This window comes from Balaenoptera musculus, chromosome 10 (genome assembly GCF_009873245.2).
Source record: "Balaenoptera musculus isolate JJ_BM4_2016_0621 chromosome 10, mBalMus1.pri.v3, whole genome shotgun sequence".
Lineage (NCBI taxonomy): Eukaryota > Metazoa > Chordata > Mammalia > Artiodactyla > Balaenopteridae > Balaenoptera > Balaenoptera musculus.
Window position 1 is genome coordinate 81,527,070 of NC_045794.1, and position 65,262 is coordinate 81,592,331.

General features: G+C 37.9%; 1 protein-coding gene and 2 non-coding genes across 6 annotated transcripts; all 3 read left to right on the plus strand.

The window, feature by feature from the left end:
- The first annotated feature begins 8,899 nt into the window (after positions 1-8,899).
- TRNAD-GUC lies at positions 8,900-8,971 on the plus strand. Its single transcript has one exon. It is a non-coding gene; the product is annotated as a tRNA-Asp (tRNA).
- A 664-nt stretch (positions 8,972-9,635) lies between these two features.
- On the plus strand, positions 9,636-9,707 carry TRNAW-CCA. Its single transcript has one exon. It is a non-coding gene; the product is annotated as a tRNA-Trp (tRNA).
- A 6,585-nt stretch (positions 9,708-16,292) lies between these two features.
- TMPO (thymopoietin) lies at positions 16,293-44,981 on the plus strand. Of its 4 annotated transcripts, XM_036865482.1 has the most exons (9): positions 16,367-17,876; positions 23,776-23,902; positions 26,475-26,633; positions 32,045-32,142; positions 39,963-40,082; positions 40,182-40,277; positions 40,713-40,823; positions 41,851-41,939; positions 42,728-44,981. In XM_036865482.1, the coding sequence occupies exons 1-9, from the start codon at positions 17,598-17,600 to the stop codon at positions 43,011-43,013; spliced, it is 1,365 nt and encodes a 454-aa protein (XP_036721377.1). In that variant the 5' UTR covers positions 16,367-17,597; the 3' UTR covers positions 43,014-44,981. The 4 variants fall into 4 exon arrangements, with proteins under 4 accessions (XP_036721376.1, XP_036721379.1, XP_036721377.1 ...); XM_036865484.1 differs by lacking the exons at positions 39,963-40,082; positions 40,182-40,277 and having other exon boundaries at positions 16,364-17,876; XM_036865485.1 differs by lacking the exons at positions 39,963-40,082; positions 40,182-40,277; positions 40,713-40,823.
- The last annotated feature ends 20,281 nt before the right edge of the window (positions 44,982-65,262 follow it).

Consider the following 65,262-nt stretch of genomic DNA (forward strand, 5'->3'; position numbering starts at 1 on the left):
ACTTGTTTTTCTTTAAATCCTGAATCAAAGTCCGCGCGGGGAACAACAAAAGACTGGGAACACGGGCCGGGAGACAAAGGGACAAGGGAAAAAGGCTGCACGCCCTGTTTTACTGGCGTTGAAGTTTGCTTACTCATCCACCCACCTCCCCGCCTTAAGGAAATAGATATAAACAACTTATGCTGCAAAATAATGAAATCTTGGGCTGACAAGGAAAATCAGAGAATGGATTAGTCACCCTAATTCAATGAAAGACTATCACAGGTGTGCGTTTGAGCTATTTGCTTTGCTTGATATTAGTAACTTACCCCCCCAAAAAATTTTTATTTCTTGTTTTTCTGCGTTCATGAATAATACAGGCACATAGCAGAAAATTTAGAAAATATAGAAACGCAAAAAAAAGAAAGATCATCAACATACTCTAACCTAACATTTTCACATATTTCTTTTCAAACTTTTTTCAGTATATAGAAACGCATAGAAAAATAGTGCACTTCATATTATTTTGTGCTGGCTTCCTTCTCATTTACTATATCATCAACTTCATTTTTATCCATAAATCTGATAACCTTGCTAGTCACATGAGTGAATCACAGAAGAATAAGAAATGTCAGAAGCTTTTTCCCTAAGATAGCAACTTGAATGCCAAACCCAAGTCGTGCATATAAAGCGGGAATTTTTCTGTTGCTTTGCATTTAGAAGAGGAAACAGGTAAAGATTAAAGAAAAGAAGTGGAAACTATGCCATCCCACCCCAAAAAGGGAGAATGAACTTGTCCTTCCCGGCTGTCTGAGGATGACTTAAGGTCAGACAGATCAATCGACACAGCCACTAACCGGCAGAGGTCAGCAGGTGGCCAGCAGGACCCGAAAAAAGAAACAGGAAGGTCAGTGACCTTGAGTCTTGGGGCCAGTGCCAGCAGGTGGCTTCCTCAGAAATCGGAACGGAAGCTGAGACCAGCCCTGGGGCCAATAACCACAGCGAAGGTGATGCCGAGATCTGATGCTCTGGAACACCCCCCCGCACCACACACACACTCTAATCACTCAGCTCACACATTCCCTTGCATTAGTACAACAACAAAAAAAGAAAAGAGTGGTGTTCTCAGCCCTGGGAATTTAGGAAGATCACTGGAGCTCTCTGGGTCTCAGTCTCCTTACCCAGATAACTGAAAGGGTGGAAAAGATCCAAGGTTCCTGCCAGCCCCTCAAAGTCTGTGATCCTTCACGATCCCCGACTGTGCATAACAATGAAAGATGGAGACATTCTCTGCCTTCTGCAGCCCAGGAGCAGCAGCCCCTCTACTTGCTGTTTCCCAGATCCCCACATTCTCCTTCACAAGCTCTGTGCCTTAGCATTAGTGCTTCCCCCTTGCAGAAGTGCTGGAAAACTTTTCCCCTTCTCTTTCAAAGTTCATCGTCCTTTGAAGGCCCAGCTAGGTTTTCCTCAAGCACCTCAGGCAGAGGTAGTCCTCCCTTCTCTGTAATTCCATACTATTTTGTACATACTTCCATCACTTTCTACCTGTGTGACTGTAACCTTCCTGTGCCTCAGCTTCCTCATCTGTAAAAGGGGGAGAATTATTGTACCAAACTCAAAGGATTGTAAGAGGATTAAATGGTTAACAGGTGTAAAGCACTTAAAGCAGAGCCAACATTTATCAGGTTCTCAATAGGCCTGGATTATGCCTCCACCATAACACTTAACGAAGTGTTGAATAATGATCAGTTAAAGGGTCTACCTCCCCCATGATCTGAGTCCTCAAGGCAGGAAGTGAGTCTTATCCATATCTTTGTCCCCACTGCCTAGCTCCATGCCTGGCACAAAGAATAAATCAATAAAGGTTTTTGTTTGTTTGTTTTCTTAATGAGAAGGAAAAAAAAGACTGAAGGGTTGATTGAACTAGAGGGGGACACACTTTTGTCTGTCAGTTTTAACTTTGGATTATTGTTTAAATAAATTAGGCTGAGAAACAGTGAAGTATGACTTTTTTCCCCTTCATAATCTAAACATGTACCCATCCAGGCCCAAATCATAAACATTTATCTTTGAATTTTAATGTTTATGAAGGGTTAATTCCCATATTTGCAGGGGAAGTTCGATGTTTTAATAGATATAATGTTTCGGTGAATGAATGATTATAGAATCCAAAAACTACTCAGGAGCAATTTAGGCTCTTTAATTATGGGGAGAAGGGAAGGGAAGAAGAAGGTTGGGTAGTGAGCTAGCCCAAGTTCTTGTTTATATTATGTTCAAAGGTTGGGTTGAGGAAGTGAGCATAACAGAGAAAAAAGGGAAGAGACACAAGAAACTAGGTCATGCATCCTCTGATAAAAACAAAAAGTTATTTAAGAGAATGAAAAGACAAGACACAGCTTGGGAGAAAATACATCTCCCAAGATATATATGTGTTGATATATATATGTATATGTGTATGTGTATATATATATCTATATATATATATATATATATGTGTGTGTGTGTGTGTTGATATATCCCAAGATATATTTCATATATGATATATCTGATAAAGACTAGTAATCAGAATGTACAAAGAACTTTCAAAATTCAATAATAAGAAAACATCCCAATTTTTAAAAGGGCAAAAGATTTGGATACTTAAATAAATCCATGGAAATATGCTCAGCACCATTAATTATTAGGGAAAGGCACATTAAAACTACAGTGAAGGGGGAGGGGGGCGGGGGAGGGTTAATTTGGGAACATGGGTCTAGCAGATGCAAACCATTATATATAGACTGGATAAACAACAACCTCCTACTGTATAGCGCAGGGAACCACATTCAATAACCTATAATAAACCATAATGGAAAAGAATATGAAAAAAGAATATATATATGTATAACTGAATTACTTTGCTGTACACCAGAAACTAACACAACATTGTAAATCAACTATACTTCAATTAAAAAAAAAAATTAACACTGGCATCACCAAAAAAACAAACAAACAAACTACAGTGAGATCCCGCTACACACCTATTAGAAAGGCTTAAATAAAAAATACTTACAATACCGTGCTAGCAAAGATATGGGACAACAAGAACTCTCATACATTGTTGGGAGAAATGCAAACTGTTACAGCCACTTAGGAAAACAGTTTGGCAGTTTCTCATGAAGGTAAACATACACTTACCCTAAGACTCAGCAGTCCCACTTCTAGGTATTGACCCAAGAGAACTGAAGATCTATGTCCACACAAAAACCTGTACACTAATGTTTGTAATAGCTATTTTTATAACAGTCAAAAACTGGAAAAAATACAAATGCCCATTAACTAGAGAGTGGATAAACAAACATCCATACAATAGAACACTAATCAGCAATTTTTCAAAAACTACTGATACATACAACTTGGACAACTCTCAAAAGCATTATGCTAAGTGAAAGAAGCCATATTCAAAAGGCTACAAACTGGGCTTCCCTGGTGGCGCAGTGGTTAAGAATCCACCTGCTAATGTAGGGGACATGGGTTTGAGCCCTGGTCCAGGAAGATCCCACATGCTGCGGAGCAACTAAGCCCATGCACCACAACTACTGAGCCTGCGCTCTAGAGCCCCTGAGCCACAGCTACTGAAGCCCACGCGCCTAGAGCCCGTTTTCCGCAACAAGAGAAGCCACCGCAATGAGACGCCTGCTCACTGCAACGAAGAGTAGCCCTGCTCACTGCAACTAGAGAAAGCCCGCGTGCAGCAATGAAGACCCAACGCAGCCAAAAATAAAATAAATAAAATAAAATAAAAGGCTACAAACTGCACAGTCCCATTAATACGACATTCTGGAAATGGAAATCTCATCAGCGGTGCCTGGGACTGGAGACAGAAGACTCACTGCAAAGAGGCATAAGGGGACTTTGTGATGAAAGTGGTGGAAAGATTTTGATTATGTTCAAAATTCATAGAATGCTATGCCTAAAAGAGAATGAATTGTACTGTTTGTAAATTATATCTCAATAAACCCTAAAAATAATAAATAAATAAATAGAAATGAATAAGAGGCCGAAGTTCTTAACACAGCCTGCGAGACTTTGTCCCACTCCCGGTTGGCCTTTCAGCCTCATCTCTTCCGTGACCTTCCTCTCCCTCCCTGATCACGTCAGCCTTCTTTCAGTCCCTCTGCTCACCACATTTCCTCAGTTCCTATAATCTTTGCACATCCAGTTCCATCTACCAAGAAAGCTCTTCCCTCTGCATCTTCTTCTTAGTAACTGTCACAGTGGTGATTTTACATTGTTGTTGTTGTTGTTACTATTCTGTGTCTCCTCCACTAAAATGGAAGCTCCTTGACGTCAGGGTCTGTCTTTGTTCATCACTGTATCTCCAGCCCCCACCCCGCACTGTGCTGGTACAACGACCTGTACAATGAATACTCAACTATTACATTCAACTGCCTTCTCTATGTCTCAGCCTTAACACATCCCAAACTGAAATGCTTCTTATCCCCCAAAATACTGCTCCGCAGGCAGAGCTGCTTCGTTGCACAGTTCAAGGAGTGCCAGCCACAGAGCATCCATGGGAATGGCCTGCTGCCTCCCCCAAGCTGTGCCCTTCACGTGGACTCTCCACATGGATGCGGTACTCCGAGCATTATTCTTCTCCACTGCAGTTGATGGCAACTCTATCCTCCCAGTTGCTCAGGCCAAACATTTTGGAAGCATCTTTGATTCCTCTTTCGCTCTCACACCTCACAGTCACTCTATCAGGAAATTCTACTGGCTCTACCTTTGAAATACATCAGCTTCTCTCACATTCCCAGCCACCCCCACTCCAGCCTGAACCACTATCACTACTGCAATAGACCTCTTTGGTCTCCCTGCTGCTGCTCTTGTCCAATACAGTCTGCTCTCAACCCAGGAGCCAAGAGCCCTTTAAAAACATAAACCAGACCATGTCATTTCTCTTCTCAAAGCCCTATAGTAACTCTCTATTTCCCCTCAGAATAAAAGCCAAAGTCTACAATGAACTTTAAGGCCCCACAGGCCTCCCAAATAGTTATACGACTACACCTCTTACTTCCCTCAAGTCTGTTCAAATGTTACCCTCTTAAAACAAAGCCTAGGGCTTCCCTGGTGGTGCAGTGGTTAAGAATCCGCCTGCTAATACAGGGGACACAGATTCGAGCCCTAGTCTGGGAAGATCCCACATGCTACAGAGCAACTAAGCCCGTGCACCACAACTACTGAGCCTGTGCTCTAGAGCCCACAAGCCCCAACTACTGAAGCAGGTGCACCGCAACGAAGAGTAGCCCCTGCTCTCCGCAACTAGAGAAAGCCCGCGCACAGCAACGAAGACCCAATGCAGCCAAAAATAAATAAATTTAAAAAAAAAAAAATGAAGGCTACTTTGACCACATTCTATTTACTTAACTTGCCACTCTCCAAACCCATTTACCGTGCTATTTTCTTCTATTTCCACTCTTGTCACCAACTAACTTATTTACCTATGATCATCATTGTTTATGGTCTGTCCTCCTTCTGTTAGGATATAAGCTCCACAAGAACAAAATTTTTTAATTGAAACCTCCTCATGCATCTAAAGCAATGTCTGGCATATTGTAGGTTCAATAGTGAATAAATAACTACAGTGTCTGCTAAGTAAGTAGAGATTAATAAATATTAGTACAGAAACAAGTGTGACACATACAAAGTGATAAAACTTTTTCTCTCCATAACTCATATTTCTTTGTTAATATACATGTATGTGGAACTGTGCAGCAGGGTGAAAACTGCACAAGATTTGCAGTCAAGGCTTGGGTGATTCCTGGCCTCCCACCACTTCCTACCTGTATAACTACACAAGATTCTCATATAGGGATAAGACACTTGCCCTGTTAACCTCCCAGGGCTGTTGGGAAGAGAAAATGAATGTGAATGCTTCTGCAAGCTGTGATAAGCTCTACAAACAGTTACTTAGGTAAAGCAAGATTTGAAACTTTCAATAACATCAATTGCCGTCATGCTGTTTACCTCCAAAGAGAGTTCTATGCCCTCTGAACTGCCAGTCCGATTTTAACCTTTACTTTCTCGCAGTGCTGACGGTGACGAATCTCTGAGCTGCCTTACCCTGTTCAGGTTAGTTACCCTCTCTTTTCCTTCCATTTTAGGAAGATGGACAGCAGGTGTTGCGTTCCCTGCTCCATAATCTCTGCTGACTCAGGCTGCTTCTTCCCATCCCTAGGGAGGATAAAAGAGGAGCAGTAACAACGCATGTATAGCCACTGGCATAGCTTTACAGAGCTTAGGTGGAGAGGCTGGTGTCTCTTCTGAAGGGACAAAGATTAAGCCTCTTCTCCCACAGTGTGGAACCTTGGGCAAACAGTTCAGAAGACCTGGCTTTCCACTGCCCTGACGCCTCTCCAACTGAGAGACCAGAGGCAAGTCTCTTCAATCCTACCCAGAAAAGGACATCAGCACAGTTATCGCAGGGCCCTTTGGACTTTACAAGAGTTAGTGGAGGGTCAGAAGTAGAAGGAGGCCCAGGGACACTGAGTTTTATTGAGGCTTTGGGTGTATTTAAGAGTGGAAAAAAAAAAAAAGTGCCAAAACAGGCCTCAGAAATTGCCATTTTTTTAAACTCAAGATGGATTAAAGACCTAAATGTAAGGCCAGACACTATAGAACTCTTAGAGGAAAACACAGGCAGAACACTCTATGACATAAATCACAGCAAGATGCTTTTTGACCCACCTCCTAGAGAAATGGAAATAAAAACAAAAATAAACATATGGGACCGAATGAAACTTAAAAGCTTTTGCACAGCAAAGGAAACCATAAACAAGATGAAAAGACAATCCTCAGAATGGGAGAAAATATTTGCAAACAAAGCAACTGACAAAGGATTAATCTCCAAAATTTACAAGCAGCTCATGCAGCTCAATGTCAAAAAAACAAACAACCCAATCCAAAATTGAGCAGAAGACCTAGACATTTCTCCAAAGAACATATACAGATTGCCAGCAAACACACGAAAGGATGCTCAACATCACTAATCATTAGAGAAATGCAAATCAAAACTACAGTGAGGTGTCACCTCACACCAGTCAGAATGGCCATCATCAAAAAATCTGCAAACAATAAATGCTGGAGAGGGTGTGGAGAAAAGAGAAACCTCTTGCACTGTTGGTGGGAATGTAAATTGATACAGCCACTATGGAGAACAGTATGGAGGCTCCTTAAAAAACTAAAAATAGAATTACCATATGACCCAGCAATCCCACTACTGGGCATATACCCTGAGAAAACCATAATTCAAAAAGAGTCATGAAAAAAAAAAGAGTCATGTACCACAATGTTCACTGCAGCTCTATTTACAATAGCCAGGACATGGAAGCAACCTAAGTGTCCATCGACAGATGAATGGATAAAGAAGATGTGGCACATATATACAATGGAATATTACTCAGCCAAAAGAAATGAAACTGAGTTATTTGTAGTGAGGTGGATGGACCTGGAGACTGTCATGCAGAGTGAAGTAAGTCAGAAAGAGAAAAACAAATACCGTATGCTAACACATATATGGAATCTAAAAAAAAAAAAAATGAAGAACCTAGGGGCAGGACAGGAATAAAGATGCAGACGTAGAGAATAGACTTGAAGACATGGGGACGGGGAAGTGTAAGCTGGGATGAAGTGAGAGAGTGGCATGGACATATATACACTACCAAATGTAAAACAGATAGCTAGTGGGAAGCAGCCGCATAGCACAGGGAGATCAGCTCAGTGCTTTGTGACCACCTAGAGGGGTGGGATAGGGAGGGTGGGAGGGAGACGCAAGAGGGAAGGGATATGGGGATATTTGTATATGTAGAGCTGATTCACTTTGTTATACAGCAGAAACTAACACAACATTGTAAAGCAATTATACTCCAATAAAGATGTTAAAAAAAAAAGAAATTGCCATTTTTTTAAATGTCTGCGTTTAAATGCAAAATCACTTTCATCAGATGGAAAACACCATGTAACCTATGATCTATAAAAATACTAATTCCTAGTACAAGGAATGGATTTCTTAAGACACGTAAGTTTAAGTTCTATAATAAAAACATTTAATCATGTCAGTTTGTAACTCTATAAATTCACTTATTTAGAGTTAACCTTAGAAGTTCGTAAGTGAGGCCCTCTTGGTCCCCCTGGGAACAGGCTTGATCCTGTTTATGAAAAGGCTCAGGATAATATAAATTATTATATTAATGTACTTTCCTAACTCTATGTTTAATCAATGGCACATCCTTGTTTTGAATTATTTAAATGTATTATTATTTAACCATTTAAGTGTTTGTCATTTCCGAGTAAACGGTAGACGCCTCAGGAAAAAGACCTAAATACAGGAAAAATCAGCTAATAAAATTTCATTTGGCCTGCGTGAGCCCTTTTGTGTCTGAAAAGCTTACAAATAGTTTGAAGAGGCACTAGACTGTGGGGCAACTCCTACTGCCCCTGACATCTGGCAACCATATGATATCCTTGAATTTTGACTAAAGAAAAAATATATAAATTTGTGAAGGTAAAACTCTGCTTCCTAACACAACATTGTAAATCAACCATACTCTAATAAAATTAAAAAAACAAAAACAAAAAAACTCTGCGTCAACTCAAGGTCACTTAAAACAAAAATCTCCCGCCACAAACCTAAATCATCTGGAAAGCATGAAAAGTCCTGGCAAACTATGTTCAACAGGTCACCATCACTAAAACTGGAAGCGAATTTTGTTTCATTTATTCTAAACCATTTGCTGTTTTCAGTGACGAAAAGAGTCCAAGGCGCCCAGAATGGATAATGTGAGGAGTAACAGGCTGGGTATTTTCACACCTGCAGGTGACTGTAGGAGGGGAAATCTTTTCTCACCTTGAAGTAATATTTGAGAGGAAATTAATGAACAGCTCCTCGTTAGTATAGTGGTTAGTATCCCCGCCTGTCACGCGGGAGACCGGGGTTCAATTCCCCGACGGGGAGAATGACTCACTTTTACTAACCACTACTACTATTTCCCGCGTAATTCAACTGCCCGGCCTGGCTGACAAACACAACATGCGGATATTTTTTATAAGTGCGTCTTTTCAAAATGGTAACTTTTAAGCTTAATGCTCACCGTGAGATAAAAGCCAACTCTGAGAGTAGACGCTTTACACTGTTGTCAGAAGGGTTAAGAAGGACGAAAACGCTCGTCAAAAACCCACTGCTCGCTCCCAGCCGGTAGCTGACGCTAGCTGGCAAAGGCCTACGCATGCGCAGTAGCGCCCGGGCAAATTCCAAACGGAGGTCACGAACTCAGCCCACAGAACGGGGAGGGGGTGGGGAAGATGAGAGCCGAGTCTCCGCCCCTAGCCCGGCAGGTTAGAACGGAAATCGCTTGCAGAAGAAGAGGAAGGACTGGTTTCCTTTGACCCTGGAGACTCGACTAAAAGGGGAGCTCCATTCTCCCGCCTCTGCTAGTTCCATCCTAGCCTAGGTAGAGGCATAGCTGTGAGGAAAATCTTGGCACTAAAAGAATCAGTCTCCAGTCTGACCTAAACTGGTTGGAAGGGCAGGGAGAGAATGGAAGAAAAGGCGAGGCGTGCCCGGAAGAGACGCCATGTTACCGGAGTCCTAAGAAATTGCGCGAGCCACAGCCCAGCAGGACCTCGTGGCGCAACGGTAGCGCGTCTGACTCCAGATCAGAAGGCTGCGTGTTCGAATCACGTCGGGGTCACGGCTTTTATTTTTAGGCCCACTGGTTTCTATAAAGCTAGATGTATTCCCGCCATTTTTTGAAAATACCTTTGATTTTAGGTTAAATCTTCCTCGTCCAAATGTTATCCCAGTAATCCTTAGTCTGCAAAAAGACAAGGATCACTATATATCGTGAAACGTTAAGGCTGATTTCTTTTTTTTTTTTTTTAATGTTTGGCCTTGTGAGTTCTCTGTCATTCAAAGTGCATAATGCATAGATGTGGGCTATTACTGTTGTGCATTCGTGGGCATATCAGCCCATGGTGGTCCTTAACAGGAAACATACAATACATATACCGTACAAGCTGTTTTTCCAAAAACAATTTTAGACCCGTTTGCCTTCGGCAAGCAAGTCCAACAGGGTACAATTTCTAACTTTGTGTAATAGTTTACATGCTTTAGCCCATGTGCCAGGCACTGTAAACAACCCTGCAACGTGTGCACATTGTACACGCTTACGGATGAAACTGTGGCACACAGAAGAATAGTTACCCACCCAAGACTCTGAACCGCGTGACTGACCCCAGATCCCACTCTTTACTAAATGTTTTATAATAAAGGTGGAAACAAACTGTTGAAAGAACTTGGTAGAAGCCATTGGACCTAAGTGATACCAATGCATCTTTTATATTTTCACTAACTAATGCGAGTGGTGATAAATCAGGTACCACTTTCAACTATTAATCTCTCAAAGCAGGGAGCAAAGTTTACTCATTCACCTTTGTAAGCTCCAGGACTCTTAGTACTGAATAGCGCCTTAACAGGCATGTGTCAAATATCTGTTGTACAAAAAATGAATAGCAAGACTAGGAGAAATTTTTTTTTTTTTATTGGATATGTTCCATGGAAGTCACCAAGTTTTCCTGCTCAGTATTTTGAAAATAGCAAATATTAATTTCTTATGTTTCAACCTAATATAGCATTGGAAATTGTGTTTTTATTCTGTGTAGTTTGTTCTTCCCTTTCTTTTTTGGTTGGATTGAGATTAGATCCCCCATTTCAACAGATATTTATGGACCACTGATACTGTGATAAACACTGAGGAAAAGGATACACAGAGTGAAAGTGGAGTTTTTTTGGAGCAGCAGGAAAAAGATACATTAAGTAACCAAACACCATAATATGTTGGGGTGAGTGCCATGAGAGTAGCATGAACAGAGTGGTGTGAGGGTGCTAAAATAGGGACATTAACTCTGCCTTGGGTAGTTCAGAAAGTCCTCATAAAGGAAGATCTTGAAAAATAATGAAAGTTTCTTTGTGACTTTAAGGTTCATCCAATGAACATACATAAATGCCTTCTATGAGTCAAGGTCACCCTGTGATCTGACTTCGTCAACTATAAAAGTAGAGGTTTATATGTATTACCTTGCTAGGGCCACCATAGCAAAATACCACAGACTGGGTAGCTTAAACAACAGAAATTTTCTGACCGTTCTGAAGGCTAGAAGTCCAAGATCAATGTGAGAGCATGGTTGGTTTCTTCTAAGGCCTGTCCTTGGCTCATAGATGGCCACCTTCTTGTTGTGTTCTCACATGGTCTTTCCTCTGTACACACACTTGCCTAGTGTCTCTCTGTGTGTCCAAGTTTCCTCTTACAAGGACACCAGTCAGATTGTATTAGGACCCATTTTAGCGGCTTCATTTTAGCTTAATCACCTCTTAAAAGGCCTCATCTCCAAATACAGCCACATTTTGAGGTAGCGGGGGAGTAAAGCAATATATATATATGTCATTATTAATAGTGCTATAGCTCTAAAATTGTCACTTCACAGGTTCCAGCTTCTTTACCAAGGCTGGACATTTGTAGTTTCTCAGAATGACCCATTTGCTAACTTGCTGTAACTCTGAAATGACCCAAAATCCAACACTTCATTTTAACTTAAACCTCTACAATCATTATATAGTAATGATATAAGGAAAGAGGCTCTGGAATACACAAATTCATATTTGAATTCCCAAATCCCGACACTTAATAGCTCTGTGATTTTGTTCTATTTCACTAAAAAGTTTCCAGTCTATCATTTATTCATACAAGTGGATTTATCCACTAGTACAGAATGCACTGAGCATTTATCTCACTTGTTTAATAAGCTTTCTCTTTTGAATTATTTTTAATCATTTACCTAAGACTGATGTACTCTGGATAAACTGATAAAATGGAGCCTTTGGAAATGAAAACTGAAAAACAGATTCTGAATTCTGATAAGTCAAGTGATTCCCCAATTTCTCACACTAATTCAAAGTAGTTATGATTATAAATCGTAAGTAGTTATGATTATAAAGTAGAAAAGTAGTTATGATTATAAAATCATATGTGTTCATTGTAGAAATCTTGGGAAATACAGAAAAACATAGGGAAGAAAAGAAAAATCACCTGTCCCCATCACCTAGAGGAAACTACTACAAACATTCTGGTCTATATTCATGTAGTCCATTTAAATATACACATATCCATACACATTTCAGTTCTTTATAGAACTGAGATCTTACTCTAACATGGGTCTCTTTTTCTATTTGTATTTTACTTACTGCTGTGTTGTAAACATTCTCTCATATTCTTAAATAAATGTCAAGAACATGATTTTCATGACCATGTAGTATTTCATCAACTGCTGTTTGAGGTGACATCCTTAAATTCACAACCAAGTCCTATACAAAACAGGATATGAAAAATAAAAAAGTCATCTGTATGTTAATAACATTAAGAACTCCAAAAAGGGAAATGAAGGCAGTTATCAAGTGTTTTAGGAAAAAAAAAAAGTTTTGGAAGAGTTTTCTGACAAAGTAATAGCATAATTTAAAAAAAGAAAATCTGTGGCTTCACATAGAAATATCCTTCCACTGTTTCCCAAAGTTTTGGTTACCAGAGCTGTAACATCTTAAAGATTTTTTTTAAACCTAATACCTGTTTCAACATAAAAGATAATTAAAATGTTTGTTATATTGGATGAATGTAACACAAAATAAAACATCGTCTTTTTTTTTTTAATTCAGAAATTTCACAGGAGATGACTGAAAGAATCAAGCCCTTCAGAAGGACAGAAGGGTAAGATCCAGAGTACAACTGGTGGAATTCACTCTGATAGAAGGACACCACTTCAATTTAAACAAGAAAGATGCAAGAGAAAATGAGTGCAGATTTGACCGTCTGAAGTTGAGGCATTCCTACAGATGGTTTCTATTTTCTCAAGTATGAAGCAAGGTTACCAGCTGAAAATGGGGAGAGGTACGGGCAAGGGATGTGAGCAATTTGAGAAGTGAAGATATGAATGGTTAATCCAGAGAATGAAGAGCTTTGTCAGCCAGTGTCGAGTGCTCCTGTGAGGTCTGAGGTCATGAATTAAAACCAGTTGTTGTATGATTTTTCTCCAGCAATCTTTGCTACTTGGGCGCAAGCAGTGAGAAAGTTTGTTCCAGCAAGGTTCAGTCCCAGCAAAGTTGAGGCTCTTCCAAGCAAGAAAGATAGAGACATTGGAGTAAGAGAGTTGAAAATGTTCGCAAAAGAGTGATTACATGGATTGATCAGGGGATCTACTTCAGTTGAGTTGGAATGATTATATGACAGCAGGAGCAGGATAATAGGTTTTTCTCTAAAGTGTTGGGGTTAATGAATTGGAGGTCAGTGAGAATACGATAAATGAGCTGAGGAAAAGAGGCTAGTGATTGACAATTGGGATGCTTGAAATTGAGATTTAGAAGGTAAAACAGCTATTGATGACAGGGTTCAGAGTCTTACCACTGGAGTGGACGGATGAGATGGAATAGAGGAACAAGTTGTTGGAGATGAAGAGGTCAAAGACCTAAGAGGCCCAATGTCAGTGTTACATGGGCCGTCTGTAAGAATGCTGAATTCACACAGAACGTAGACAAAAGGGATGGTGAGGAAAACTTAGAGCATGGAGCAATGGTCTAATTTCTGAGGGAGATTGGCCAGAGGTTGAGAAATTATAGCAGTAAAGAGGATGAGGTGTGATTTATGATGATATGAACTTCAAATGTTTTTGAAGGAGGAAAGAGGAGAAATCTTTGGAAGTGGCAACCAGAAACAAAGAGGCCACCCAAACTCTGTAGCCCAACCTCTCGGCCTTAAGGTACATAAGAGTATGAAAAAAAACAAAAAAACAAACCTCTGCTTCGGAGCTCTACAGCAGAGTTAAAAGCAAAATTACCTTCACCACTAAAAATAGTGGTGCTGGGGATATACCTGGATGCATCTAGGATAATTCCGAGTCTGAATTTGATAACTCATGGCTTTGTGGATGATGTAGAAAGTCAATCTCACTGTCTGATAGCTTCTGACATCAACCATGTCTCCTGACAAATGTAGAATCTGCAAGTAACCTCCTTTTGATAGTGTCCAGGGATAAGAAAAGGAGAGAGAATTAATGAGAGGGAATGAAAATGTTTTTACTCAGGGAACATTGATTTCAGGCATCTAGAATGCAGTTCTTTGTGAATTATGTTATCTTTAATGTTGGCCTGTAGCGCATAGTACTGTGTATATTTAAAAGAACTTTCAGAAGACATACAGATGGCCAACACACACTGAAAAGGTGCTCAACATCACTAATCATTAGGGAAATGCAAATCGAAACCACAGCAAGATACCATCTCACACCTGTCAAAAGGGCTATTATCAAAAGACAAGTATTGGCAAGGATGTGGAGAAAAGGGAATTCTCGTGCACTATTTATGAGAATGTAAACTGGTGCAGCCACTATGGAAAACAGTATGAAGGTTCCTCAAAAAATTAAAAATAGAACTACCATATGATCTAGCAATTCCATTTCTAGGTATTTATCTGAAGAAAACAAAAATACTAATTCAAAAAGATGTATGTACCCCTATATGTTTATTGCAGCATCGTTTACAACATCGAAGATATGGAAGCAAAATAAGTGTCCCTCCATAGGTGAATGGATAAAGAAAATGTGATATACATTGATAGGCATAGACACAGACACAGACACACACACACACACACACACTGGAATATTACTCAGCCATAAAAAAAATGAAATCTTGCCATTTGCAGCAACATGGATGTACCTGGGGGGTATTAGGCTAAGTGAAATAAGTCAGACAGGAGAAATACCGTATGATTTCACTTCCATGTGGAATCTGAAAAACAAAACAAATGGACAAACAAAACAGAAACAGACTCTCAGATACAGTGAACAAACTGGTGGTTGCCATAGGGGAAGGGGATTATGAGGTACAAACTTCCAACTATAAGATAAATAAGTCATGGGGATGTAATGTACACATAAGGGAATAGTCAAAAATATTTTAACAACTTTGTATGGTGATCATTTCATAAAGCATAAAAATATAGAATCACGGTTGTACACTTGAAACTAATAAATATTGTATTGATATGTTTATAACTCAATCAGAAATAAAAATAAAATATAACAACTTTCAGACTCAACAGGTGATTTTTTTTTTTTTTTTTTTTGCTTATGGTAAAAAGTAGGATTACACTGCCTGGAAAATTTCTGGTACAAAGGCCCTATGAAAAAAGCAGAGTTCCAGCGCAGCACCCTCAGATGTCCCTCCAGGTGGCTCTGTGATTCCAGCATTGTACTCCACTGGCATCAAATTTACGTAGATTATTATTTTCAAAGTGTCAGTGATGCCTCCTCCTCCTCTGAAGATCCACTTCAGGAACCTAGCTGCCCAGGTATCCTCAGACCACAGGGCAGCTATCAGAGCCTGGAGATCCTTCTATGTACTCCACCCTTGTCAGATCAAATGTAGCCCTGGTAACTCTGACCCTTTTCAGTTAGAGCGGCAAAACCTACCTCTTAAAAACTGTTAGTACAGTCATGCCAGAGCCAACCCCTTCAACTAGCAAGGTAACGATTTAACAGGATAACTTGCTAATTCAAATAGGATAGAATAAACCCGTTAACTGTGGCCTTGCAGATATTCTGCTCAGGACTTTTGCCTTGTGCATAATTTGAGACTATACTGGAAGAAATAACTGAACTGTGCCAGGCACACTGCCTGGGACCATCCCACACTCATTGACTACATTTATGGGGTTACCAGTCACTGCGAAATCATGGTCGTTCGCCTGTCAGCTCAGTTCATCATCTGAAGATGAAACCCTTGCTTCTGTACCCAGTGAAGCTGGGGGTGGGTAGGTAATGGTTAAAGTAACTCCTACACAGCCACCTAAAGACCTACGAAACAACTGGCTAATTAAAATACAATTTTAATTTTGCATTTCTGATCTGAATACTATTGCTCAAATATATGTAAATATTGATGTTTTTAGAAAATAATTAGTAAAATTGCCTCTAGGAAAATAGACTATCGTTAAAAGAAATGTCTCCTCAATTTCTAAAAATAAAATGGCTTAATTCATAGGAAACATTTTTAGTATTTCCAGTAAATTTACTGGAACTTAAACAATCATGCAGAAATCAGATAAACTTTTTTTTTTAAGTATCTTATAAAGCATAGTTTGGAGGTCAGAATCTGGGGAAATGATTAAGACACCCTAAATCCAAGGTCAGTTTCTTTCTTTCCTTGGAAGAAAATATCTTGAAACATATAAATTCGAAAGGTATGCAAACGTTTGTCATTTATGGTATTTGTTTTCAGGAAGACATTTTTATTGTAAAATTTCTGAGACTCCACCAGGTTTTAACTCGGATCCGTAATAGGGGTTTGATTAGGGTTTCCGGCCTAATTATTAGTCACTAGGCTTCCCCTAAGATTAAAATCTAGAATGCACCTGTCTCAGTTGTCAGTTATCCATTAAGGAATTCCTAAATCATTTCATTTCGTTGTATTATGAAGCATTAGGTTTAAGTTACGGGTAAGATACTTACGGGTGGAGGGATCCAACCCAGAGACGGCTCTGAACAAAATGCAGTTGAGCCCCAAATAACTAAATGAAATAATTTAGAAAGGCCCCAACCTTCTTTAGGGTAAGAGGCAAGAGCAATATTTGGCAATACAATTTCGTCACAAATTCAAGGGTACTTCAAAGTGCCCCGTAGTCGAGGTCTGGCTTTTTCCGAATTTCGGGAACAAAAGAAGCGTTCGCAAGCAGAGACGGGGATTTAACTGCCCACTCTCCCCTTGCCTCCCCCAAGTAAATCAAATCGAGGAAGATGAGCGTCCACATGCACGCCTCGCTCCTTTTCTTTCCCTTCAGGGCTAGCGTTTGGGGAGGAAAGGCTGCGGCTATTCTTCGGTGAACTAGTGTCCCGGAATTGAGAGAGGCCCAGCCCGGGTCCTCGCAGCTGCCGTGAAATCCGGCCCGTTCGCCGGCGACCGACCCCGGAGAGAAAAGCTGCTTCTCCAGCAGGGGGAGGGAGAGGAAACGGCGCACAAAAAGCAGTAAGACTTGTCCCTTATCGCCATCCTAAGAAAAAAGATGGGAAAAAGGGAAACAGGAACAAGCCACGCGCCGGAGCTCCCGCCCGATCGGCTTTTAAACTGCGTTTCCACCACCTCTAGCAGGGCGCCGCGGCTAATGGAACCCGCGCGAGGCGTCCCGCCAATCACCGCCGCGCTTCCTCCGGCCGCGGGCCAATGGCGGCGCTCGTTCTTGGGGCGTGGGCGAAGAGGCTGCTCTCTCTTGGCCGTGGGGTGTGCGCTGGGGTTCGTGCGGATTCCTGGCTTGGCTGCGCTGGGCCCCGCTTGTTCTGCAGGGGCTTTTGTGTCCGGCGTTGGCTTGGCTTTGTGTGCGCGAGTTTCCGCTGTGCTCCGCGGCGCAAGTCCCGGCCGGGAGCTGTGAGACTCGGAGGCGGTAGCGCGGCCCCCCCCCCCCCCGCCGGGCGAGGAGCGAGCGCGCCGGCGTGAGCGGCGAGTGCGAGGGCTGCGGGGAAGGGGATTCGTCGCCGCCGCCGAGATGCCGGAGTTCCTGGAAGACCCCTCGGTCCTGACGAAAGAGAAGTTGAAGAGTGAGTTGGTCGCCAACAATGTGACGCTCCCGGCCGGGGAGCAGCGCAAAGACGTGTACGTGCAGCTGTACCTGCAGCACCTCACGGCGCGCAACCGGCAGCCGCTCGCTGCCGGCGCCAACAGCAAGGGGCCCCCGGACTTCTCCAGCGACGAAGAGCGCGAACCTACCCCGGTCCTGGGCTCCGGGGCCGCCGCCGCGGGCCGCAGCCGCGCCGCCGTCGGCAGGGTAAGGACGCACGGCCGGAGCCACAAAGGCGGGCGTTCAGCGGTGGGCGCTCCCCGCCCCCCCACCGCCGCGCGCTCTCAGCCCTCCCTCGGGCCTCCTCGGCGGCGGGGCTATCCCCCCACCCTCCCGGGGAGCTGGCATCTGGGTCTGCGGGCTCTCGGGCTCTGAGAGGGAAGGGCGCTGGAGAGGAGAGCCCCGAAGTTAGGGTCGCGAGGCGCGCGTTTTAGCCGCGGTGTGTCGGGGGGTGTGAAGTTGGCGTTTGCTCTCGGGTTGCGCGCGGGTGATGGGCGCGCGCAGGCAGCTCTGTGTCCCTGGACGCCCGGCCGCCGGGAGTGGGCAGCTGGACGGAGACTTCCCTGCCCTTTTCGAAAGCCCTAAGGAGGGTCAGTTCGAAATGGCTACAGGTTACGTTCGAGCGTTTTCCCGCTTTATTAACCGAAATGACTAGTAACCGGGTGTCAGAGCGCTCCCTGGAGGGCAATTTGTGACATACTGATACCTAACCAAAATTTGAAATAAAGAAATTCCCGCCTTTTTATGTTTTTTGCATATGGAGGGCTTTTTGAACGGTTTATGTTTTTCTTGTTTGTGTTACTCCTTTCCAGCAGCAGGCCGTCTTTTGGCGGGGCAGCGTTACTCTAAATTAAACGAGCATTTTCAAATACATCTTTGAGCGGTTATCACAGACGCTCAAATATTTTAAAATTCTAGTTACTTAGGGCTTGGGTTTTAGGGGTTTTTGGGGTTGTTTTTCCTTTTGGTATATTTGCATGAAGAAAAGAGAAGCTTCGGATTCAGGAGAAATGTTTATTTCATGACATTCTGCTCTGTCAGTGTTGCAATTTGGGATATCTAATCCCGGGTAAATTCAGATTGGCTCCAGCAAATGCATATTTCGTTTGAGAATAGTTTGGGTTTTGTTCTGTGGGGTTTTATGTGCTACTAGTATGAATCTGCCTGTTTATCAGGCTTCAAATCATAATAGAATGTAGTTAAAACTAGTGACTGGTGTAAAGTACAGTGCTTTGTAAAACATTGAAAGTGGAGTTTAGAGTTGTACTGATTACTAGTATAACTTAAAATGACTGCTTCTTTCAAAGTTATCTTAACTTCAGTTTTAAAAAATTTATCCATTGTATTTTCTGGACTACCCAGATGGAAATGAAGGAAAGATATAATAGACACATGTGGATTTAATTAAATCTTAGCCTGAGCTTTAGAAAAATTGAAAACCTTATGTCTTAAATCGATGCATGGCACATAGTAGTGCCAAATAAATATTGGTTTGGTAAGTAAAAGATCAATCGCACCTTCTTGTTTCTCATGTCTTGTTTTTGGATTTGAAGAAAGCCACTGTACTCCATAATAATAATAAGAAATAATAATAAGAAATTTATTTTTGAAATACAGTATATCCCTTACCTGTTTCTCCCCAACCCCTCTGAAAATGAAAGTAATATTCAAACTATTTTAGTAAAAATTTGGTTGAAAATGAAATATCTTCCATTTAAATCAGCACACTTTTTTTTTAAGTCTTCTATAGAACCTTATGTTGGTCTCCTGTGCAAATGTATCATTCTTGAGCTGTGGAAGTATTTGGCTGTATGTTTATGATAGGATTATTCATTCTTATTTTGATGGATGATTCGCTGTCGACAGAAACAGCTATCTCGGTTTTGATGTTTTTCCTTCAACTTTTTCAAAGAGGGTATGTCCCAGTCTACCCTGTGTTCTTTGGGGTGTAAGAAGACCTGAATGTAAAATTTTAAAATTTTAGTTCAATTATCCAACATTTTTGAGTTCCTATCATGCGCTCTTAACTGCAGGAATTTGATTTCTGCAGACCTGCCAACCACCATAGTTAATTTTTTAAGAGAACCTCCTATGTCCAGTAGCGTGTATCTCAATGTTTGAATCCATATAGATATCAACTGTGTCAAAGACAGCTTTAAGTTTTTTCTACCTTGTGTATTTAAAACTCAAAAACGTGTACCCTGGGCTGGGTGCAGTGGTGTCAACAACTTGAAAAAGTTAATAGTGGTAGTTGGTCAGTAACGTCATTTTCTGCTTTAAAGCACATTAAGTAAAAATGAGTCCTAATATAACTAAGGAGTCTGATAAATTTTTTTATCAGGCATAGGAAAAAATATATTGAATTTATAAGAAAACAACCTTAGACCGTTTATAATAATTGGTATATAAAATTATTCTCCTTTTATATGTACAGTGTTTTATGTTCTAGTCATTGTTAGCCCCATGTGTAATAACAATATAGAGTCACATTTTTTAAAGAATATTTATGATCTAGGAGAAAGCCAAATTATGTTTGACAGTTTCAGATAAGGCAGATTTTTTTAAATGGTGAATTTTTAACATTTTAAAACAAATCAAACATTAACATGGATTTGGCCAAGGACATAGCATATATCTTCGATTTAAGCATGGGTTTATGAAGAGTATTTTTAACTAAAGGAGAAATTGTTTCATTTCAGCCATTGCCATGGTCAGGTACACTTGGTGTGATAGGACAAAATACTTGCATGTTCAAAATTTGGTTTTAGTTTTTAGTTTTCTTATTTCTATGCTTTTTATGCATCTTGATGGTAACCAGTATTTTCCAGTGATGAAATTATCAGCATTGTCAACACAAAAATAAACATTTACATACAGAGTTGATGGTCTGCCTTTTAGTTCCAGGGTGCAAAGCAGTGTAGCTGTTTGGAATCCATTGGAGCATAGCATTCTTGAATGGTCTGATCTGATGAATTATGAATTCTTAACAGGAAATATTTAATGACATGGAACAGAACAGTAAAGAGTATGTTGGGTAGTAAAAGTTAAATCATAAATTGACCACTGTATTCTACAGTAAGGTGTTAAGTGTACAGACCTCTGAATCAGAATTATAGATTCAAATTCCAGTTCTGCCCTTATTCAGATGACCTCGAACAAAGAGCATTGCCTATCAGATGCTCAGTTTTCATCTGAAATAGGAATAATCTAATAGCTACTTAGAGGATTACATGAGGTTGCATTTGTGAAGATGTCTAGTGCTCAGCAACTACAGCACATATTAGCTATTACAACATGTGGTTTCTGAATTTTGTTGTCTTTATTTAATGCCAGAACAATACAGTGCTACCATAATGTATTCAGAAGTGGATGGGGTAAGTTTGTGAAAGTGACGTATATGTAAAGTCTGCTCAAATGTTACCATATAACTGGGTATGCAGATTGCCTGAGTTACATGAACAACTTTGGACTTGTTTCCTCTCTTGTAAAATGGGGATATTAGTATCTATTGCATACGATTTTTAGGATTCAATAAGTTAATACATATAAGGCACTTAGAACACAATTTGGTATATAAATGCTCAATAGAATCTGCTCTGTAGTAATAATTAGTTACACTTCAGCATCTTTGCTACTAATGGTAGAGATTTAAATAAGAGTGGTTCATAGGTGATATCACAGAACTTTTGGATTTTAAAGTTGAAAAAGAAATTAGAGATCATCTGGTAGTTGGGAAGAAACTGGAGAACAGTGCCTGGCACATAGCTGGTACTTGGTATTTTGACTGAAGGAAACTAAGAGATTACATGATTTGCTTAAAGGAACAAAGCTCTCTGGAGGCAGAAATCATTACAACTAATGGCTCCTTCTTCCTGGTTGAAACTGCTGGCTTGATAAATATGTATACTCCCAATTTTTATTCTTATTAAATTTGATATTTCATAGAATGGCATTACTTTTCTGGAGCTTTTCTCCATAAAAATAAAACTCAGGTGGCCCATTACGAGCACCTGCTCTATTTGACTTACCTTATGCCAGTTTATTGGCCTTTACTTAAAATTTCCTTGTACAGCTGTAGATTTTCAATATGTTTTAAGAAAATGTGAGGGAGTTGGTTTCCTGCTTGGATATGCTAAGTCTTTGTTTTTTCTTAATAAGAAATTGGTTTTTAAAAATAAGTGGCTTATTTCCCCCTCACCAGATGGCACTCTGATTCATTCATTCAACAAAACATGTATCAGGTACCTATTCCTGTGTCAGGCACTCTTTTTAATTTTAGCTGCTTGGGATACAATATGACAGTGCTCCTGCTTTGTGTTACCCTCTTAAATGCTACATCTAAAATCACCTGAGCTACACATCAAAATACAGATTGTCAGGCCCACTATTAGGACTCAGAATGGGGTAAGACTTTTTAAAATAGGGGCAACTTTTCCTAAAGTTTTGACGTTTTGATAACAAACCAGACTTAAGGACTATTGTTCAAGGAGTTTACCATCTGGAGAAGGTAAAACATATGTACAGATAACTAATAAAAAGTAAGCAGAATGTAGTGAGTGCCAAAGACAGATTATTTCTTGAAAACCTCACGCTGCTTCAGGAAGTTGAAATTCCTGGATGTTTGGTTAGGAGTAGGATTTGAACATTGTTAGGGTTAGAGGGATTTTTTTCTACAAGTAATCTGTACCTGACTGCTTTTTTTTGTTTAAAGTATTTATGTTACACAGTGGGGTTTTTCTTCCCAACCTGTCCACACTTTTGGAATATTCAAGTAGGTCACAGGATTAGGTCTCTTTGATTTAAAAAAAAAAAGAAGTCTTCTCTAAAGAATTCAAGGATTTGATATATAGGACTGTTAGACTCTAGGCAGCTATTTTGACATCAAGGTGTGAGTTGCTTAAGATTTGAGCTTGATGATGCTAGATTAGTACAGTATTAAAGCCTTCTGAAAGTACCCTTGGTAACTTTTCACAGACATTTTAAAAATTGTATTGAAGATTTCTCATGAGTTGACATTATTGTTCTTATTATGTTCTTTATGTGAAGTATTTCACATTTTTATTTGGTTGAAAAACAAATTCTAATACATGACCAAATAATGCCTGATTTTTCTTTCCCCCTCAGCATCACTGGAAAGTAAACAGCCCATACAGCTTTATGATTTTTGCTATTTTGCATAAAATATTTCTAGGATGCAGTATTGACTCTTCTGCCTTAAACAGTAATTTGGGCCTACATTGACTGATGTTTGTGGCCATTATTTAAACAGCCGTTTATATTCTGTGCTCTGATGGTTACTGGGATTACTGAGACGTTTGTAAAGCTATTTGCCACAACCCTAAAAGCTAACCATACTTTTGCTCCCTTCCCCTGTTTAACCTTGGAAGTTTATATAGTTTTTCCAATAAAGAATGCCATTGCTTAAATTCTTTTAAAAACTGCCTTTAAAATTTTTCTCAAAGCTTGTTCCAAGCTTTTCAGCTAGTCTTAGTGAAATGGTCATATAGACTATATGTGGCAACAAAGCTGTGTCAGAGGTGATATGTAGCCAGAGTCTGACTTCCTTCATGAGTCAGAAACTGGCTTTTAAAGTCACTGTATTACAAGAAGAATATTCATTTGGGCTTCTTAAATTTTGATATGCTTGTTTAAAAGAAATCATTTTTATACATAACATGTATAAACCTTTATGGTAAAATCTTAAACTTTCCTGGATTAATTTAAACTTTCAAGGAGTATAGAAAAACCAGTCGTAAATTGTATTTACAGTTATCTGGATGAAAATGTTTAGACCCAGACTTTTTGCTCTTTTGAATTTTTGATGCCATCACCTCTTTAGCTAGGTTAACCAAAATTGACTATTTTAACAGTAATATCTAAAATTTGAGTTACTTGCTTGGCTTATTAGGTTTGTATAATTACAGGGGAACTTAGAAAATACTTTTGAATAATAAGTTGCTTTTAATTTAATCAAATTGCTAAGCTCTACTATAAATCAACTTGAAGGTAAATTTGCATGTTTATTATATGCAGTGTTATTTATATAGTATCTATAAATGAACATTTTAAAATTCATGTGGAAATGATAACTGGACTTCGTTTACAGAAAGCCACAAAGAAAACTGATAAACCCAGACTAGAAGATAAAGATGATCTAGATGTAACAGAGCTCTCTAATGAAGACCTTCTGGATCAACTTGTGAAATATGGAGTGAACCCTGGTCCTATTGTGGGTAAGCTGATAAAATTTCAAATATCTTTTTATGAAGCAGTACCCCACACTGTTTACCTCTCTTGTCTAGCAAGTAGAGTTTTCATTCCAAGGACCAGTCTGTCATTAATCATTTATATGACCAGGACCTTAGTTTCCCTAACTATATAAATGAGGGAAATAAAATGAGAGAATTGAACTAATTAATCCCCAAGATTACCTCTGTTGAGATTGTTTCGTATTGTGCCCATGTCATACTACTTGATGAGACATATGGGTCTTATATGACAATTGAGGAAAATCTGAGGTAACATAGCTGGCCAAATTAATCCAGATCAGTAAGTTAGTGACAGACTTGTTAAAAGAACTCAAGTTATTCAATTCCCAGCATAGTACCCACTTTCAGTTATCATTAAAAGTACCTTTTAAAAAGTCTTGTCTTGATTGGAATTCAAGAACAAACTGAAAACTAAAGAACAAACTGAAAAGAGAAAACTTAAAAGTAAATACCCTGGATTTCCATCATTTGGTTACTGTTAAGTCAGTGAGTTTGCAAGGCTGATTGTGCCTTAATTTTGGAGGGTCTTGGCAATAACCTCAAGATGAGAAAGTTCTATTTGATCTTCTAAGTTGTGTAAAAAAAAATTTTTTTTTTTTTTTTAATTGACTGCATCAGGTCTTAGTTGCGGCACCTGGGATCTTCGTTGTGGCATACGGGCTGTCGTTGCAGCACATGGGCTTCTCTCTAGTTGTGGCACGTGGGCTTAGTTGACCCACAGGTGTGGGATCTTACTTCCCTGCTCAGGGATTGAACCCGTGTCCCCTGCATTGGAAGGCGGATGCTTAACCACTGGACCACCAAGGAAGTCCCTGTAAAATTTTGAATACTGTAGATTTGAGGGTTGTTTTTTACCTATAGGTGTAGTTGCAAATAAGAATTTAGAATATCGTCTTTCTTTTGTCTTATTTAATGTACGGCTTCCCAAGAGATGATAATAAGCCTATTAGTATAATTACCAACAGACATTTGATACCCTTTATATATTTTTCATTTAAAATTACAAAAGGGAGGTGCTGAAGACTGTGTATTGTGTATCAACATACATTAAATTACATGTTGATATACCAGTTGTTTATTTTTTCCCCAGCTTTATTAAGGTATAATTGACAAACAAACGTTGTACATTTAAGGTGTACAACTTGCTGTTTTAATATACATGTACATTGTGAAATGATCACCATAATCAAGCTAATTAACATATCCATCACTTCACAGAGTTTTCTTTTATGCATGTATGTGTGGTGAGAGCACTTAAGATCTACCTTCCTAGCAAATTTCAAGGATGTAATACAGTGTTGTTAACTGTAGCCCAAGCTATACTTAGATTTCTAGAACTTATTCATCTTGTGTAACTGAAATTTTAAGGCCAGCGTCTCCTTATTTCCCCCTCCCCAGCTGTTCATCTTAAGACTACTCATCTGTAACATTCTGAGATATGTATTGTTTCTAAAAAATATATGTTTATCATTTTATTCATCTTATAGAAATCAGGGAAAGACATACAGCTAGTGTAAACCAGAAAGTAAAAGCTATTTTTAGTTTTAAATTGTCATTGATGTTGAAATATGTTACTAAATTATTTATAATCAATTTTACTTTGCTATCTAATTGGCAAATCATTTCTCTTTGTAACACACATTTTCCGTAAAAGGTCATTTTTACTGCAGCAGTATATTGAAATATGATTTAACATCTTAAATTTACTCAGTGCTAGGTGTCATATATATTCAGTTTTTTAAAATGTGACTTTTGGGCTTCCCTGGTGGCGCAGTGGTTAAGAATCTGCCTGCCAATGCAGGGGACACGGGTTCGAGCCCTGGTCTGGGAAGATCCCACATGCCACGGAGCAACTAAGCCCGTGAGCCACAACTACTGAGCCTGCGCGTCTGGAGCCTGTGCTCCGCAACAAGAGAGGCCGGCGACAGTGAGAGGCCCGCGCACCGCGATGAAGAGTGGCCCCTGCTTGCCGCAACTAGAGAAAGCCCTCGCACAGAAAGGAAGACCCAACACAGCCGAAAATAAATAAATAAATAAATAAATTTATAAAATGTGACTTTTAGAACTTTTCCCATAACTGAATGGCCTTTATAGGCATATTAGTCTCTTAGAGTTGTGGGATTTTAATCATAATAATTCAGAGGAGTACACTCTGTTTATAAACATGATTTTTCTACAAAGGCAAGTACTATTACTTAGTACTAGAGAAATTACACAGAGTTCAAAACTTTTCAGTCAAAGATACTCAGTCATACATGGCTCTTCAATAGGTTATCCATAGTAAGACCTAAATCAATCTATTATGTATTTCATTCTACAAAAAAAAAACAAAAACAAAAAACCATTGTTATAATCATGCATTAACATCCCAGAAAAATGCCTGTTTTAGAAAAGAATCCATTATGTAGTATTTTTAAGCATTTAAGTTTAGAAAAGGAAACTGAAAAGTAACATTTTAATGTTTCTAAAGCTAATGTCTGAGTTGGATCTTAAATAAGACAATACAAGTAATAAAGCAAATTCTACCTTAATACAGGAACAACCAGGAAGCTATATGAGAAAAAGCTGTTGAAACTGAGGGAACAAGGCACAGAATCTAGATCTTCTACTCCTCTGCCAGCAATTTCTTCTTCAGTGGAAAATACAAGACAGAGTGGAAGTAATGACTCTGACAGATACAGTGACAATGAAGAAGGTAAAATTTTATATGATGTTAATAAAGTATATAATCAAAAAACAAATCAAATTCTTTTCAGACTCATAAGGTACAGTAACCATGAAGAAGATAAAATTTTAAATAATATTACCAAGATATATGTAAATTTTGTTCATATCACTAGAGTAGTCCTCCAAGTAATTTGATATAAATACCTTTTGTTGAGAATTCTAAGAAACAGAAAAGTAGAAATGTCTAATTTTTTGTCACGTAAAATCACTCTTTATCTTTTTTGCTGCAAATTTCATCTTTCTAAGAGAAAAAAGTATTACAAGTAGACACAAAGTTTCCCCAGTTATCCCTTTCTAAGTATCATCTCCACAGAAGCAACCACTGTCATTAATATGATGATTATCTTTCCAGCCTGATTTTAAATACTCTTTCATATGCATCTGCCTAATACATGGTATTATTTTGTACTTGAAAAAAAATCTGTATAAGTGATATGCTAAATCTTATCACTTGCTTTTCTTTACTCTGTTATATTAAGATCTCTTACTGATTTATTTCATGTGTCTGATTTATTTCTCGTAATTGATACGTAGCAGTAGTATTTACATACGACATGTTTTCTCTGTTCTCATATCGATAAGCATTTAAATTTATAGTTTTTGCTAGAAGATCTGATTTCAAGAAAACTTTATAGTAAATATTTTGACATGTTTTTAGTAGACTATTTTAAGAAAATTTGGCCATGGTATGTAAATATTTTTCGAATAGTACATGAAATAAATGACCTTTTAAAATTTATTTTAAGAACAACTCGACACTTATAAATTTTTAATTCATATGACTTGTTTGTTAATTTCATGACTATTGAATGACTCAAATTGCTTATATCTCCATAAGCATTGCCTGCCAGGGCACAGTCTGTCAAATTGGTTGTTCAGAATGTTCCTTCAACAGCACTATGTTATTAGCAAAGAGGCAAAGAATAGAATCAGCTTAAACCCAAGTAATGCTTAAACTTCCTGCCTCTTTTGCCTCTACAGGAAAGAAGAAAGAACACAAGAAAGTGAAGTCCACTAGGGATTTTGTTCCTTTTTCTGAACTTGCAACTACTCCCTCTGGTGGATTTTTTCAGGGTATTTCTTTTCCTGAAATCTCCACCCGTCCTCCTTTGGGCAGGACTGAACAACAGGCAGCTAAGAAAGTACATTCTTCTAAGGGAGACCCACCTAGGGAACCTCTTATTGCCACAGCCTTGCCTGGCAGGGAACAGTTGCAGAAGTTAGCCTCTGGAGGGAATTTGTTTGTTTCCTCCAAGTCTAGCCATGATAGATGTTTAGAGAAAAGTTCTTCGACATCTCCTCAGCATGAACTCGCTGCCATGTTGGTCTCTGCTGCAGCTTCTCCTTCACTGATTAAAGAAACCACCAGTACTTGCTATAAAGACATAGTAGAAAATATTTACTGTGGAGAGAAAAGTGGAATTCAACCATTATGTACTGAGAGGTCCCATGTTTCAGATCAGTCAGTTCTCTCCAGTGAAAGGAGAGCACTAGAAGAGTCTGAGAGATCACAAGTAATTTCTCCACCACTGGCTAAGGCAATCAGAGATTACGTCAATTCTCTGTTGGTCCAGGGTGGAGTAGGTAGTTTGCCTGGGACTTCTAGCTCTACACCCCCACTGGATGTAGAAAATATATGGAAGAGAATTGATGCACCTAATTTTCGAGAAACAGAATCCCTGTCTCCTCCACGAAAATTACCTAGACTCAGTGAGAAGTCAGTAGAAGAAAAGGATTCAGGTTCCTCTGTGGCATTTCAAAATATACCTGGATCTGAACTGATGTCTTCTTCTGCAAAAACCGTTGTCTCTCACTCACTCACTACCTTAGGCATAGAAATGTCTAAGCAATCACAGCATGATAAAATAGATGCCCCCGAACTATCTTTTCCCTTCCATGAATCTATTTTAAAAGTAATTGAAGAGGAGTGGCAGCAAATTGACAGGCAGCTGCCTTCATTGGCATGCAAGTATCCAATTTCTTCCAGAGAGGCAACACGGATATTATCAGTTCCAAAAGTAGATGATGAAATCCTAGGGTTTATTTCTGAAGCCACTCCACCAGCAGGTATTCAGGCAGCTTCCCCTGAGTCCTGTGATAAACAGTTGGACTTAGCACTTTGTGGAACGTATGAAGCTGCAGCATCAGCATTGCGGATTGCAACCCATACTGCCTTTGTAGTTCGGGCTATGCAGGCAGACATTAGTCAGGCTGCACAAATTCTCAGGTCAGATCCTAGTCACGTGCACCAGGCACTTGGGATGCTAAGCAAAACATACGATGCGGCCTCATTTCTTTGTGAAGCTGCCTTTGATGAAATAAAAATGGCTGCTCATACCATGGGATCTTCCACTTTAGGCCGCCGATATCTCTGGCTAAAAGATTGCAAAATTAATCCAGCTTCTAAGAATAAGCTGGCTGTTACTCCCTTTAAAGGCGGAACATTGTTTGGAAGGGAAGTGTTCAAAGTAATTAAAAAGCGTGGAAAACGCTAATAAAATTAAGAATAAAGACATCTATCTTATCTTTGATATGGGGAAGTTGGTAGCTTTTCTAGGAATTTGAAGTACTTTTATGCCAAAATTTTCTAAGGTCTTTTTAGTCTCCAGAATAGGCTAATTTCAAAGTGTCAAACTTCTACCAATTAAATTGCAGTATAAAAGTAATTGCCTACATATATCTGCCTTTTTTTTTTTAGTTGCACAGAAAGAAAGCCTGATACTAACAGTTTAAAGCTTTTCTAGATCACATTTTTTTCTCAAATAGTTCAGTCTTTCCTATTTTAAGATTTTACAACTCTTCAAAACTAAGAAAATTCCATTAACTAGATTATAAGTTGAGTCTCCATGGTTTTAAATATTACTAAATATTTTATTACTTTCCAGAACTTGTCTACATATTTTCTCTTATTTTCTCATTTGTGTTGTTTTTTACTGTTATCTACAGTATGGTTCATAATATTCCAAATCAGTGCAACTCAAAGTGCCAGTCTACAAACTGTTACTGATCCACAGATAAGATAAGCATGTACCAGAATTTGAATCTAGATGAATGACAGGTTTTATTTTTGTGGTAAAACTTTATTGGTAGAGGAAAGACAGTGCGCTGATTTACATGCTGGTGCAAATGCCTCGTTTTTTCATGGACTGGTAGCAAACAGTTGGTGGGCTGCACTTAGAGAAACACTGCTCCAGACCATAGTGTTCTGGGGCCGTGCGTTCTCACCACCACCGTGAAACTATAGTCAGACAAATCAGCAAAGATGGGACTTTTTTTTTATAAGTAACACTTTTAAGGTATGTTGTAATTCATGGATGATTAGGCTTAATCTAAGCTAAATTCTAAAAGCAAATTTTATTAGTTTTTTTTTAAAGTCATAAGAAATCATACTATATCCCAGTTTCTGTGTGTCTAAATAAAGCAATATATTATTCTCTGTTTTCATTTCTATGATTGTAAGATGAGGGGGTCTAACTGTGGAGGCACTTGATAATCGAATTTCTTTGTATTTTTATGGAAAATAGTAGTATTAATTATAAACAAAATATAGTCCCTTGGGACTTACAGCCATTACTATATTCTTCGATTAACCTATCCATCTTTGCAGCTTTCTGGGAGTAATTCTATTTGTTATTTGTCTTCTGAAATGTACATGTATACATGTACCTACTAAGTACTATGTGATTTTTTTTTTAATGTATAATTGTAGAATGCTTTTGCAAATTCAATAAAGTTGTTAAATTTGAACAGTTTTGTGTGGTCTCCACAAACATGTTGTATGTGTGTTTTATTCTTAAGAGTTGCAACAAGTTAGATATTTATGGATGAACAACATCCCTTTTCCATTTCATCACTGAAACTCACTTGACATTCCAATGGTATAGCTGAACATATTCAAATTATTATTAAATGTTCGGGGGGTTTTTTTTCCTATTTGAGGACCATGGTTTTGGGGTTTGTTTTTTTTTTCTAATTGAAGTATAGTTGATGAAGACCATGTTTTTATTGGCTATTGGAATTTAAGTTTGTAAGAGGAATTATTCTGTAACCAGATATCTTATTTGTTTAATCAATTTCTGCTCAAGTACTATTGGGTTCTTTTTGCTTTCTTATTCTTAGGTTCTGAAATAACATAAGACTTTATAATGCTAAAGATTGTCCCATAGATAATAGAGCCATTAATAGAATGACTGGGAAGTGGGGGATGGAGTTGATACCTTAATCCTGAATAAAGATGGAACTATTTGAACTAACATGGTAAAAAAAATCACTATTTTTGGGAAACTTGCAAGTAGACTGGACTGACTGGTACTAGGCTAGATATTTAGAAGACACATAACTATCTTGACTACTTTTTAGCACAACTGCATTGAATTCATGCAAAACTAAGCTTTTGTTTAAGAGTTGACTCCATTTCTGTCTCATAAGAAAGTAACTTTTTGGTAATAGAAGTTTTAGAAGTGACAACTGACATTAATTTTGCTATACTATGCTAAATGGCCACAAAAATGTGGAAGCTAGCTAAAATTTTTATCAAGTCTCTTGAAAAGTCTAGCCCTTCAAATGGTGATAAAATCAAAACTAGGAGAATGGGATATTGAAGCCTATGAAAAAAGATATACGTATTTGAGTTGTTATGGCAATAACCATCATGGTGATACGCTAATATACATGCACTAGCTTCTCTTCCAAGATATGGTACTTTATTATGGGGGAGGCTGAGGAGAAGTGACCTGTGATTGGTTGTACTTTTCTGTGAACAAGGTTCTTCCTTACCTCTTCAGTTATACCCAGGGTTTTTATAGTCACATCAAAAAAGGACAGACTTTTAAAATGCACTTATGTATTAACGTCATTGTACTTATTTATTGTTATTAGCGGCTTGATACCATACAAGTTTTTTTCAGTCTTAAAATTCTCTATAGCTTTTTCCCTCCCATATTCTAAATTTTAATTTAATAACTAACCTTTGTTTATGTAGTAATAATGCACTGTATGGACAAAAGAATGGTAACAACTATGTATTCTAATGTACTTTTCCCACTTACTAATTGTTTTCAGTGAAAAGCCTCCACGGGTTGTTACTTTGTTTCAGGCTATTAGTCCCAGAAAAAAGAAAGAATAAATAGGAAGAAGTGGTGATCATATTAAGGAGTGGGGAAGATAAACAAAAATGGAATGAAATAAAAATGGAAAAGAAAAGTTTTTAAAGACAGAAATTGCAGTTAACCAGCTTGGGTCTGTTGAGGTAGTACTAATATACAGACTTATTTTATGTATCAGTGTGCCGAAAAACCAGGGTTCCAGAGTAATGTTAGGATGACATTGTAGTTTATTGTGTGTCTCAGAGAGTAATGATTTCTCCGATGTTATTTCCAGACTCTAAAATAGAGCTCAAGCTTGAGAAGAGAGAACCACTAAAGGGCAGAGCAAAGACTCCGGTAACACTCAAGCAAAGAAGAGTTGAGCACAATCAGGTATCTTTAGCTTTATGGTTGCTGTATTCAGGTATAAGTAATCTTCTGACAACACTAATTTGCCTGTGTCCCTGCCTTTAGTTCATAGTTGACACCGAAAATCCAGCACACTCGATAAAGCATTCATTAAATGGCGCTAGAAATCTAAACTTTGTGTGTTTTGTCAGTAGTGTAGCCTGTGTTTAGTGCAAAAGCAAGTGTTTAATAAATGTCTCATTTGTGTTTGATTCTATGCTAAGCATGGTTCAGAGCCAGTCATACTGCTTTTTAAGAGACATATTTTAAAAGGTGGAAATACCTAAGCAATTCTGATATAATAAAAAACAGGGGAATGGTTTTATATTTGTGTCTTTGTCTCTAGATTTTTAACTTTGCTTTTATTTTTGCCTGTTTTATAATAATTCTGTGGCTTTTCCCTCAATTCTGAAGCTAGTCTGATCCTAAGACCACACTGTTTTCTTTCCTTATTCTAGACAAAAATTCACCTTTTTATGGGTGAGGCAAGATGCACTTTTCCAAAAGGAAAATGTAGGAAACTAAGGGGAAAATAAGCACAGGAATAATGAACTCAGTTTACAGAGAACAAATTATTGGCTAATCAGGCATTGATTTGGCTGACGCTTTACAAGTCAGCTATCCCTAGAGTCATTTTCCTTACCCTTTTTCTGTCCAGCTGGAAGATTTGTCTAGTTGGCTATTTATCTTTTCCATTTTCTCTTTGTCATTTTAAAGTCACACATCATCAGTGGAAGTATTCTTGATTTCTTAAGCCATGTGTCTTTCTTAGTTTGATGTAGTTAAGTTGAATTTCAGAACTATTTGTTAGAAATGAGCTTGGTGACTGTATGGAGAATGTATAGAGCTTTGAATGAAAGAAGATTTGGTTTAATACTGAACCAAAGACTGAAATAAATATTTTGTTGTCTTTTTATCTATTGTTGCCAAGGAAGAGCTGCAGGGGCACACTGAAGAATAAGGAAATAACAGAGCAAGAGAAACTAGGAAAATCTGGTGAAGGACACTGAAATAGACAGGCATGGAGAATTTTGGTCCAATTTATGTAGGCAAGATGGTATAGTGCTAGCAAGAATGCATTGACTTGTCAGATAAGAAGTTAAAAGGAGGGTGGGAAGATGGTTTTAAATATGGTTTAAGGGGTAATTGTTTGACCTGAGGAATCTAAACTGAGGGACAGGATAAATAGTCAAAGGAGAGAGTAGATTTAGGAGATGAGAGGCAGGGTTAGACAACAGCCTTATTATACACTTTTTTTTTTTTTTGGCTGCACTGGCTCTTCTTTGCAGCGTGCGGGTTTCTTCTCTAGTTGTGGCGCATGGCATGTGGGATCTTAGTTCCCTGACCAGGGATTGAACCCATGTCCCCTGCATTGGAAGGCAGGTTCTTTTTTTTTTTAAATAAATTTATTTATTTTTGGCTTTGTTGGGTCTTCGTTGCTGCCCACGGGCTTTCTCTAGTTGCAGCGAGCGGGGGCTACTCTTCGTTGCGCTGCACGGGCTTCTCATCATGGTGGCTTCTCTTGTTGCAGAGCATGGGCTCTGGGCGCACAGGCTTCAGTAGTTGTGGCGCGTGGGCTCTAGAGCGCAGGCTCGGTAGTTGTGGCACACGGGCTTAGTTGGTCCGCAGCATGTGGGATCTTCCCAGACCAGGGCTCAAACCTGTGGCCCCTGCATTCAGGCGGATTCTTAACCAGTGGACCACCAAGGAAGTCCCACAAAATTTAAATCATATGGAAGAGTAAAGGGAGGAGTTTACTGATCCTTCAGTCACAGAACCTCAACAGCTGTCAACATTCTACCAGTTTTATTTTATCTTCACCTGCACCCTGCAGCATTTTTAATTCCTTTGGTTTTGTTGTTTGTTGCTGAAGTATATTAAAACAAATCTCTGCCATTATCTCATTTCACACATTAAAATGTCAATATTTCAGTATATATCTCTAAAAGATTGGAGCTGTTTTTTATTTATATATATTAGATATATATGTTAGATATGAAAGAATTATTAATTTTATTTGGAGTGATAGTGGCATTGTGTGTGTGTATAAAATCTTTCATATCTGTGTTCAAAGCTTTATACATTCTCCATACAGTAACCTCCAGTTTCAGAAATGTCTCTTTTATGATTGAATTATTCAAATCAGGTTCCATACAAACTCCACATATCATTTGGTGTTTTTGATTTTGTTTTGTCTTTTTTTAAAAATAAGTTTATTTATTTTATTTACTTATTTTTAGCTGCATTGGGTCTTCATTGCTGCCTGTGGGCTTTCTCTAGTTGCGGCGAGCGGGGGCTACTCTTCGTTGCGGTGCCTGGGCTTCTCATCGCGGTGGCTTCTCTTGTTGCGGAGCATGGGCTCTAGACACACGGGCTTCAGTAGTTGCAGCATGCAGGCTCAGTAGTTGCGGCATGCAGGCCCTAGAGCGTGTGGGCTTCAGTAGTTGTGGCCCTTGGGCTCAGTAGTTGTGGCTCACGGGCTTAGTTGCTCTGCGGCATGTGGGATCTTCCCGTACTAGGGCTCGAACCTGTGTCTCCTGCATTGGCAGGCGGATTCTTAACCACTGTGCCACCTGGGAAGCCCTTGTTTTGTCTTTTAAGTCTGTAGCTATTTCCACTATAACGGTTTCCCGTCCCTCCATTTATTTGGTGAAGAAACCAGGTTAGTTCTCTATAATATTTCTCGCATTGTGGATTTGGCAGATTGCTTCTTCAAGGGTCGTTTAATTTGCTCTTTTTTTTTTAAAATAAATTTATTTATTTATTTATTTTTGGCTGCATTGGGTCTTCGTTGCAGTGCGCGGGCTTCTCTTGTGAGCACGAGCTCTAGGCATGCGGGCTTCAGTAGTTGCAGCATGCGGGCTCAGTAGTTGTGGCTCACGGGCTCTAGAACGCAGGCTCAGTAGTTATGGTGCACGGGCTTAGTTGCTCCGCGGCATGTGGGATCTTCCCGGACCAGGACTCGAACCCGTGTCCCCTGCATTGGCAGGCGGATCCTCAACCACTGTGCCACCAGGGAAGCCCTAATTTGCTCTTTTATACCCTGGATTTCCTGTAGACTGGGAGTTAGAACTATAGTGGGACTGTGCAATAGACCTTTCTGTGATGATGGAAATGTTGTATATCTGCTGTTCATTAAGTAGCCACTTAATACTTGGAATGTGACTTGTATGGCTGAGAAACTAAAATTTTAATTTTATGTTATTTCAATTTAAATAACTACACGTGGCTAGTAGCTATCATTTTGTACAGCACAGATCTAAAGGGTTGGTTAGATCTGAGTTCAGTTACTTTGACAAGAATACTTCACAAATGGCGTTATGGCCTTCACATTGACACATGATATCCTTTTGATGATGCTAAAATTAATTAGTAATAGGTTCAGGCGTTGAAAGCCTGATTCATCCATTATAAAGTTCCACGTCGCCCTTTCATTTAATGGTTATGACAGCCATTATGATTATTGCCTGGATCCATTATTTCATTACTTCAAATGAAATAATGGATCTAGGAATTCTCTGATTCCTTTACATCTATAACTGGAATTCTTTTATAAAGAACTTTCCCTTGTAAATTGCCTAGTTACCTTGAAATAAAATTCATATAGGAGAGCCAGGATAAATGCTTACATGCCTTTTATTTGCCAGTTATCAAGTTAAAGTGCTCTAGTCATTTTGAAAGGCGATCAATAATATCTTTTTACTACTATGGTTTTTATATATTTGATTTATGATCAATTGCAGTCATTATTCTTTTTTCACATTCAAGTTGCACCATCTTTAGCCACTGGGAATTACTGAGTTGATTCCTGTATCCTTTTATTGACCCCATTTGTCTTCGATACTTTTTTTTGCTGGCACAATAAGAAGTCCTGGGCTGTATATTTCCTGCCTCTTATCAAGTCAGTCATTTTTCCAAAGAACTCCTTATCCTTTTAATAGAAAATATTATTTGGAAGCTACCTACAGCCTGGATGCTAGGGTGTTCATTCCTCCTGAGTTGTCATTGTTCTAGGCTTTTTCGTAGGTAAAGCTAGGAGTACTTACTTTTTAGAAAGAGAAGATAGGTCATGAATTCCTCAAATTTATGAATGCAGGCTAATTTCTAGGTGTTACACTTGTATCTCTTTTCTCTTATGCTGAGTATCTTGGTTCTTAAAATAATATTGTTTCTTATGTAATTTTCACTATATATATGTTTCTAAATAACAATATTACTACTAATAGTAAAGCTGCTAATTGTATTTTCAGATAGGGGGGCAGTTTTTCTTATGTTAAGGATATAAAATCAAAATACTGTGCTTAAAGTCACTTGAAAGAATTTTTTTCTTTCATATTTGTTTTTTAGTTTTTGAGAATATATATGTGGTTTTATTTGGCCAAAAGAAGAGTCAGAAATCTGGCTTCTATCTTTGCTCCTTCCATCCATAGGTTACTATTTTTATTAAGTTTCGGTTTATATTTTGTTTCTTTTTGAAAATATAAGTAAATAATAGATTTATATATTTATTTATGCTCCCCTCCATATATGAAAGACAGCCTACATTGCACATTTCTATTTTTTTGTTTTTAATCTAAACACTTACCCTGAGATCATGTCAAGATATAGTATAGCCTTCTTCCTCATTGCTTCCTCATTGCTTTATACCACTGCATGGTATTGCATTTTTATGGATTTACTGTAATTTATTCAGCCACTTTCCTTTTGATGGATATTTTGATTGTTTGTTATTGATTATTCAGTTATGTGCTATTCTGAATAATGCAAAGGTGCACCAGTGAACAGCCTTTTTACATGTGTTGTTTCATGTTTTAGCCAGTTTATCTTCAGGAAATCTAGAAGTGAAATTGCTGGGTAATTTTGCTAGATGTTAGCAAATTCCCTTGTGTAAGAGTTGAAGCATTTCGCATTCCCACAAGTAATGTATGGGAGTACCTTTCTCTAATGGAGGGATATGATGCTGTTTTTAAAAAAAAAAAAAGTTAATATGAGTAACCATATTGGTCATGTTTTACTTAAATTAATAGTTCTTTAAAGTAAGGTGGCTTTTAATTATCCTGATTATTTTTTTATAACCTAGTTAAAGCTTGTATTTTTACTGAATGAGATTTATAGCCTCCTTTAATAACCCAGCTCCTGCATTCTCATGTGCCTCAACTGCCTGATGTCTTCTGAATAACTTTTTACCTGATAGAGTTTTTTTGTTTCTTCCTCCTGTTGTCTCCATGATAAATTGAGGACTTTCTATAGAACATCTTGCTGAAAATAGATGACACTACAATCCTTATTTTGGCCACAGAGCATATAGCAGTCACATTACTAATTTTATGTAGCAGTGAGTTTTTCTTTTCAGTTAATAATTGCTTGGTCCATCTTACTCTTAAGTAGTTATAACACTGAATTGTAATTTTGTTTTTTATTTATATTTTCTTCTCAGAGTCACTTGTTGCATAGTGGATTGTGGTAGAAAAAATTTTTTTTCAGTCTTCAAGGTATCTTTTCTGGTTGTATGAAAGATAGTTTTCTGTGAAGATGATTAATTCTAAATTAGATGATAGGCAAGAACTAATGAAATTGGTTGACAGTCCTCAACCAAAGAATTTAATAAACCTGAGCAAAAGAAAGCATAAATGATTTATAGTGAAAAGTGTCCATCCTACCCGTGTTCCCAGCTATTTCCACAGGCAACCAATGAATTTCTTGTGTTTTCTTCCATGGGAGAACATTTAAAAATCTCTAAATGGAACTTGGCCTTTAATGTCAAAGATAACTAATAAAAATGTAAACTTTTTTTTGTTTTAAGTGTAATAGTTTCAATAGATGTTTGGTAAAATTTTTGATGAAGAGATTATTTCAGTTATTTATTCAGAATAAAACATAACAAATGGAAAGTCCTGGAATTTGGTAGATAACCAATTTTAAGGGAAAAGTATGTCTCTTCTTCCCCCCTCCTTACCTTCGTGGACATAGGTAAAATATCTAGGCTTCATATTGTATTAGTTGCATAACTGATGACTTTATTAGCCCTTTAAAGTAATGTTCTTTTTAATTCTTCAAGGAGTTTTTAAATAGTATACATTGATAATACCAGGTAGACTATCAAACTAGAATATTTTAAAAATACTCTCATTATTTTTATTGGCATTGAGCAATTGATTATTAAAGAGGAAGCAGTGTTGGAAGTAGTTTGAAAAAAATACTTGGCTTTGAGATGTATCATAAGTCAGTTACGTTATGCTGCACATTAGAATCCCTTCAGGAGCTACAAAATTTAATGAAGCCCAGGCCGGTCTAGAAGAGATTCTGACTTAATTGGTCTAAGGTGGGGTTGGGGCACTTGGTATTTTTTAAAAGCTTCCCAGATGATACTGTGCCACCAGGATTGAGAACTTCAGATTAAAACTAGTGTTCCCTTCTACTCAAATAATCAGGAATTTAACTATTAATAAGCATCTATTATATGTGTGTGTGATTTGTTTACAAATTTGTCTTTTGACTAACAATGTTTGCATTCAGCAAATTTTTCCTAATTGATAGCTGGAAAAGAAACCCAGAGATTCAGATTGTGAGTCAAAGGGGAAACTCTTATAAAGTCAATTCCAAATATAGATAAATATAAAACCAGATGTATGAAACTATGTCTGTATCTTGTGGTGTTTTGGTAGTAATGCTTCCAGCCAAATAAGTGTACTTACTGGATGACTGCTCTTGTCCCGAGATAAGAGTAAAATATATCTATCTTTAAAATTAATAGACACTAACTTAGATATAAAAACATCAGTTATCTACATAAAATATTAGCTTGAAAGCAAAAGTGATAGTATAAGCATATTCTAGTATAACTAATCATTGATAGATGTCCTCTAGTTAAAAGAATTTATAAGAATCATCTGGTAATAAAAGTTTCAAAAGTTGAATAACTTGATCCTTGGAATGTAGAATCTCAGGCCTCACCCTGGAGCTACTTAATCAGAATATGCATTTTAACAAAAGCTTCAGGTAGAAGCACTAGTCTAGTGCTTTTCAAACTGTTATGTGAGGACTGCTAAATTATTTTTTAAATGAGGAAAATCAATCGACTTTTCCAAGGAGAAATAAATCTGGGACTGGAAATGGACAGTGGTCTATCCCTATTACCATTTTTTCTTCTTTTTTCAGTAGTGAGGAGTGAGTGGCACTGAGTCCTGGCAGTGACATTTTAGGCTTGCCTGTTCACAAAAAAGATGACCATCAAGTTTTTGTTGCTGCTCAATTTTATTATCTGTTTCTAAGATGAGTTTGACACCTGGGAACTTTTAAGTCAGATAGCTGTGTATAGATTAAATAGTCCTAACCACACGACAAGAATAATGTTTAATCTATGCTAACAATTATAAAATTTGTATTTTGTTTTAAAAGGAAACTGACTTGTTATATATAACAAATGACTTTCTTACAAGTCATGATCAGCCTGCTTTTTTGTTTAGACAGCTAGAGATGCAGCTATGATACTGGAGCCAGATAGTAAACAGCAAGTCACAAAAGGAGCCAGTGATAAATTGATGTCTTTTTTCCCCCTCTCACTTTTATCATAATATGTGAGCTCCTATAGTTGGACTCTAATGTATTTTACCATATTTTAAGTGTTTTCTTATGCCTACATATCTAGTCAGTCAATACATTTGAAATATTTTGAGGGCATAGCATTATTTTCAAATGCTGGCATTTGGAAACTTCTCATGGATTCTCAGTATGCTAATATGGCCATCATTATTAAGGTGTTTGATATTAGAATATGACTTTTTAATGTGTTGATGCTTGAATAGAGCTATTCTCAAGCTGGAGTAACTGAGACTGAATGGACAAGTGGATCTTCAAAAGGCGGACCTCTGCAGGCATTAACTAGGGAATCTACGAGAGGGTCGAGAAGAACTCCGAGGAAAAGGGTGATGCAAGGCTTATTGCTTAGAATGGGGTTCTCAGATTGGTAGGGTTTTAGTGGTTATTTTATATTTATTGTTTTTGTTTTGTTTTCAAACTAACAGGTGGAAACTTCAGAACATTTTCGTATAGATGGTGCAATAATTTCAGAGAGTACTCCCATAGCTGAAACTATAATGGCTTCAAGCAACGAAACTTTAGTAAATATGTTTCATAAACTATACAAGTGGTATTCTTTGTAAATTATCCTTTACTTAGAATTGGGGAGGTGGCGAATTTTGGCAAACCTCAAACAAATGTTTTTTTTTTTTTTTTCAAATGTTTTTAAACATATTTTAAACTCATTTTCCCCATATAATTCTGAATTTTAGAAGTTTTCAGTGTAGCCACTTTAATATATGTATAATTCATTGTGCAAGAATACTTAGTGTTATAAGGATACTTTTTTGCTAACATGTTTGAAGAATAATAAGGCTTCCTTCACATGAAACACTAATGTATTTCTAGGTTCTTATGCCTAAATTTTTATTAAGGGAAAGTTTCAAATATTAGAGAAATCGACTATCATTTTTTCTTTTAACGTGTCTTTGTTATGTTTGGATAATTCTGAGTCTGAATAATTTGAATCTTGGCAGGTTGTCAATAGGGTGACTGGAAATTTCAAGCATGCAGCTCCTATTCTGCCAATCACTGAATTCTCAGACATACCCAGAAGAACACCAAAGAAACCATTGACAAGAGCTGAAGTAAATGAATAAAATTTAGATCGATGCTATCATTGATCTTTTAATGAAGAAATATTTATATTTGTTTTTTGGAGTGGGAGGGAGCAGAGCTTTCTTTGTTGGGTGGGGGGGTGTGTGTCTATTTATGTGCATATATTATCTTAAAGACATACTTTATTAGTGACAATGGAAAGTAATATCGTATGACATGCTAATACTATCCTCTTGCTACTACTGTGTGCCTCTTTAAGTTCCAGTTTTCAAGGGAGTGCTCATTTGTGTGCTGCTTGTAATATGTTCTCTTTGTTAAAATGGATGTGAGTTGAAAGTGTTACTTGGGCTGTGGGGGAAGCTATACTACCTTTCATTGAAAGGTCAGATAATGGGACTTTAAAGTGACTTTGTATTATACTTGAATTGATTAACTCCTGTAAAATTAAGCTTTAAAGTACTAACTGCATGGATACATTATAATTTTAATGATTCTTTATCAAAGATTATTTTGATCTGGGCATAAAGGTAATTTAGCAAAGCAATCAGGTTGTTTAAAAAATTATTTTATGTTTCTTAAATTAGGAAGATTGGATTGACTCTCTAGTTAAAAGCATATACTAAAATTTGTTAAAAGATCCATCTTAATTTGATATCTTCTATATTTGATCACTTGTTTTATTACAAAATTAACAGGAAGAAACAATGTACTTCTAATGTCAATGAAAAGCATTGGAGGGAACTTACACTGCCATATTAGCTGTACTGAAATTTTATTTTTTGTGTTTTTTTGGGTTTTTTGTTTTTAACTTATTTGAATGTGTGCCCCCCCATTACAACATTAACATATCTTCACACTGAGGAAATTTGAAGAGAGCCTTGGAAATGTATGGATAATTAAGCAATAATGAATTTAGAAATGGCAGTTGTAAAAGTTGGATAGATTTAAGTGCATTCTGTTCTCCAAAGCTTTTGTTTAAAATTGTGTTCTAATTATTGCACATTTACACTAAATTTTAACTTCTGGTTGTTTTTTTGTTTGTTTGTTTCTTATTAGGTGGGAGAAAAAACAGAGGAAAGAAGAGTAGAAAGGGATATTCTTAAGGAAATGTTTCCCTTTGAAGCAGCTACACCAACAGGAATTAGGTATTCAGATACACTAAAACAATTATTTAGTGTATTCAATTAGGGCATTTTTATTTATTTATTTGTTCCCGCCTTTATTGAGGTATATTTGAGACATTAAAATGTATATATTTAGGGTGTACAACATAATTATTTTATATATACATACATAAACGAATTCTAATTTTTAATTCTTCACAAAATTACTGTACCTCTGCTCTCATAAGTAAACTGTTCTTTTTGGGAGCACTTTAATTCTTCTAAGCACTAACTAGTTCATATTCTTGAAAGTTGAGTCAGTTTCAAAATTAACTTTGTTAAGCTGAAAGGTTGTAAATAAATCATTTACTTACTATTTAATTCTTATTTTTAAATCTAAACTGAAACCTGGTAAGAAGGAAATCGGTTTTATTCCTGAGAGTTTCTCTTTTCTAATTGAAAAGACTGCTTTTAGATATCTATTGAATTGTTTCTTGATTGAAGGAATCACAACCAAACTACCTTATGTTTTTCCTCTTATCCCCTAAATATATTAGCTTGAGAAACCTTTAAGAAGGCAAATTTAGTGAATATTTATAATACTCTGAATATTATTTTCTAATAAAAGATACAAATCTAACTCTTTAAATGAAAAATGCATAGAAGTTTTAAACAGGTTGACTGATCTCGCTGTTTATATTATATGACAATTTTCTACTGTTACCTCAAGGAATGTGTTTGGAATTAGGAGTGATAATGTCATTTTATGTTATTTAAGTTATGACTTTATCTAATATTTATTTTTCTCTTCCTCCTTTCACTCCCAACAGTGCTAGTTGCCGCAGACCAATCAAAGGGGCTGCTGGCCGGCCGTTAGAACTCAGTGATTTCAGGATGGAGGAATCTTTTTCGTCTAAATATATTCCTAAGTATGTTCCCTTGGCAGATGTCAAGTCAGAAAAGACAAAAAAGGGACGCTCCATTCCCATGTGGATAAAAATTTTGCTCTTCGTTGTCGTAGCCTTTTTTTTGTTTTTGGTCTATCAAGCTATGGAAACCAACCAAGGAAATCCATTCTATAAGTTTCTTTCTAATGACTCTAAAAAAGTCAACTGAATGATATCTCTCTGGCACATTCAACTTGGTCTCCTATTTTTAATAACTGTATTAAAAAAATTTGTGTACACTTGACTCAAGAACAAAAAAAATGTGATTTCACCTCAGTAAATGTAGTATTCCATTGAAAAGCAAGCAAGATATATATAAATGGACTTCATTTAATGTTTTGGACTTTGGACTAGTAGGAGATCACTTCGTGCCATATGAATACTCTTTTTTTAGCTCTGGAACTTTTTTGTAGGCTTTATTTTTTTAATGTGGACATCTTATTTCTTTTTTGAGAAAAAATGTATATTGTTTTTGTGTATTTGGGAAACAAGAAGGGCAAAACATGGTAGTATAATGTGAAGCTACACATTTAAATACTTTGAATTCTTACAGAAAAGATTTTAAGAATTATTCTCTGCTTAATAAAAACTAGAGACGTGAAACGTGGTAAGAGAAAAAGTAACTTGAGATTGTAGTTTTGGTAACTGCAACAAAGTTTGATGGAGTTTATGGGGAAAAGTACAGTGATAATCTCTTCTGTAACTTTTATTAATAGTAATGTTATTGTTGTAGCCCTATTGTACTCACTTTTTAAAAGATATCTAGTATCGTGAATGTCCTACTTCGGTAAGACCCATTTAAATGCAGTTGATTTTTAGCAGGGATCTATCAGTGCAACTTATACATGTTTTAGAGAACTGTTAGCTGGCTGTACATGTTTTTAAAGACTGTTTAGCTAGCTATAAGGCTATAATTGGAAACTTGTACTTTTTATTTACAGCAAAACATTTATTCTATCAATCCGTTACCAAAATATTTTTTAGATAAATAAGTGTGTGTGTGTGTGTGTTTAGAAGTTAGAAATTTTAAACACCAGTCTTAGGTTCCATTTGGATTCATTATTGAATTATCTTCTGTTACCAAAAATGCATTTTGCCAAGTTTTTTTTTGCCCTATATTTCCCAACATAATTTGATTTGAAAGTATGTGCTTTTAAAAGCAAAAAGTATGTGCTTTTAAACTACATAGTAAACTTTCCTTGGATACACAGTAGTTAATACATAAATTTTTAAACTCTGAAATTGAGGCGGGCATTATGATTTTTGTTTACTTTTGAAATGGTTAACTTTATCTTTGTGGTTGATTTATTTTTTTTTAGCTAAAACTTACCTCATGTATAACTTTGTTCAGTAAAGTAGTAGGCAATTGAAATTTCAGTAGAATCAAGTAAAACAAAAATTTTGATTTAATCATGTGAGTTTCAACTTTACAGTCATTGACAGTAAAGCACATTAAAAATGTAAGTTATTTTTAAATATCTTCTGAAATAAAAAAGATACTTTTTAAAAAGGAAAAGCTGAAGATGTATATTTAGACCAGCACACAGTTTTGATTTGCATCAGCCATAGTCTGATATTTAGCTTTTAGATATTTTGTAGACATTTTTCACTTTGCAGTTGACCAGAAATATTCGTAGGTCTGGTCTCTGCAAAGGCAGTGGGAAACTTACTCCTAGATCAGAAATGCTTGCCTCTCCAAGTAAAAGTGTTTTGAGATGAGCCACAGAGGGAGCACGTTTTATTCAGCGTTGCCTCTATACAGTAATAGCAGTCTACTTTTACTTTTTTTGTTTTTAAACTTTGATTCCCATATTGCTTTCAATCTTTTGTTTATAATTAGAAATTGTGAGAAACTGCATTTAATGTTCAGAAATGTGGGAAGATAAATCAGACTTAATATGTATGTGAGATCAATTTTCTAATAGGAAAGGTATGGTCCAAAATAGCAAAGTAGGACCAGGTAAAACATGTAGTCTTTTTTTTTTATTTTTTAAATGTGTACTTGGTCTTTTGTCTGTGTCTGTTTTATTCCACTAGAATAAATGTGTCCTTGATGTAAATGCAAAGCATTTCTTCCTGATTAAAATTGTAGATGTAGACTTTACAGTTTAATTCAATAATAAAAAAGTAACCTCTAGTTTTGTCATTGCAATAAATACTTTTCAAATAGCACAAACTATAAGGTTTCCTGATAACATTTTGTATGTGAGATTTATGGATTGTTGAATTTTAGTTCTCTTTTCAGTTTACTCCTTTATGTTTTGCTTCTAATCATTGTAGTAATCTGGTCCTCTCGTTCCTAGGTAAGCAATGTATAGCCATTATACTCACAGAATGTTGTAGGGAAGCTCTCAGAGGCACCTCTCTCACTTTCTACAGTATAGCAACTAATACATTTCAGTCTACATTTCCCTTTTTCCCTCACTTTTCCTGTCTTCGTACTCATCTGTGGCGCTCATGATTGTTAGTCTTGCTTTGAGACTAAGCAAAGATGTTGCTGCCATATATTCATCATGGAGCTGTGTTCACAAGTTGAAAATGCTTTTATCTCTCCATCATTCATGTGTCCCCCAAAGGTGATTTTATTTAAATTAGTGATTCTCAAGGTAATACGTACACTGTAATTAATTAGAAAGCAAGTAGCATCAAAGGCTTAAAATAACAAAGTATGCTTTATTGCAGGCTTACTGTGTGCTAGATACTGTTCTATGTACTTGATATGTATTGACTCACTTAATCCTCAAGATAGTCCTATGAAATGGGTATTTCCTTATTCTCTCATTACAAATGAGGAAATTGGTGCTTGGAGGGGTTAAGAAACGTGCCCAAATTTGCACAGCTGAGAAATGATGAGTCTGGTTGCATATGATAATGGCAGAGAGGACCTAAAAGACCGAAACTCTTACACAGACTCTGAACCAGTTCTCCTGTTCAGCCTTGCTCCTTCCACAACTTTAGTGGTGCCTCTAAGTTCCAAACCTCTTTAAGGGATCTTTAAGGTTCACTTGTAGTTTTAGTCTTTGTCTGTAGCCATTTAACTTTGAGTCTTCTTACCCTTAATTTGTTTTCTATTTATTAATCTGTTTTCCATCTTCATACAGTTTTTTGCAACATATTGTCTTCTGATGTCTCACTTCTCTTCCATTCATGTAGTCAGTCTGTCACTTTGAATTAGCAGTCACTGAGAGCTATTCAGAGTTCATATAGTATCTTCCCACCAAAGATTTAGGAAGAAAGCAGAGAAGGAAACATGGAATTTTTAGTGTAGGGAGACCCAAAACAGATCAATTCTGTTATGTTCTGGTATAAAGTAATTAGTTGAACTGACACTTCATGACGTTTATGCTATGTTGACAGCTCTTTGAAATTGACTGCTTGTAAAATTTTACACCCACTTGAAGAAATATTTATTCATTGCCTCCTCTGTGCCAGGTATAATGTTTGGCAATGCTGGATGCAGTTTTAAGAATATCTTTGGGTATTCTTTGGGGGAAGTTTTTGGGGTCAAAAACATTTGACTGTCCCATTAACTAATAGCAACATAGGTTTATTTAGCTGTTTAAGTATTGTATTAATGGGGGACTTCCCTAGTGGTCCAGTGGTTACGACTCCCCACTGCCAATGCAGGGGTCCCGGGTTCAGTCCCTGGTCAGGGAACTAGATCCCGCATGCCACAGCTAAAATATCCCACATGCCGCAACTAAAAATCCCACAATGCCACAATTAAAGATCCCACACACAGCAACGAAGATCCCTCATGCTGCAGCTAAGACCCAACACAGCCAAATAAATAAAAATTTTAAATCTATTGTATTAATTGTTCTTTAGCTAATTAAGAGGAATTAGTAATGTTTAACCCTTGTAAATCAAAGAACCAGAAATTTGTCAGCTTGTTTGGAATAAATCAAAGCTGACTATGAAACTAAAATCCTAATCAAATGCGTTTATACTAGACCAGTACTGACTTTGTTGTCCAGATTTTAACACATTGATCTTGTGGTAGTGAATAATTTGAAATTCTGAAGCAGTGTAAAGTGTACTTGTTTTATTTGTCCCAGTGACAGAAACTGTAGTCAGCTTATGGTTTGATTGGGAGAAGTAAGTTATCTATTGCTTAACAGCAATTAACCTCAAAACTTATCAGCTTAAAACAATTATTGTAGTTTTCATGTGTCAGAAATCAGGAAGCAGGACTTCCCTGGTGGCGCAGTGGTTAGGAATCCACCTGCCAGTGCAGGGGACACGGGTTCGATCCCTGGTCCAGGAAGATCCCACATGCCGCGGAGCAACTAAGCCCATGCGCCACAACTACTGAGCCTGCGCTCTAAAGCCTGCAAGCCACAACTACTGAGCCCACATGCCACAACTACTGAAGCCTGTGGGCCTAGAGCCCGTGCCCCACAACAAGAGAAACCACCGCAATGAGAAGCCTGCACACTGCAACGAAAAGTAGCCCCTGCTCACCACAACTAGAGAAAGCCCGCACACAGCAACGAAGACCCAACGCAGCCAAAAATTAATTAATTAATTAATTAAACAAATAAGGGAGCAACTTAGCTGTGTGGTTCTAGCTCAAGACCTCATGACTTTGTAGTTAGTTGTCAGCGATATAATCTGAAGGTCCAACTGGGGCAGAATGTGCTCCCAAGCTCACAGGGTAGTTGGCAGGCCTCAGTTCCTTACAGGGTGTTGGCTGGAGACATCATAGGTCACCTGAGTGCCCTCATGACATGGCAGCTGGCTTCTCCTCCCAGAATAATCCCAAGAAAATGCACCCATGATGGGAGCCACAGCATTTATACAACCTAATCTTGGAAATGATATACCATCACTTTCGCCATATTCTATTGGTTTTACAGGTCAAATGGGGAAGGGATGACACAAGAATGAATACCCAGGAGGCAGAGGTGATTGGGGCTCTTCCTGGAGTTTGGCTACCACAACTATCTTAATCTTAGGGGTTATATAGATACTTAGTTTGGACATGCTGTATAGCATTTGAAAACAGTGTTAAGTATTGCTTTGGAATGTATTCGGACATTTCTTTGGAATGTTCACTTTGATCTGTCCATCATTCCAAAACATTATATATAAAATTAAATATGAATGAAAAGTAGTGAGACTGGAGAGGGGGGTAGATTTGAGTTATCTTGCAGAGGTAAATTTAACAGACTTGATTAATAACATGGTCAGAGAGAGAGAAGTAAAAAATTACCTGGAGATTTTTTACTTGGCTGGCCTAGTGGAAGGTGGTTCCAGTCACTGAAAGAATTCTAAAAGAAGACTATGGGGGAAAGAAGATAGACTTTGAGTTTGAATACATTCAATTTGATATTTCTGTGAGAAATTGTAGCAACAATGTTTGACCCATAGTAAGCACTCAGACACTGAATAAATCCAAATGGAGGTCATCTGTTGGCAATTAGGTAACTACCTGAAGCTTAGGAGAGAAACTAGAAACAGTTGGGAGTCCTTAGCAAACAGATATATTCCGAATGATGGAAATATATAAGATTATACACAGATTTGGAAGTGAGAAAGAGCTAAGGATGAGAGTATCAGTGTTTAAGGGATGGGTAATCAAGGAACCAAGAGAATGTAGTGTCATTGAAGAGGGCATTTCAGTGTTAAGGCAGGGGCAGATGTGTAGACAACTCTAAGAGAACAGGGCAGTAGCTTGAGAGTTGGCAGTATGTCAAGAAAGGCGGGTGCTTCCCTGGTGGCACAGTGGCTAAGAATCCCCCTGCCAATGCAGGGGACACGGGTTCGAACCCTGGTCGTGGTAGATCCCACATGCTGCAGAGCAACTAAGCCCGTGAGCCACAACTACTGAGCCCAAGGGCCACAACTACTAAAGCCTGCGCACCTAGAGCCCATGCTCCACAACAAGAGAAGACACCGCAATGAGAAGCCCGCGCACTGCAACGAAGACCCAACGCAGCCAAAAATAAATGTAAATAAAATAAATACATTTATTTTTTTTTAAAAAGGCGTTTGTTTCTAAAATGAGAGACCATGCAGCCATACATAGATCAAGAAGCCGTATTACCAATCCCCCAGAGATTCTCAATCTCCCTTCTAGTTTCTATCCCTCTCCAACCCTCCACCTAGAATAACCACTGTGCTAACATAGCACCACAGATTTTTGTTGTTGTTGCTTTATTAATAAAATCATACATTATTTACTCCTTTGAGTGGCTTTCACTTTGCATTGTGTTCATGAGATTAATCCATATAAGTATATGTAGTGATAGATTTTTGTCACTGCTATATTTCATTGTGTGGATATAGCATAACATCCATTTAACTTTTAATGGGCATTTGAGTAGTTTGAAGGTTTGGGCTATTACCAAAAATGCTGCTGTAAACATTTCTGTACATGTCCTTTGTGTGTATATATGTGTAGTTCTGTCTCTTCATTTTGTTACAGGGTTTGCTTATGTACCAGTTGTCCATCTTTCATAATGATTTGTGGAAGTTCTTTATATGTTCTGGACTCTAGCCCTTGGTCAGTGTATCAGATTCTAATCAGGAGGCAAAAATGACATCAGTTACTTGAACAGAAATACTTTAAAGAATTATTAACCCGTCATAAAGTTAGGTTACTGAAAGAGTAACAAAAGAATTTTGAAGTATTATGGAGAGAGCACTGCAGCAACTATAGAACCTAAGGTCAAGGGAAAAAAGAGAAGAGGTTGGAATTATTAAAACTTAGAAGCTTGGGGCAGGAACCCTTGGGGCTGAAACTCAGACCTCTGAAGAGGGCATGCTGCCACCTGAAGGGAGAGGAAAGGCACAAAGAAACTCCACACTGGATTCTGAAACTGATACAGAAACTGTAGCACCACAAAGAAGCATCACTAGGTTGACTCAGAGGAGCTGCAAGAAGATAGTCCACAGGAAGGACAAATCTCCTTTCTCCAGCCTTTCAGTCTCTAGCAACCACTATCAGCAGAGCCTAACAGGGACCCAGCCTGCGAAGTAGAAATGTGGTTGCAGAGTCCTAACCTCAGCATCACAAAGCAGAATATGTAAGGGGTTGCTTTTGGAGCCAAGAGACAAGAATTGGTACAAGGCAACTGACCAAAATTAACTCGAGAAAAAATAATAGTACTATATTAAATTGAATATGTAATTTTAAACTTCACACAAAACTCAATGATAGCATTCACTAGTGAATTCTATCAAAATATAAGGAAGACATCATACTAATCTTATACCCCCAGAGAACAGAAATAAACACTTCTCAACTTGTTCCATGCAATTCTCTCAGTGAAAGGATGATTTTTAAAATAGTGCTGGAGAAATTAGATCTCCATATAGGGAAAAGATTAACCTTGACCCCTAACTCACACTGTGCAGAAAAAATTAATTTGAGGTGGATCATTGACCTAAATGTGAAAGCTAAATCAAGCCTCTAAATAGAAACCATGAGAATATCTTTCTGACCTTAGAGTTGGCAAGCATTTCTTTTAAAAGACCCAAAAAAGCACTAACCAGTTAGTAAATTGGATTACATACTAAGAAGTGTGAATCAAAAGACACTTAGAAAACAGGTCAAAGAATGGCAGAAGATATTCCCAATACATATATCCGACAAAGGACTTAATCAGAATGTTTTGAAAAGTCCCGCAAATCAATAAGAAAAAGACAACTCAAACAAAAAACTAACAAAAGCCTGAAAATCTCATCACAAAAGGAAATATCCAAATAAGCATTTGAAATTGTGATTAAAGGCTGACAGCAGCAAGTGTGAAAAAGCTAATGGAGCAACTGAAACTGCAACAGCATTACACTGGAATACTATTTGGTAGTATCTACTAACGCTAAACATGCCTATCCTGTGACCTAGCAATTCCACTCAGGTATTTACCCAAGAAGCATGAAAACATATCCACAAAAAAGACTTGTTAAATTCTCATAATAAAGTTTTATTCATAATAGCTCCCGACTGGAAATAGTTCACACATCCATCAACAGGAGAACAGATAATCTGTAGAATACTCTTATAATGCAATACTATGTTGCAATAAGCAAACTACAGCTACATGTAACAATGTGGATGAATTGCACAGACATAATGTTAAAACAATCCTGGGACAAAAGTATTTAGTGTATGATTCAGTCCAAAATTCCTAAAGTATGAGAACAGGCAAAAATATTCTATGGTGATAGAAGAACAAGGCATACATACCTTTGGGGAAGGGTAGGTATTAGCTGAACATGAAGGATTCTTTTGCAGTGATAGAATGTTCTATATATCTTGATCTAGGTTGTGGTTAACAAGGGTATATACATATGTAACCAAGAGTTTCATCAATCTATACACAAGATTTTGTGCAATTTACTGTGTTTTAAACCGCAACAAGTAAAACAAAAAAATATTTCTTATCAAAGAGATTGAGAAAATTAATTTAAAATTAATGCAGCTTTCATCTATTAATGGTCTTTTAATCTCATTTTTATTCATTGCCCATTTGTATTTTTGCCCACTTTTGGTAGTTGGGAAGCTTGGATCTTATTGACAGGTGGGATCATTTAATATTTTATGTTTATTTTTCAAGTTTTTCCTAGCCTCTTTCTATTGGTCTACAGTATTTTTGTCTATTATTAGTAAAAAAAAAAAAAAACCATTGCTTTTGACATCTGTCTCTGGACATGACAGAATAACCAGTAACATTTGTCCTTCCATTGTAAAAAGTTAGAAAACTAGGCAAAATATCAATATATGAAACAACTGCTTTTTGATGTTGGATAACAGACAGTATGTGACTGATCCCTGAGAGAAGAGAAACAACAGTAGCCATACAATTACACTTTTTTCCTACACCACTTTCCAGCTGGTGACAAAAGAAAGGTGAGTCTGAAGCAGAGCACAGCGTCTCTGGTTAGTTGAAGACACAGAAATCAAAGTTCAAGGAGGCTAAGGCAGTTAGAATTTGTGGGAAAGAGTAACAGGAAAGGGAACTATGCAGGAAAAGAGCTCCAGAAATTTGCATAGGAGTCTCTTGAGTCTGGCTAAATACCAAACTGTGTGCATAGGTTGAAGAACACCTCCCCAGAGGCTCTGAGCTCAACACTTTCCAAAACTCACACAGGGCTGGGAGACATTGTCATCACAAAAAGCCAGAGTGGAAAGACCTTGTAAAATGCCCAGGATATTTAGTATAGATCCCAGAAGGGCCACAACCGAGTAGTACTCAACAAGCTCTAGAATAAAAGCTACTCTAGATACATCCTAACAGAACTTAAAAATAAGCTTTGAAAGGATTAAGCTGACCTCCTAGTAAATTAAGTCTTCCAGAACACAGTTGAACACTCTTCAAAGGAAGACAATAAAATGCACTCTCAGTAATATTCACAATATCAAGCATCCAGTAAAATATTAAATAGAGATGCAAAGGAGCAGGAAAATGTGACCTATAAGCAGAAAATAAGTCAATAGACACAGAACAAGAAATGATTCATTACTAAATTTACTCAAAAAATTAAAAACATGAACATAATGATGAAAGTAATGGGAGCTACAAAAAAAAAAAAAAAAAAGAAAAAAAAAACTTCTGGAGATGAAAAATTACAATATCAAAACATAATTTTATTGGATGGACTTAGCAGATTAGACAGTGCAAAAGAAGATGAATGAACCTGAAGACAGAGCAATACAATTATCCAAACTGAAACACAAAGAGGAAAAGCCTCAGTGACCTGTGAGATGATATCAAGCAGTCTTTCATATATGTAATTGGAATACCAGAAGGAGAGGAGAGAGAGCAGAAAAACCATTTGAAGAAATGATGGATGAAACTTTACTAAATTTCACAAAAACTATAAACCCAGTCATGTGAGTAGCACCAAAGTCAAGATATAAAATATTTCTATCACCCCAGAAAGTTCCCTTATTGACCCTTTGTAATCAATCTCTTGCCCCCAACCCCATACCCTGGCAAGAACTGCTTTTTGTTTCTACAGTTTTGCCTTTTCCAGAGTGACATAAATTAACCATACAGTTTGTAGCCTTTTGAGTCTGGCTTCCATCACTCAGCGCAGTGGTTCTCAACTACTGATTTTGCACCCCAGGGGACATTTGGCAATGTCTGGAGATTTTTAGTTGTTACAACATTGTTTGGGGGAGGGCACTAATGGGTAGAGGCCAGAGATGCTGCTAAACATCCTACAGTACAGAGGACAGCCCCCATAACAAAGAATTACCAGGCCTAAAATGTCAGTAGTGCCGAAGCTGAGAAACTTGACTTAGACTAAATCTTCTGAGAATTGTCGCATTTAATTTGTTCCTTTTACTTTGGAATAGAATTTTTTTTTTAAATTATTTATTTATTTATTTATTTATTTATTTATGGCTGTGTTGGGTCTTCGTTTCTGTGCGAGGTCTTTCTCTAGTTGCGGCAAGTGGGGGCCACTCTTCATCACGGTGCGCGGGTCTCTCACTATCGCGGCCTCTCTTGTTGCGGAGCACAGGCTCCAGACGCGCAGGCTCAGCAATTGTGGCTCACGGGCCTAGTTGCTCCGCGGCATGTGGGATCTTCCCAGACCAGGGCTCGAACCCGTGTCCCCTGCATTGGCAGGCAGACTCTCAACCACTGCGCCACCAGGGAAGCCCTGGAATAGGACTTTTATGTCCTTATTTCCAACTTACACGTCTCATTTGCTCAAGTGTCTGTTCAAATCTTTTGACCATTTTTAAAAGTAGTTGAGGGACTTCCCTGGGGGTCCAGTGGGTAAGACTCCGTGCTCCCAATGCAGGGGGCCCGGTTCGATCCCTGGTTGGGGAACTAGATCCCACATGCATGCCTCAACTAAGAGTTCGCATGCCACAACTATGAGCCCACATGCCTCATTGAAGACCCGGAGCAGCCAAAAAAAGAAATACAAAGCACTATTATCTCCATTCTATATGAATCTAACTTCATGGGAATATATTTTATAGTATATACAATTTATGTAGCATATATCAGTTTCTTGATTTTTCCCTCTTTTAATGTTGATTGGAAAATTAGAATTGTTCCATGAAATAGATAACCTTAAAAGAAAAAAAAAAAAAATACTGAGAAGCCAATATGCATTTGGATGAAAAGAAAGTTAGATTGGTAAAAATCAAGAAATCTTTTATAGATTAAAAGATTTAATCTTAGGCAGTATTTAAAACAAACAAAGGATATTGTATGTACAGTCCCAACTGTTCTAGTAAGAGCTTGCCTTCTGTTATAAGTAGAAGTCCTCTCCCCTTCCCAGTCAGGATAGATTTAGGGGTACAGGTTGGAGAAAAGTTTGGGACAGGTGAATTACTGTGTAAATAAAGGAGATGAATAAAGGAGGGGAGAGGGCCACTGCATGTGGAGAGAGGGAAGAAGTGAGAATTCTCAGGGCAGAGCAGCCCAAAAGGGTCTTTGGGAAAGAAAGAATGACTAGGAGGAGATTTTTATTTTATTTGCTCTGAGGAGCGCTGTGCAGCTCTTTCGTTATCAAACTAAGAATGTCTTCGATAAAGACTACATTGCTCACCAATTCTTTTTTTTTTTTAGTATATTCAAAATTGCTAGCTAGTCATATTTTTTAAATGTTTTATACAATTTTTAAAGGTTACTTTCCGTTTATAGTTTTACAAAGTATTGGCTGTATCCCTCGGGTTGTACAACACATCCTTGAGCCTGTCTTACACCCAATAGTTTGTACCTCCCACTCCCCACACCCTTGTTGCCCCCCTTCCCCCAATAACCACTAGTTTGTTCTCTATATCTGGCTCACGAATTCTTTTTTTGTGAAAGTGAACAATTTTGAGTGAAGTTAAAGGTGGGGCTGGTTCTCTGGGTTGAGGAAAGGCAAAAACAGATTACACAGGGAAGCTGGACTTGAGGACAGAAGAGACCAAGAGTGTATATTTCTTGGAATTTAGCAAAAATTCCTAGGAGAACTTCAGACTGTGGAATTAGTGAAGTATGAATTTAGATCACTAAGGGGTAAATAATCCGGCAAATATCTGACTTATATATGGAAATTCAGCAAATAGCTGACTTATAGCTGGGAGTTATATACATATATATTAAATATATATATATGTATATATTAAAAATATTAAAAATATATTTTTAAAAAATATATGTATATACATATATATATATATCTCCAATCCGTGGTCACTGAACCACTGTATTTGGTAGTTTATCCTAGAGTCATCTGCCATACCTACACAGATGTCTGAATGTATGAATGTCAAAAGATTATTGGGTTTTTTTGGTTTGTTTATTTATTTATTTAATCAATTATTTATTTATTTATTTATTTATTTATTTATTTATGGCTGTGTTGGGTCTTAGTTGCTGTGTGCGGGCTTTCTCTAGTTGCGGCGAGCAGGGGCTACTCTTCGTTATGGTGCGAGGGCTTCTCGTTGCAGTGGCTTCTCTTGTTGCGGAGCACGGGCTCTAGGCGCTCAGGCTTCAGTAGTTGTAGCACGTAGGCTCAGTAGTTGTGGCTCGCAGGGCCTAGAGCGCAGGCTCAGTACTTGTGGCACACGGGCTTAGCTGCTCCGTGGCATGTAGGATCTTCCCGGACCAGGGCTCGAACCTGTGTCCCCTGCATTGGCAGGCGGATTCTTAACCACTGAGCCACCAGGGAAGTCCCAAGATTATTGTTAATTAAAGAAAATTAGATATCTCAAGTTAAGGAATTAACGTTTTTCTATGTATGGGAAGATGCAAGAATCTGGGCTCACTGAAATCATTCCTTTGATATGCACCTCAGCGATCTGGGGCCAGTATCCTGTGTTTTCACACCCCAAGATTCCTCAGGGCTCACTGTGAGGAGTGGCTGCGGTCTGATGGCAAGTATTCTTTGTTTCCTTCCTGAGTTCCCTCAGGGCTCACCAGCTCACCGTCAGCTGGTGGCTACAATCTCTGATGACTGTGACATCCTTTGTTTACTGATATGACAGGCAATATTCCATTTCTCCCATTAGAAATTAGGAAGGCCCAGAAAGGGTAGAGGGATCTATCTACTAGGCTGGAACAGTGGGCAAAGGCTATGGATTCACCTTCCTCTCTCTGTCCCACCCTCAGGACCCCTTTGTGACTATTTCATAGCTCTGTGATATGGGCCTGTCTAGAGCATGCATTCTCCATGCCCAGTTGCCTGAGGCAGAGTGCACTTCAGATCATGAAGAACTACTTTCTTCTGAGAGGCCTTACCACTCCACAGCTGAGCTTGAGCTGAATATGGTACCAACTTCCCATTGCTCTGGAAGATGGGACAAAAACTGCTGGGCAGGGCAAGAGTTGGAATGAGAACTAGGGTCTGAAGCGTAGAACATCTGTGTAGGTTTGGTAGATGGCTCTAGGTTAAACTACCAAACACAGTGGTTCAGTGGCCACGGATTGGATTACTGAGAGCGTTCAGGCTCCCTGCAGAACAGAGTTCCTCCTACACGTTTATAAGCTACCTCCCCTCAGGTGTCTCTGGGCCAAGCATTTCCTCGGGCTGGTCTCCAGGCCAAGGCAGAGCCTTTGAAAGTCTCTAAAGAAACATCATGGATCTGTAGGCCTGAGAGTCTGTGCCACTCTTCAGCGAAGGATCACTGACTGAAAACCCAATTGACAACCCCATAAAGAAGACCTTTTCTGAGTTTTTCAAAGAAGGAAAATAGAAAATACTTGAATCCACTTTTAAAAAATGAACGAAAGGGAAGGAACACAGACCTCCATTAATTCACTTGACAGTGATGCTTCCCCATGTTGGTTTTTTTTAAACCTTTAATATCCACCTCCATCCATATAATTTTCATTTATTCTGTTCTTCTGATTTTATATTAATCCTTTCTTCTTTTCAAATCAGACACTTATGGCTGAAAATATCCCACAAAAATTGCTTTTGCTGCACAAATGTTAATAGGTAAGGTATAAGCATTCACTTACAAGTATTTGGGTGGACACATGTCTTCATTTTTCTTAGATAAATACTGAAAAATGCAATGGCTGAGTCTTATGGTAAGTGCATGTTTAACTTTTTAAAACATTGTCCCACTCTTTTCAAAATGGCTGTAACATTTCACAATCCTACCAGAAAGTACTGCTATTAGTATTGTCAGTCTACTTAATTTTGGCTTGTCGACTGAAAAAAAAAAAGCACAACATAAATGCTGAGAATTCTGTTTTATTCGGCAGACTTTCTGAGGCCTTAAGCCCGGAAGACAGCCTCTCAGATAGCTCTGAGGAACTGCTCCAAAGAGGTAAGGGAGGAACCAGGCTTTATAGTAGTTTTTGCGACAAAAATGAGGCAGTCAGAACATCAAAAGATTACTGTTAATTGAAGAAAACCAGACATCTCAAGTTAATGAATTTAGTGCTTTTCCACGTCGGAGAAGATGCAAGAGTCTGGGCTCACTGAAATCGTCCCTTTGGTATGCACCTTAACTATCTAGGGCCAGTATCCTGTTCTTTCCCATCCTGAATCCCCTCAGGGTGCACCGTTGGGAGTGGCTATGTGGCCAAGGACAGAACCTGTTTGCCTGCATCCTGAGTTCCCTCAGGGCTCACAGTCGGGGCAGCTGTAGTGGCTGACGGCTAGATGGCTGCAACATCCTCTGCTGATAAGGCAGGTGGCATTCTTTGTCCACAGGCATAGGAGGTAGGTACCAATATCTCATGGTGGGTTTCATTTGTATTCCCCTGGTGACTAAGGATGTTGAACATCTTTTCATGTTCTGATTGGGCATTTGTATGTTGTCTTTTATGAACTGTTTATTTCAATCTTTTGCCCATTTTGGGGGTTGTCTTCTTACTGAGTTGTAAGAATTCTTTATACATTCTGAATGCATCCCTATGTTGTTTTAAATAATGACGTTTTGTATGTTTTTTGTTGTTATTGTATAACAATTGAAAACTGATATAACACATATAGAACACCTCATACAACAAAGACAGAATGCATGTTGTTTTCATTTTCTATTGCTACCATAACAAATTACCATGGATTAGCAATTTAAGGCAATACCCTTTTATTCTCTCACAGTTTCCATGAGTCAGAAGTCTGGGCACACTGTGGCCCAGCTGAGCTCTCTGCTTATGGTCTCACAGCACCAAAATCAAGGATTCAGCAGGGTTGTATTCTTTACTGGAGCCTCTTGGGAAGAATCCACATCCAAACTCCAGTGCTCCAAGGACAATGGTGCTTCAAGGACAATGGTGCTTCAAGGACAGAGGACAACCTTGCCTGGAAAAGTGTCAGCGTTACACCCCCTACCAGACTCTTAGTCACCCTTCCGGCCATGTTGCGATGGTTACGAAATTCCTGAGCCCACCTGGGCAACACCCACCTGGGCAACAGGACCTGTGCCAAATAAGGAAAGGCATCTGCCCTGTCCCACTGCAACCCTATAGAAGGAAGGCGTATGTGCCTCGACCATCAGTAAACGAAATTTTCACCTCCGACCACTTCTTTGTTTTCTGGCTATAAAAACTTATCAATAGCACATGTTTGGGCTCGACTCTCCCAGACTACTAGGAAGTCGGACCGCTGTTCTGGCAGCGACCCTTCCCTCTAATAAATTCTATCTTCTTTACATTTTGCCTTGTGTCTGGAAATTCTTTTCCAACCCGCGTTCGGACCACGACACAAACTCATTCAGAAATGTGGGAGAGTTCAATTCCTTTTCATGCTTTGCCTTTGGCCCCTCCATCTTCAAGCCAGCAGAGGCAGCTGAGTCCTTCTTATGTTTTTAATCTCTGCCTTCCTCTTTTGCTTTTAAGGGCTCATGTGATTATAGTGGACCCCTCTGGATAACTCAGGATAATCTTCCTATTTTAATAATTACATCTTCAAAGTTCCTTTGCCATGTAATATAACACATCTGCAGATTAATACCAGGAGGTAAAGGTCATGAGAGTCTGAACTCTGTCTACCACACATGTTCTTTTCAACCAGAACTGGAACATTATTCAAAATTGACTAAATGCCGTGCCATAAAGCAAGACCTCCAAATTTTAAAAGATTGAAATATTTCGCAGCATATTCGCTGACTACAGTGCAATTGAGCTAGAAATAAATAACAAAATTGAGAAAACCTCCAACCGCCTGGGAATTAAACAGCACGCTTTCAAATAACTCATAAATTAAAGAAGGAATTACAACAAATTAGAAAATATTTTGACTTGAGTGATAATAAAGATACAACTATGAAAACTTCTGTGGTATTATATAATTAGTGATTAGAGCAAACATCATACTCAGTGGTAAAATTTTGAAAGCTTTCCATTTGAAATCAAGAATAAGGCAAGATGTCCACCATCACCACTTTTACTCAACATTGTACTGGAATTCTTAAAAAACAATAAGGCAGGGAAAATGAATTTTAAAAAAGTCTTGAAAGGAATAAATAAAAGTATCCCATTATTAGAATACGTTTCTTTAGCAAGGTCTCTGAATATAAGATTTTAACACTAAGATCGGTTGTGTTACTGTATATCAGCAATAAACAAACAAAAAATACCCCTTACAATAATCTCAAAAACATGGAACTAAACCTAACAAACAATGTCAAAGACCTTTCACTGGAAACTACTAATTTTGAGAGAAATTAAAAGAAATCCAAATAAATACTATGTTCATAGATTGAAAGAGTTAGTGTAAAGGTGTTAATTCTTCCCCAACTCATCTATAAATTCAATGTAATTCCAATCAAAACCCCAGCTGATTTTTGGTGTGAAAATTGACACGAAATTTTGATTTAGGTGATTTTAAATTTTAGATAGCAATGCAAAGAGCCAAGAATAGCTCTGGCAATCTTACAAAAGAACAAAGCTGAACAGTCACACTGCCAGTGAACATGACCCATTATAAAGCTGTGGAAATTTATTTATTTATTTATTATTTTAAAATGTTTATTTATTTATTTTTGGCCGTGCTGCACTGTATGCAGGATCTTAGTTCCCTGACCAGAGGTTGAACCTGTGCCCCCTGCAGTGGAAGCGTGGAGTCTTAACCACTGGACCGTCACGGAAGTCCTGTTTATTTATTTTTTAAGCTTGGAAATTTAGACAGTATGGTTTTGTTCCAACTATAGACAAATAAGCCAATGGAACGGAACAGAGTCCATAGACAAGTTGAAAAGAGTCACCTGATAGATGACAAAGACTATATTGCTATGTAGTGGAGAAAGGACAGTCTTTTTACTGTGAATATCCGTATGGAAAAACATTAAACTTGATCCCTACCTCACAATCATATAAAAATTAATTCCAAGTGGATTGTCCATAAAATTGGAAAGATAAAGCAATAATGATTTTAGAAGAAAGTATAGGAAAGTAATATCTCTATAAACTTTGAGTAGGTAAAGCCCTTTTAAATAAGACACAAAAAGCACCAACCATAAACAAAATAACTGATAAATTGGACTCTAGTAAAATTAAGAACTTCTGTTCACCAAAAGACACCATTAAAAGGGTGGAAAGGCAAGCCAAAGAGTGGGTGGAGATATTTGCTATACATGTGTCTGACAAAGGGCTCATATCCAGAATATATAAAGAATTTTTAAAAACTGATCTGAAAAAAAAAGAAAGGCAGACAACGAATAGAAAAATGGGCAAAAGATTTGGCGTTTCACAAAACAGGATACCCACATATTCTATAAATGTAGAAAAATGATCAACTTCATTAATTAGCAGGGAAGTACAAATTAAAACCAGAATGCCATATTACCACACACAGAGTAGCTAGAAGAAGAAGACAGAATACCTAGGTTTGGTAAAGTTGAGGAGCAATTAACATTCTTATGCATGGTGGGTGGAAGTGAAAAGTGGTAGAATTACCTGGGAAAAGCATCTACTAAAATCGAACACCTCTATAACCAGCAGTTCTACTCCTAGGTACATACCCAACAGAAATGTGTTCACATGCTCACCAAAAGCATATACGAGAATATATATGTGTAGCAGCACTATTCATAATATCCCAGAACTAGAAGCAACTCAAATTTACTTCTACAGTAAATGGATGATAAATTGTGGTATACTCATACAGTGAAATGTTATAGAGCAATGAAAATGAAAAATCTATAGCCATACACAAAACATAGATAAAGCACACAAAATGTGGAACAAAAGAAGCTCATAGATAATAAAAGGGCATTCTATTTTTTTGTTTGCTTGTTTGTATTGTGGAACTTGATAAGCTGTTTCTAAATTTTTATGGGCAGCAAAATATAATTCTAATGTGTTAAACATAATTCTCATACAAATAATATGTGTCAAACTTTAATTCATTACGAGGGAACCAAACAGAATATGAAAAACTAGGATTTTAGACTCAGTGGGAGGGGAAAAGGAATGCTAAGATCAAAACTGGTTAATATTTTCTTGGGCAATAAAACTATAACCTTCGGGGTTATCTTCTCAGCTAGATAGAAAAGAAAGTCATTTTACCTCAGTTTTATAGAATTGTAGGGGCGAGGGATAAATTCGGAGTTTGGGATAACATATACACACTACTATATATAAAATAGAAAATCAACAAGGGGGGCTTCCCTGGTGGCACAGTGGTTAAGAATCCGCCTGCCAATGCAGGCGACACAGGTTCGTGCCCTGGTCCAGGAAGATCCCACATGCCGTGGAGCAACTAAGCCTGAGTGCCGCAACTACTGAGCCTACGCTCTAGAGCCCAAAAACCACAACTACTGAGCCCACACGCCACAACTACTGAAGCCCATGCTCTGCAACAAGAGGAACCACCACAATAAGAAGCCCGCACCCCACAACAAAGAGTAGCCCCCGCTCACTGCAACTAGAGAGCCTGCGCGCAGCAACGAAGACCCAATGCAGCCAAAAATAAATTAATTAATTAAAAAAAAAAAAAAAGAAAATCAACAAGGACCTACTGTATAGCAGAGGGAACTCTACTCAATATTCTGTAATAACCTATATGGGAAAAGAATCTGAAAAAGAATGGACACATGTATATGTATAACTGAATCACTTTGCTGTACACCTGAAACTAACAACATTTTAAAACAACTATAATCCAATATAAAATAAAAATTAAATTAAAAAAAATGTGAACATGGAGAATCAATAAGACAAACTCATCCACATGAAATCCAGTTTCCATTCCATCTCCAGAATTGGAGTTAAAAATCAAAGCAGGCTGACATAGATGAGATATAGGAGATCTCATATAGATTTTTCCTTTCAAGTGATTGTACTAGGTTAAATACTCTTGTGTTATGTATCAATTAATATTTCCTTTAAAATGATATTCAGCAATTAGAAGTATTGAAAGAACCAATATCAGAACTGATATCCAATATGGCTACGTACCAAACAATGAAAAAGTGCCTTTAATTTGAATACACTAAGATTTCATCTGAGAATAAATGCACAAACCATTTTAACAGACAAACTTCTCCTTCTGTAGAAAAATATCATCAGCTATTTGAAAAATCACTTATGCTAGGAAATCTGTACAGATTAGTTATGGCAGTTTTTTTTTTACCAAAGGTACTGACACCTTCAATGAAGTTAACTTCCTTCTTTTTAACTTGGTAACAACTTATTCAAAGTATAGTACTCTCTGTTACTCTGCAACAGTTAATTTGTTGCAACTGACAGAGCATTTATAGATAATAAAATATTTGTAAAAATAAATGTGTATCATCACATGCTTAAATAAATATTCAAAAAATAAAATATTGGGGGACTTCCCTGGTGGCGCAGTGGTTAAGAATCCGTCTGCTAATGCAGGGATACACGGGTTCAAGCCCTAGTTTGGGAAGATCCCACATGCCCACCACAAGTACTGAGCCTGCACTCTAGATAGAGCCCATGAGCCACAACTACTCAGCCTGCGCGCTGTGACTACTGAAGCCGGAGTGCCTCGAGCCCATGCTCTGCAATGGGAGGAAACACCGCAATGAGAAGTCTGCGTACCACAAAGAAGAGTAGCCCCCCGCACGCAGCAACAAAGACCAAGTGCAGCCAAAAATAAATAAATAAACTGCACTTACCAAAATTAAATAAATAAATAAATAAAATAAAATATTGGGATTGACATATATACACTAATATGTATAAAATAGATAACTAGGGCTTCCCTGGTGGTGCAGTGGTTGGGAATCCACCTGCCGGTGCAGGGGACGTGGGTTCAAACCCTGGTCCGGGAGGATCCCACATGCCGTGGAGCAACTGGACCGGTGCTCCACAACTACTGAGCCTGCTCTCTAGGGCCCACAGGCCACAACTGGTGAGCCTGCGTGCCGCAACTGCTGGGGCCCGCGCACCTGGAGCCCATGCTCTGCAATGGGAGAGACCACCACGGTCAGAAGCCCACACACCGCAACAAAGAGTAGCCCCTGCTCACCGCAACTAGAGAAATCCTGCATGCAACAATGAAGACCCCCCCCCAAAAAAGATAACTAATAAGAAACTGCTGTATAAAAAATAAATAAAATAAAATTCCAAAATTCCAAAAAATAAATAAAATGATATGAGGGGAAAAAAAGAAAAGACATCTGCACAACCATGTTCATAACAGCATTATTCACAATAGTCAAGAGGTGGAAGCAACCCAGTGTCCATAAACAGATGAATGGATAAACAAAATGTAATATATACATACAATGGAATATTATTCAGCCTTGAAAAGGAAGGAAATCCTGTCACATGTTACAACATGGATGAAGCTTGAGGACTTATATTAAGTGAAATAAGCCAGTCACAAAAAGACAAATACTGTATGATTCTACTTATATGAGGTATCGAAAGTAGCCAAATTCATAGAAAGTAAAATGGCGGTTGCCAAAGCCTATGGGGAGGGGGTAATGAGGAGTTGTTAAGCAGGTATAAAATTTCAGCTTTGCAAGATGAAAAAGTTCTGGATATCTGTTGTACAACAGGGTGAATATACTTAACACTACTGAACTATAAACTTATAAATGGTTAAGATGGCAAATTTTATATTGTGGTGTTTTTTAACCACAATTTTAAATTTTTTAAATATTTTAAAAGTCAGTTGTGTCTGAATCTATGAATTTCTAAAGCATATCCTAAGTGAAATGAGTGGGGCTTGCATAGAAGACATTATTTAAACATCCTCATAGTTATTTTGCATTAACTGTGCAGTCTTTTTTTCTAGTTACAAATGCTATACAAATTTTTCAAGCTTTATCTGGTTTTGTGAGTTATTTTTATCATGGTCCCAAAATCATGGACTCTTGTAATCCTATGTCTTTTTAAACATGCTGTGCCTTACAATTCCAGCCATGTAATCATCTCAAGAGATGCAGAAAAAAACATTCAATAAAATTCAACACCTATTCATTATAAAAAATTAAAAAAAAAACTTTGCAATCTAGCAGTAGAAAAGAAGGTCCTTAACTGATAAAGGTTAGCTATCAAAAACCTACAGTGGGGGGACTTCCTTGGTGGCTCAGTGGTTAAGAATCCGCCTGCCAATGCAGGGGACACAGGTTCAAGCCCTGGTCCAGGAAGATCCGACATGTCGTGGAGCAACTAAGCCCGTGCACCACAACTACTGAGCCTGCGTTCTAGAGCCTGCGAGCCACAAATACTGAGCCCGCGTGCCACAACTGCCGAAGCCCCTGCGCCTAGAGCCCATGTGGAAGCCACCACGACGAGAAGCATGGGCACCACAACTAAGAGTAGCCCGCGCTCTCACCAACTAGAGAAAGCCCACGCACAGCAACGAAGAACCAGTGCAGCCAAAAATAAATAAATAAAATATAAATACATTAAAAAACAAACAAACAAACAAAACCTACAGTGGGGGAATTCCCTGGCAGTCCAGTGGTTAAGAATCCATGCTTCCACTGCAGGGGGCATGGGTTCAATCCCTGGTCGGGGAAATAAGATCCTGCACGCTGTGCAGTGTGGCCAAAACAAACAAACAAAAAACCTACTAAACCTAGTATTTAGTTGTATACTAAATAGTGAAACAATATGAACTGAATAATTAGCTCCTAAACAGTTATTTTAGGAACTGAATAAGAATGCTTACTATCATCACTACTTGTTCATCTCTAGAAAGTAGATGAACTCTTCATTTAGCAGCTGAGGACACTAAAGCCCATATATGTTAAGTGATTTTCATGAGGCCACACAGCTAGTAATTGAGACTGAAGTTTTAAATCCAGATCTGACCCAGGGGTATTCTTGGGTAAATATAACGTATATTCCTACTTGTGATAACCACAAAGGAATGTCAAACCAGGCACCGCTAAGTAACTCCAGACTCTCAGACTCTACTCCTTAGTTAAGTGAGCATTTGGTATGTAGATTTGATCAATGGAATGAGGGCTGCCATCATCAGCTAACAGAGCAAGTCATATTTTTTCTTTAGTTAAGGGGCCAGAAGGGCTCCAAGTGAGATTTGTTCAGTTAAATTGGATTGGAGACATAATACTA

Bases quoted from the DNA above. Each gene is read 5' to 3' on its own strand.
- TMPO (XM_036865481.1), top strand. From the start codon at position 17,598: ATGCCGGAGTTCCTGGAAGACCCCTCGGTCCTGACGAAAGAGAAGTTG. The intron at 17,877-23,775 runs GTAAGGACGCAC...CTTCGTTTACAG, and splicing joins GCCGCGCCGCCGTCGGCAGG to AAAGCCACAAAGAAAACTGA. The intron at 23,903-26,474 runs GTAAGCTGATAA...ACCTTAATACAG, and splicing joins GAACCCTGGTCCTATTGTGG to GAACAACCAGGAAGCTATAT.